We start from the raw sequence: 72,089 nt of genomic DNA on the forward strand, positions 1-72,089 counted from the left end.
CTCCACTACTTGTAAAAACATTAAGTAAATTAATTTGTGTCTATAAGGGAACTGTCTTGGGGGGGATGGAAAAATATGAGGAAAGGTGGAGAGAAGATTACAATGGTGGGATTGGTATTGGCACATTGAATGCCTGTCACTACAGTATTATAATGATCAAGGTTGCAAACCACAGTGTTTATTTATATGTCACTCGTCACTTGTCATCCTGTTGTTCATAGGTTTGCTCAAGCAGGCACCAGTAACGACTCCATTTGTCCCTGTTGCATGCTAGTGTAGCTCAGTGGGATATTGGGGGCTCTTTCAGGGTCAGGGTATAAGACCTGTTATTGTTACTGTTTTTGGCTTATCAAATACACCACAGATAGCTTGCCAGGCTCTGCTGTGCAGGTGGGATACTCTCAGCAGTTTGCTGGGCTCACTGAGAGGGATGGAGGCTTTTTGGGTGGCCTCTAATCACTTTTACAGGTGTGACTGCCAAGCTACTGGAAAACTGTGGGTCTGGGTGGAGGAGGCCCAGCCCGGATCTAGGAGGCTTGGAGATCTCAGCCACGGGTCCTGCATACCTGGGTTCCTCTGCCGGTTCCTTTATGTGTGGGGCTTGCTCAAGTGTGTGGAGTGTGATCTTGAACATGGCTGTGACTGGGTTCTGGAGGTTTTTGGTTCCCGGAGTTCTGTTCGGGGCGGGGAGGGAGACTCAACCCACCCCACTCCAAGGAGCCCTGGTGACGACAGCCTGGTGTGGAGGCAGGAGATTATGCTGTTTATTTATATAAAGTAAAAGTAATAGAATTCAGTTCAAATTTTACAAAAATACCTGACTGCCTTTCAAGCACCATATTCCTTCAGAAATTCAGAAGCCTATTTTGTGTCCCTGGGCTCAACTCATGGGAATAGACAGCAGGCAGGCTATGTCACCATGTCCTATATTAATTCTGTACTTGACCTTAGTTGGGAAATAATATAAATCCTGAGAAGAGGAGCAGTTTTAGAAAACTCTATTGTCTTCTGAGATGATGGTCTGCATTTCTCCTGTTGATGGATCTATGTATCTTTTGGCTAGGAGAAACAAAAGGGACTTTCAATGTTTAGATTGCTCATGTGACTCGTCATTATCCACACCAAGAAACTTCTATCTTGGAAATTATTCCACATACAAGTTGACCTTAAAAATTAAAAAAAAATTCATTTCCAGTTGAGGAACCAGATTAATTATGCTCAACTAACTAACCAAAATGTGCAATCAACATAGGAAGAATCCTGAAAAATCAGATGTTTTCTAATTCTGAGTTCTCTAACAACCACATGTTATCTCCTTTTTATACATAGTTGGCATTTATGACAATATATTCTTCTTGCAGCTTAGTTCCTCATTGTTAGTAAGAAAAAAAAGAATGAATTTACAGACTGGAAAATACCTTGTTTACTATTTATTACTCTGACTTCAGGAAAATTAAACTCAACAAATTCTAACTAATAAAAATTATTCTATTTTAATACAGTTTGAACGCTTAACAGTTCAAATCAAATATTTAACACGTAGATCTTGGTCACTAAATCATTTCTCTTATCAAATATCTCATTTCACACCATGGAAGAAGTATCTCTTTCTCTTTCTCTTACTCCTTTTTCTCTCAGTTCTTGCATGTACAGTTTTGTAATTATCCAATTAGCTTTTCTTAGATGAATGCAAATGTTCATGTTTTAGTGCACAATGTTTATACACCATGTCCTCCAGGTGAGTGTCAATAACCCTTTCTCACAGACCATTGAACTCTCTCAGCACAGCTATCTTCAGTTAGTAATCTGAGTTCTTTGGTTAGAGTCTAGGGCTTAATTTCATTGGACAATATTTATTCCCTTTCTTTGTTCATGTGCCACACATGAGTGAGATCATCTGGTAACTTTTTTCCCTAATTTACTTTGTTTAGCATGAACGTTTCCGGTTCAATCATGTTGTAGTAACAGGAGATATGATTTTATTTTATAGTTAAGTAGTATTCCATTGTGTTTATATAGCACATATTTATCCCTATATGTCACTATGCCCTTGAACTATTTCATATCTTTGCAATCTTACATACACAGTTTTCAAAAGAGCATAGATGTGAATATTTCATTTTGAGAATATTTTATGTTGTTTGGATAGATGCCAGGGAATATAATTGCTGAATCATATGGTAGGTTGTTTTTAAACTTAATTTAGTCATCATGAAATTACAGTTTTTATGACTGGGTTTCAGGCAAACAATGTTTCCATGCCTATCCCTTCACCAGTATCCACTTCCTTCCAAGAATACAATGCCCCATTTGTCTCCCACTAACAAATCTGCTTTTATGAGAGGTGTCTTTTCAATGTTTTTGCAATGTGTTTAGCCTTACTGATGCTGATAGAATTTCATACATAACACTTACCACCTTTCAGCACCATCTCCTCCTGACTGAATGCTTCCCCCCCACTATAGACGTTGCTTCCTCCCCGTCATATGTTTTTTGTTTTGTTTTGTTTTTTGGGTCACTTCCGGTTATGCTCAGGGGTTACTCCTGGTTCTGCACACAGGAATGACTCCTGATGGTGCTCAGGGGACCATATGGGATACTGAGATTCGAACTCAGGTTGGCCTCGTGCAAGACAAATGCCCTACTCGCTGTGCTATCATTCCAGGCCCCTCCCCATCATATGTTTTCTACTGAATACAAATTCTATATTCTATGTTTCCATTTTATTTTTATATTTATGATTCCACCATTATGCTTATTTCACTCTACATGTGAGAGAGATCATTTTGTGTTGATCTCTAACCCTATAACTTCACTCAGCGTGATACACCCCAGGTCCTTCCATGTAGCAGCAATTTTGTGTCTTGATTTTTCCTTATAGACAAGTAATATTATATTGTGTATGTGTACCGTAGTTATTAAACCCAGTCATCTATTCTTGGACACCTGCGTTGTTTACAGACTTTGGCTATTGTGCAGAGTGCTGCAAGGAACACGGGATTTTAGATGTCTGTGCTCCATTTTGTTTTGGGGCCTGTGAGGTATATTCTGAGAAGTGGAGTTGCTGGGTGAAATGAAATCTCAATACATGTGGAGTTTTATTTTAAAGTGTTGGAGACATCTCCATCCTGGTTTTCATAGAAAGCACACCATATTTCTGTGTATGAGGATTCCTTCTCCTCTATATCACTGACATGCTGTTTCTATATTTTCTTTTCTTTTACTTTGGGGGCCGTTTAGTTTTGGGTCCACACTTGGAAGTGCCTAGTTCAATGCTCAGTAGTCACCTTTGGCAATGCTTGGGGGACCAGATGATAGTAGGGATTTAACCCCACACTTTATACATACAAACTATGTATGTACTTAGTATTTTAATCCATTTCTCCAGCCCATTTCTGGCCTTTATAATATTGACTATTCTCACTTGTGTTTATTAGTTTCTTTGTTGTTGTTTGTTTTTGTAGGCATATCAGTGATTTTCTGAGTTATTCCTCACTTTGAACTCAAAGATTTCTCCTGGAAGTCCTTGGAGTACAATGTGGTGCCAAGAATCAACTTGGGATCCCAGAGGCAGAGCATAGATTCAGACATACAAGCTGTCTCTCTGGTCCCTTGTTGTCATATTGATTTGCATTTCCCAAATTATCAGTAATGATTGGCAATTTTTCAAGTGGTCTGCTTGTTATCTGTATGTATCCTTTGAAGAATTGTGCGCTCGTTATTTCCCCAGTTTTTCATAGTGTTGTTTGGTTTTATTGTTGTGTTCTGAATGTATCATGGATATTAATAATTCGTTGGATTTGTGGTGTGAATATATTTTCTCCCATTCACTGGGAATACTTTTCATTTTGTGATGGTTTCTTTCCAAATGCAGAAGCTTTTTAGTTTGATGCAATCACATTTTTCTATTTTTGCTGTTGTTTCTCTTTGCCAGTGAAATTAAATCACTGATGATAAATAGCAAGGAAGCCAAAATTATGGGGTATTTTGCCTGCATTTTCTTCTATGTGTCTTATGGATTTGGATCTACTATCAAGGTCTTTATTCTATTCTGAGTTATCTTATGTAAATGGTGTGAAATAACAGTATTGTTTCATACTCTTGCACATGGCTAACCAATTTTCTCAGTATCATTTGTTGAAGAGACTTTTCTTTTTCCATTTTATGCCCTGAGATTCTTTGTTGTGAATCATATAAATACATATGAAGGTGTATTTCTGAGCTTTAATTTATACTCTGTTGGGTTAGGTGTTTGCATTTATTAGTTTAAGCCAGGGAATAAAATGAATCTCTAAGATAAGGCACAAAACAATGATGTCTTGATATTTGTTTCTAAATGTAAAGCATTTATGGTTAAATTTATTATTATAAAACTGTTAACATTCATTATATAATTGCAATTTGCCCTGCTTATATATTTTGTATTGTAAAGTTTTGAATTTTACAACTCCTATTTTAGAAGTTATTCTAAAATAACTTCTAAACTCCTATTTTAGAAGTTATTACATGGGTTCAAAGGCGATTTTAATTAAAGTCTTGGAAACTGTAAGAAAAACTCTGAATTAGAGCTTGTGGCAATTTGGATTGACCATTAAAAAAAAATCTCTTTGTCAGTGAGTGAGTGGTGTAGATAACAAAGGCTTAAAAATTTGCTTTCTAATGTTATTTATTTATTTATTTGAGTCGCTGTGAGATAGACCCTTACAAAGCTGTTCATGATTAGGTTTCAGTCATAGTGTTCCAACACCCACTACATCCTCCCTCCACCAGTGTACATATCCCAGCATCAGATCAGTGTCTCCAATTTCCCTCCCATCATTCCCACCTCAGTCCCAGACTGCCTCTATGGCAGGCACTCCCTCTCTCTCTGTCTCTCTTTCTTTTTCTTTTAGAGCACTGTGGTTTGCAAAACAGATAATGAAAAGTTGTCCTGTATATCCCTTTACCTACTTTTAACACTCACTCAGTTCTTGTTCAGTGTGATCATTTTCAATTATTATTGTCATGCTGGCAGCACTTTTGTCAAATGTTCTTATCTGAAAAATGGTATAATTAATATTGGCTGATATCTTTTGGTGCCTATGAATATAAGCTAATAAAATTATTGTTGGAAGTTGGTAAAGCTAGTAATGATTATGCATCAGGAGGAACAATTTTATCAGCAATTTATATCCAAGGAAAAGCCACACTTTAAGGAGATTATACTACAAACTTTTATATAATTTATTGCCAATGGTGAAAAGGGATCTCACTTAACCAATGTTCAATCACTATTTTTAACTCATTATCATGTCAAATATTTTGAAAGAAATTTGACAACAAAAAACCTTAATATAAATTGCAGTTATTTTTTATTACATACCTGCACTACTCCCTCTCTTACCTTCAATAAACAGATACTAGTAGTAGTATTATGAACTATTTGGAAGAACTGAAGAAAGAAAAATAAATACATCGGACTCTAAACTCCTTTGACACTTCCACCTTAGAGTCACTTTCATTTTATTTTATTATTATTTTTAATTTAGACTTTTTTTAAGTAAGTATCACAAAGTGATGAAAAAAGGTAACAGTCTGTTGAAAGTATATGCTTACAACATGTATCTCAAATATAGAACTTGCAAACTAAACCACATTTGCTAATATTAAAAACAACTAAGACATACTATAACAAAAATTGAGGAATTGTCTTAAAGAGGTACGTCCAAAGAGAATATTAAAAAGAATAGACCTTGCTTTAATTTTCTATACGAAACATGAAGTATGTTTTTGTCGCCAGATACCAACTGATGGTAAAACCGTTTTTGAGGGGAAAGGTTTAGAAACCAATGAAAACTATATATTTGCAGAAATATATATTCGCTGCCCATTCTTCTAGTGGGAAGTTCAAAGGTAATTATGTTGGGGAGTCAAGGAAACCAATTCTGATTTATACACTTCTTTGCACTATTACTGCTCATATGTATTTGACTCAGGTAGAAGGAATTTATACTAATTCTTTACAATCTTTCCCTATAAAGTAATTTATGATGGAAAAAAAGATGGGATAAATTCGAAAACTCCTGTAAGATGTGTTTTGCGCTCAGATTCCCGCCTGAAGCCCAGTGGGGAAAGCGCCCGTCCATCTCAGGGGGACCGACCACCAGTCCGTTGGCTCCTCCCCTCCAGGTGGGTCGGGGGCGTCCAGCCGAGAAGTGCTCCTGCCCCCCCAGCCGCGCCACAGATTCCCGCCTGAAGCCCAGTGGGGAGACTGTAGACCACCCTTCCTCCATTCCAGGATCCTGGGTGGGTGTCGCCTGGGACAGGCTTGGGGCGTGGCCACCAGGAAAGGGGCGTGGCCTCTTAAAAGTGGGCGTGGCCTTCTACTTGGCCGGCGGCCGCTAATGTGGCCGCAGTTATATCACTCACGTCAAGCACTGAGGACTCCCATCCCACAACTTGCTGCCTAATACCAACCAAAAATTTCCCACCTCTTCTACTGCAATACAACAACAACCCACTCGCCTACTCAAGTTCCAACAAAGACCTGTTTGAAAACAGCTGTATAAATTCATTTCCAAATAGCACCTCCTCCAAAAGTTTCACTCAATGTCTGTTATAAAACAAAGAATAACGCCTGACTGAGAAGAACGTCAAACTCAGAAACGTAGAAGGGTGCCTAACATGGACAAAAACATATCCATAATCCCTTCCCACTATAAGAGGGAATAGTATAATCTGTGCCGGACGGAACCGAGGCCCAATGTTTGGCAACAAAACTGAACGGCTCCTGGCAGTCTCTCTTCATTTAACCAGGTACAGCCTGCCCCACGGCTTGAGACTCCCCCAGGGAATGCGCAGCTAGCTTGTTCCCCTAGAATTGCCGGTTTTCTCCCTTGACCTGCGCGGGACAGGAACTGAGGCAACATCAGATCCCGCGGCAACAAAGCTGAAGGGATCCGGGAAATCTCTCCTCACTCAACCAGAATAGTAACAGTGAAGGTCACAATGGTAAAGCAACGCAAAAGCCCACCAAACTTTCTTATTGAAGAGGCTAGCCCAGAAGACAACAACAGTATTGTAGTATTAGACAACCTCTCTGACAAGGAATTCAGAAGGGAGCTACTTAGGATGCTTAGGGAACTAAAAGAAACAATGGAAAGCAATGCAAATAAAAGACAAGAGGATTTGAAGGCAGAAATGAGAAAAATGCAATCGGAAATGTCGGACCTGAAAACCCTGGAAGGCGAATTGAAAACCTCAGTGGAAGGCCTCAGAAGCAGAGTAACAGCTGCTGAGAACAGAATCAGTGAGCTTGAAGATGAAGTTCAGAGACTCGCCAGAAAAGAGCAGAAAATGGAAAAGAGACTCACAGTTCGAGAACAGATGGCAAGAGAAGATCGTGATGAAGCCAAGAGGGGTAACATAAGAATTATTGGAGTCCCAGAGGGATAGGAAGAAAACCCTGATGAAGAAGAAACTGTCAAAGACATCATTGCTACAACATTTCCAGAGCTGAAGAAAACTTGTGACCACATTCAGGAAGCCCGAAGGGTACCAGTTAGAAGAAATCCGAACAAAAATACCCCAAGACACATCCTGATCAAAATGACCAACACTTTAGACAGAGACAAAATTCTGAAAGCAGCAAGATCGAAGAAAGAAATCTCTTACAAAGGAGCATCCTTAAAATTCACAGCTGATTTTTCTGATGAAACCCTCAGGGCCTGAAAACAGTGGTGGGACATAGTGAAAAAACTCAATGAAATAAATGCCTCTCCAAAAATACTTTACCCAGCGAGACTCTCATTCATAACAGAAGGAACAACACACAGTTTCACAGACAAACAACAGCTCAGGAACTTCATAGACTCAAGACCATGGTTACAAGTACAACTAAATGGGCTACTTTAAGACAGGACAGGTCCCTCAAATACACCTAATTTCAACAGAACAATGGGACAAAATCCCATAACAATAATCTCTCTCAATGTCAATGGGCTAAACGCACCTATTAAAAGACACAGAGTGGCAGGATGGATTAGAAAATTGAACCCAACATTCTGCTGCCTGCAAGAAACACACCTTAATAGTCAAAGCAAATATAGACTCAGAGTCAAAGGCTGGAAAACAATCCTACAGGCAAACAGCTCCCATAAAAAAGCTGAGGTAGCCACATTAATATCAGACCACATCGATTTCAGAGTGAAGAAGGTCATAAGAGACAGTGAAGGCCATTTCTTAGAGATCAAAAGATCTGTACAACAGGAAGAACTTACAATAATAAATGTATATGCACCTAATGAGAGACCAGCAAAGTACTTAAAACAACTACTCATAGAATTGGAAAAAGACATCAATAGCAACACAATACTAGTGGGAGATTTCAACACCGCTTTGTCACTTCTGGATAGATCAACCAGACTCAAACTTAGCAAGGACATACTTAATCTGAGGGAAACAATGGAAGAAAGGGACTTAGTAGATATATACAGGACAATTCATCCTCAAAAGGCTGAATACACATTCTTCTCAAGTGTACATGGAACATTCTCCAAGATAGACCACATGCTGAGCAACAAAACATACCTCCATAAAATTAAGAAGATAGAAATTATATCAACAATCTTCTCAGACCACAATGCGCTTAAATTAGAAGTAAATCACACACAAAAACAGAAAACTAAATCAAACACCTGGAAATTAAACAGTGCGCTATTGAACAACGAGTGGCTTAGAATGGAAATCAAAGAGGAAATCAAAAGATTCCTAGAAACGAATGAAAATGAGGACACGAGTTACCAAAACTTATGGGACACAGCAAAAGCTGTCTTAAGAGGAAAGTTTATAGCTCTACAAGCATTCCTCAGAAAGGAGGAGCGAGTCCACATAAATAAACTAACCTCACAGCTTAAGAGCTTGGAGAAGGACCAACAAAAGGAGCACAACCCAAACAGGAGGAAGGAAATAATAAAACTCAGAGCAGAGATTAACGAGATGGAAACCCAAAAAACAATCCGAAAGATCAATGAAACCAAGAGCTGGTTCTTTGAGAAAATTAACAAGATCGATAAGCCTCTAGCAAAACTCACAAAGAAGGCGAGAGAGAAAACCGTAATAAACCAAATCAGAAATGAAAAGGGGGTCATTAAAACAGAAACTACAGAAATTCAAAGGATCCTCAGGGAGTACTTTGAGAAGCTTTATGCCACGGAACATCAAAACCTCGAGGAAATGGATAAATTCCTAGACTCCTACAGACTCCCAACGCTGAACCAAGAAGACCTGGAATACCTGAACAGACCTATCACCATCAAGAAAATTGAAATGGTAATAAAAAGTCTCCCCAAGCCCAAAAGCCCTGGCCCGGATGGATTCACTAGTGAATTCTTCCAAATCTTTAAAGAAGACTTACTCCCAATCCTCTTTAAGCTTTTCCACGAAATTGAAATATCAAATACACTTCCGAATAGTTTTTACGAAGCAAATATCACACTGATAACAAAAGCAGACAGAGATACCACAAACGAAGAGAATTACAGGCCGATATCCCTGATGAACACAGATGCAAAGATCCTCAACAAACTACTAGCAAATAGAATCCAACTACTCATCAAAAAGATCATACACCATGACCAAGTAGGATTCATCCCAGGGATGCAAGGATGGTTTAACATTTGGAAATCAATCAACATAATCCACCATATCAACAAAAGAAAAGATAAAATGCATATGATCATTTCAATAGATGCAGAGAAAGCATTTGACAAGGTCGGGCACCCCTTTATGACGAAAACCCTAGCCAAAATGGGTATAGAGGGGACTTTCCTCAACATAATTAAAGCCATCTACCACAAGCCTACAGCAAGAATCATCCTCAATGGGGAAAAACTGAGAGCTTTCCCCCTAAGATCAGGGACGAGACAAGGATGCCAACTCTCTCCACTGCTGTTCAATATAGTACTGGAAGTACTTGCAATAGCGATTAGGCAAGAAAAAGATATTAAGGGCATTCAGGTAGGAAAGGAAGAAATCGAGCTCTCACTATTCGCAGATGATATGTTACTATACTTAGAGAACCCAAAAACCTCCAACAAAAAACTCCTAGAAACAATAGACTCATATACTAAAGTTGCAGGCTATAAAATCAATACCCAAAAGTCCATGGCTTTCCTATACACAAACAGTGAGAGAGAAGAAAGCAACATGAAAAAAAACAATCCCGTTCACAATTGTGCCACAGAAAATCAAGTACCTAGGAATCAGCTTAACTAAGGAAGTAAAGGACCTGTACAAAGAAAACTACAAAACGCTACTTCAGGAAATAAAAGAGGACATGAGGAAATGGAAAGATATCCTCTGCTCATGGGTCGGGAGACTTAACATTGTCAAAATGGAAATGCTACCGAAAGCATTGTATAAATTTAATGCAATCCCTATAAGGATACCCATGACATTCTTCAAAGAAATGGAGCAAACACTCCTGAAATTTATATGGAACAATAAGCCCCCACGAATAGCTAAAGCAATTCTTGGGAAAAAGAAAATGGGAGGAATCAACCTCCCGAACTTCAAACTGTACTACAAAGCAGTAATAATTAAAACAGCGTGGTACTGGAACAAAAGCAGAACTGCAGACCAATGGAACAGGGTTGAATACACTGACATCTCCCCTCAATCATATGATCATCTAATATTTGATAAAGGTGCAAGAAATGTGAAGTGGAGTAAGGAAAGCCTCTTTAACAAATTGTGCTGGCATCACTGGATGACTACATGCAAAAAAATGGGCTCAGAACTCTGCCTAACACCATGTACAAAAATAAGATCAAAATGGATTAAAGACCTCAACATCAGACCAGACACCATAAGGTACATTGAAGACAAAGTTGGCAAAACCCTCCATGACATTGAGGCTAATGGTACTTTCAAAGATGCCACCCCACTGGCCGAGCAAGTGAAAACAGAGATAGATAAATGGGACTATCTTAAACTAAAAGGCTTCTGCACCTCCAAAGAAACAGTGACCAAAATACAAAGACAGTCTACAGAATGGGAAAGGATATTCACCGAATACACATCTGACAAGGGGTTGATAACAAGGATATACAAAATACTGGTGGAACTCCACAGGAAGAAAACATCAAACCCCATCAAAAAATGGGGCAATGAAATGAACAGAAACTTTCTCAAAGAAGAAATCCGAATGGCAAAAAAGCACATGAGAAAATGCTCTACATCATTAATCATCAGGGAGATGCAGATCAAAACCACAATGAGATACCATCTCACACCTCAGAGACTGGCCCACATTCAAAAGGACAAAAGCAACCATTGCTGGCACGGATGTGGCGAGAAAGGGACACTCCTTCACTGTTGGTGGGAATGCCGACTACTTCAGCCCTTTTGGAAAACAGTATGGACGTTTCTCAAAAAATTAGAAATTGATCTCCCATTTGACCCAGCGATACCACTCCTGGGAATATACCCCAGAGAGTCAAAAATGTGTAGTCTAAGTGACATCTGCACTTGTTTGTGCATTGCAGCACTCTTTACAATAGCCAGAAAGTGGAAGAAACCTGAGTGCCCAAGAACAGATGACTGGTTAAAGAAACTTTGGTACATCTACACAATGGAGTACTATGTAGCTCTTAGAAAAGATGAAGTCATGAAATTTACATACAAGTGGTACAACATGGAAAGTATCATGCTAAGCGAAATGAGTCAGAAAGAGAGGGATAGACATAGAAAAATTGCATTCATCTGGGGGATATAAAGCAACAAAATATGAGATCAATACCTAAGAATAGCTGAGATCAGCACCAGGAGGATTACTCCATAGCTTAGTGGCCAGTCGGGCATTCTAGAGGAAAGGGCAGCTCAGATAGAGAAGGGAGCACCAAATAAAGGATGTTTGGAGGATCCTCCCAGGAGGGGAAATGCATGTTGAAAGTAGACTATGGACTGAACATGATTGCCACTCAATGCCTCTTTTGCAGACCACAACACCCAAAAGGAGAGAGAGAACAAAGGGGAATGCCCTGCCACAGAGGCAGGGTGGGAGGGGGGGGGCGGAAATGGGCACTGGTGGAGGGATGGGTATTTGATCATTGTATGACCGAAACTCAAGCACAAAGGTTTGTAAATCTACAACTATACCTCATGGTGCTTCACTAATAAAAGGTAAGGTAAAGGCCCTCCCGTTGATCGTCGATTTGCTCGAGCGGGCCCAGTAACGTCTCCATTGGAGACTTTGTTGTTACTGTGTCTGGCATATCGAATACTCTCGGTAGCTTGCCGGGCTCTCCGAGAGGGGCGGAGGAATCGAACTCGGGTCGGCCATGTTGGCCGCTTGTAAGGCGAACACTCTACCCGCTGTGCTATCGCTCCAGCCCACTAATAAAAAAAATTAAAAAATATGTGTTTTGCATTTTTACTTTTACCTTAATAAAATAGGAACAATTCTCCTGTTAGCTTGAGTTCCACAGTAAATTTTGTTTTCAAGATTACAGTAGTGATGCACATTACTTTTACAAACTTCAGAAAACTGATAAAGAACAGAGAGGCAAACAAATACTTTCTGTTCTGTCATTCAGTGTAGCATTTCTTACCTCATACAGTTTTGCGGTTGCCAAGGGAACATTGGTCAATGTCAGGAGACATTTTTGGTTGTTATGACCTAGGGGTATGACCGAAAGCTTGTGTGTAGGTAGCAGCTGCGATTATAAAGACTCTTTAATACCAGTTCGTGATAATCCCCCACAAACACAGAATTACCCAACCTTTAATGTCCTTTCATTTGCTTGTGCATATATGTTTATACACATACATGCACGTGTATATAAGTTTATATATAATATTTTTTCAAATAATGACATCTATATTATTTTACATCTCTATACGTTCATTTATAATTTATTATTTATAATTGATTTTGGGGGGCTGGAGCGATAGCACAGTGGGTAGGGCGTTTGCCTTGCACGAGGCCAAGCCAACCTGGGTTTGATTTCTTCATCCTTCTCGGAGAGCCCGTCAAGCTACCAAGAGTATCCCTCCTTCACGGCAAAGCCTGGCAAGCTACCCGTGATGTATTCTATATGCCAAAAGCAGTAACAAGTCTCACAATGGATATGTTACTGGTGCCCACTCGAGAAAATCGATGAACAACGGGAGGACAGTGCTACAGTGCTACAGTGCACACCCAGTGATATGCAGGTGTTACTCCTGGCTCTGCACTCAGGAATTACTCCTAGTTCATGGGGCCATATAGGATGTTGGGGATTGAACCAGGGTTGGCCAAATGCAAGGCAAATGCCCTACCCACTGTACTATCCCTCTGGCCTCTATAAGTGATTTTTAAATGATAGAATCACTGTGAGATACACACTTAAAAAGCTGTTCATGATTTGGGTTCATTCGTACAATGTTCCAATACCCATCCTTCAATCAATGTACGTTTTCCGCCAGCAGTAACCCCGTTTCCCTCCTCCACCACATCCTCAACCCCAAATTTTAATCACAGTTAAAATTCATTGTGATTTTCTAACGATGCTTTGGCATGAGTTATATAAGTATGTAAATTATGTAGACTATAGGAGAATATTCCTTTATTAAGTAAAAAAGCATCACAACGAGAGACTGAGCAAATTAAGAGAAAATTGAGGTAATTCACTGTCTATATTGGAGACCCTCCCAGATTTATAATAATTTAACACACATATCTACTTACAAACTTTCTTTAAATTATCTTCCTTGAAGCATTGTATATCATCTGTAAGTTTAAATTCTATGGTGGCTTTAAGATTAGTGTTATCTCCTTATCCAAATTAGTCTTTGTAGATGACTTACACTGCAAGATACTAAGCCTAGAAATATTTTACAGTAAGCAAACTCGATTTCAGTTGTCACTGCCTTAATTTCTTTATTATTCTCTATATCGTATGATAAGATTGTTATTCTTCTCATTTTCCTTATTCTTCATTTTTTCCTATTTTCCTATAGTTATTGTAGTGGTAATGTTTGTGTATATCTGTGGTTACTATTACACATGCTGTTAAAATATGGGCTTTTCAGGGCTGGAGTGATAGTACAGTGGATAGGGCGTTTACCTTGCACGTGGCTGACCCGGGTTCGATTTCCAGCATCCCATGTGGTCCCCTGAGCATTGCCAAGAGTAATTCCTGAGTGCAGAGCCAGGAGTAAGGCCAGATGTGACCCCCCAAAATTAATTAATTTATTAATTAAATATGGGCTTTTTTTATTTTTCAGACGTTGAGGAGAGTACTACAGATTTCCTTTATAGCACTTTCCACACAGGTATTTCAGCGTATTTCATAAAATATTGTCCAATTTTGCTTATGATGGGACTCAATGATCATCCTGGTATTGTTTTAGCTATTGTCCCTTCTATTATTAATCTGAATTTTCCTTTTGAAAAAGAAAATACTTTCATTGAAAAAGGCAAAGAAAATGTACATCTTTGAAACTATTGTATTATTGCTACTTTATTGTGGTAGGCACTCTTGGTGGAGCTCAAGATTACTCCTGCCTCAGTGCTCAGGGATAGCTACTGGCATTGATTTGGAAGCTGTAGTGGGTGCTGGGAATTAAACGCATTTCCACACTATGCGAATGAAGCACCTTACCTACTGATCCCTCACTGCTACTTTTAATAAAAATGAGAAGAGGAGTAGTACTATTAGTAATAGAAAGATCACTGGTTGTTTCCATAACATAATTCATGGCTTGTTGTAACAAATTCACATATTATATTCTATTTTTAAAATTATGTACAAGTTAATATTAAAATAATTTGCAGTTTTATTCAAAGAAAATTTGCTTATAACAAAAAGTCAACTGTGTAAACTCACTGATATTCTGTTATTTTAATCTAGCATTCTGAACATGTATTCTGATATAGTTTTGAGAGGTTATGTAAACAAAATGACATTTCATTGTAGCTTTGCTATAATAATTGAGACCATCAAAAAAAGAGTCACAGAACTAGGCCTTTGGTATTACTGTGTGTATTTGGATGGAGGTAGAAGTTTCTATACAACAAATTTCATTATAATGATGATATAGTGTATAAATAAATGAAAGGAATAATGTAACTGTTTCAAGAATATTTTCATCCATTAAAACAAGATGTAAAATGTTCTTTTAATTTGCATTCATAAGAATCATCTAGTAAAATTACACAATATAAAAGTACCAATAACATTCATTTATTTTTTAATTTATTTTTTAATTGAATCACCGTGGGATAGTTACAAAGCTTTCATGATTGGATTTTAGTCATACAATTTTCCAACACCTATCCCTCCACCAGTTTACATTTCATACCAGCAAAATACCGTTTCCATCTTGTCACACTACCTCAGTGCCCCCAGCCTGCATCTATGGCAGGCACTTTTCTTACTTCTCTCTCTTTCTACTTTTGAGCATTATAATTTGCAATACAGATACTGAGAGGACATCATGTTTGCACCTTTACATACTTTCAGAACACATCTCATATCCAGATTGATCCCTCCTAACCGTCATTGTAATAATGTCCTTTCTCTATCCAAACTGCCCTCCCCCCAGCCCTTGAGGTAGGCTTCCAACCGTGGACTATTCATCTTGGCCCTTGTTTCTACTGTCCTGGGGTGTTAGTCTCATACTATTTTTTAATATCACACAAATTAGTGAAGTCATTCAATGTCTGTCCTTGTCCTTCTGATTTATTTCAATCATCATGATAATCTCCATGTTCATCCATTTACAAGAGAATTTCACGACTTCATTTTTTTTTCTAACAGCTGTATAATATTCCATTGTGTAGATGTGCCATAGTTTCTTTAATCAGTCGTCTGTTCTCGGTCACTCCGGTTGTTTCCAGATTCTGGCTATTGTGAACAGTGTTGCAATGGACATAGAAATGCAGATATGTTTCGTCTGTGTGTTTTTGCACACCACGGATATATTACCAGAAGTGGTATAGCTGTGTCATATGGAAATTCAATTTTTAGTTTTTTGAGGAATGCTCATATTGCTTTCCAAAAATGCTGGGTCAGTAAATATTCTCACTAGCAATGAATGAGAATCCTTTTCTCCCCACATGAATGCCAACACTTGTTGTCCTTATTCCTTTTGATGTGTTCCAGTCTTGTGGTAATATCTCATTGTTTTCTGGATATGCATCTTCCAGATGATTAGTGATGTAGAACATTTTTTCATGTGCCTTTTGGGCATTTATATTTCTTCTTTGAGGAATTTTCTGTTCATTTCTTTTTCCCATTTTTTCGTGGGGTTGGAGGATTTTTTTCTCATAAAGTTGTGCAATGCCTTATATATCTTGGTAATTAACCTCTTATCTGATGATTATTAGGTAAATAAGTTTTCCCATTCCGTGGGCTATCTCTATATCATGGTCACTGTTTCTCTTGAGGTGTAGAATCTTCTTATCTTAATGTAGTCCCATTTGTTTATCTTTGCTTCCACTTGCTTGTCAGTGATGTTTCATCTTTAAAGATGTCTTTAGTTTCAATGTCCTTGGAAAACAGGACAGCTACATGCAAAAAAAGAACCCATACCTCTACCTAACTCAAGACACAAAAGTCGTAAAAATGGATTAAAGATTCAATATCACACCTGAATCCATAAGGTACATGGAGTAAAACATAGGCACCAATAAGGTTTAAAAGTAAGGCAAAGGCTGTTGTATTCTATAGCATTGCCCAACTGTCATCTTGTCAGTTAAATTTATTTTTTTCCAAATTTCTTCATAGTTAACTCTGTAAAAATACAATAGATGGAAAGAAAAGGCTAAATTTTAGCTTTATGATTTGTTGCTCTGAAAAATGATGAGAGCAATAAAAATGGATGGGAGAAACATAAGAAACATATGGCTAGATGAATGATTATCTGTACTTTTTTCATGTTCGTTGAAGATAAGTAAGTAATATTTTTGTGATATTCAAGAAATTTTTTTGGTTTGACTTGTAGACTCTTACTTTCAATTTGATTATTAGTCTAATGGGGATTATAAGTAAACACAATGACTCTAAGAGAAGGAAAGTATAGAGGAAGCTTCTTTTTTGGTATAAATAATGTTTCTAACATGTAAGAGTTTTATTATACTTGCTAATAATTTGGGATCAAGCACACTAAAATACTGAATTCTAAAAAGTGGTTTCAAAATATATTAACATTTTTTTATTTGAATAACATTCTTACAAAATTAACACCATGTCCACTGAAACATTAAGATATATTACTTTTTTGCATGTTTTACATTATCTACTGATTCCAGATCATTTTTATTGTTTACCAAATAATTCAAGTTCTTTCTTCCTCTTTTCAATAAAATAAACATATATGATATATAAGATTGGGTTATTTATGTGTGGGAGGGGTTAATTATATAATTCATTTATCTAGAGAAATTACCTGGATTATCTATTTACAGTTTCCCACCCCCCAATTTTCATTTACACTGGTCAAATATATTTCACATAATAATAAACACTGACTTGAATCATTTTCCCCCATCTTATGAAAACATCCAGTAAATTTATGTAATATCGTAAAATTTCAAACAAATTTCATGCTGTCTTTCCAAGTCCATTATTCGTAGGTATTAAAAATCAAGGCAACTAAAGCTCACCTCCCCTCCACCCTTCAACAACTTGCTTCACACCCTCAAGTTGAACTTCTCCCTTCTCCTTTCACATCTTGGCTCAACCAGACATTTATAGTCAGGACAAAAACTACTCTCCTTTTCCCTCCATCTTTAACAAATCACTAGTCAACACTTTATCTTGTTTTTTCAAACAACATTAAAATTTTCAGCAAAATTCCCAATACTATTAAGATGACAGAGTCATTTAATGCACAGTTCGCTACTCTGAAATGCTCCTTTCCAAATGGCAGTTGCTTAATTGGCTCAAAACTGCACAGTTTTAGTTAAGAAGAAAAAGGCATGCCAATTTGAAAAAAAAATCAAAGAAAAAAAATAAAAGGCAATGAAAAAAACTAGTTTACAAAAAAGTAAATAATAGGCAGCATAAATGAATGAAAAACAAGGAATGAACAGTGAAAAAAATGTATACATCATTCCAGTTGAGTAAATAAAGGTCTGTTAAGTTTCATGGTTTGCTCTGCACGGAACTTAGTCTTCAGTGTAAATTCTGAAATATTACAGATATTCCACGTTGATTTTAGGTGTCAATGTTAAAATTTCAAAATTTACTCCTATGAACAGTTTAACAAAGAAGCACTGGAAAAATTTTAGTACTTGCAAAATTTTAAGTTCTGGCTAAAATCATGAATGTCACAGTTTGTGGGTACTGAAAAGTCATGATGAATGCAAAATGAGGAGAAACCATTTTATAACATTTGATTAAAAATACCAGGCTTGCATGGTCTAAATAATCTGAGAACATGGGATGTGGGCGTAGCTACAGGGCTTCTAGAAGCATGGAACTCACGTCCCACAAATACCGACCTCTAAACTCACTGCCCAGTTAATTGTTCTGGAGTTTCTGCTGCACACCGTCACATTAACAGCCATTTTCTATCTCCAAAATCTACAATACTGACATCCCAGTAAGAGCACACCAAATTAGTTGGGGAAGTAACACATAATCCAACTAAGTTCAATAGAAACATTAACACAGAAGGCTCAACTAGCAACAACAGCTTAGTAAATCCTCAGAAAAGACTTAATGGGTCTATAGTGAGATATAACAATTTTCACAATTTTTTTACTTAAGTAATTTTTAATAATTGTATCAGTCATTTAGTTGCAACACACAGTATAAAATAAATTATTGTGGACCTACTACCCGGGGTGGTCGTGGGGGAGTGGTTGGGAACATAAGGACCATGGTTGGGGGAAGCTCACAGTGGTGGTGGGATAGGGGTTGGAATATTGAATACCTGTAACAAATGCTTCACGGATAACTTTGTATGGTATGGTGTTCAAATAAAGAGGGAAAAAATAAATAAGCTGAGAACATAATTAAAACAATAAAAGGAACTGCAGTTTAGCAGTAATTGGTATATATTTCTTTAGCTGCCACTAAAAAAGAAAATGAAAGACGAAACCAACCCCAAATCTAGAAACTGCGAGATGGGCACTGAGGTCCTTTCTGCCACCACGCCCATATCAGAGGAATAAACTGTATTCGTATAAACACGACCTCCCAGCCCCCTCTACACCAAGATCTCTTTCCGTTTGCCACTTAAGTGGCCCTTTTCCCTTGCTCTGGAGCTTGGTTCCAGTGAAGGTAGTAGATGCTATTCTCTGGGTTCTCGCATTGCTAGCTATGTTCATTCTCCTCCCCTTCCTTGTGGAGCTCGGGCAGGCCCTGCAGCTTGCTGGAGCTGACAGTCCACGATCATGGAGCCACTGCTGTTTGTGGAACACGTCTTTGGCCCTCAGGGCATGCGACAGGCCGGGAGAGAGGTCTTGGCAGCGAAGTCTAAAGATATTTTTAGCATTATCTGTGTTGCTGATAACTCTCGAAAGGAGCCGAACATCCTCACATCTCCATCCTGTAGGTTTTCCAAGACCAGCTTCTGCACCAGACTGGTTGACAGTATGGGTAAGTACGCTGGTTCTGTGTAACTGACCGAGTTAAAACCAAGGTGTCTTGGAATAGGAATATGCCTTGGATAGGAATGAACACGTCCGTGTTCATTTTTATCTTTCAATTCCCTATGGCAAAGTAACACTTTGCCCGCTTCAATTCTTTTGGCTTTTCATCCAGATACTCCAGTTTGTCAATGTAATACAGGCATTCTGATTCGCCCTACTTTAGATTGATATCAGAAAAAACTCCTTGTATGATTGATATAGCCTCCTCCAGGAGCTGGACATCAGGGTGGTCTTTTGGAGTGTGCTTCAGAATTTCTCTTAACAGTAAAGAGTACTTTGACTAGACAGCTTTGAGGAATATCTAGGAAACCCCAACTTTATGACTGACTCCAGACATGGAGGAGGAACTTTATATTCATGGATCATGTTTCTTTTGATGCAGAAGAGATTTGGCTGCTGACTGGTTACTACAGCAGCCCCTGGAGACATTCAAGCATAGTAATCAATTCACAAGGATTTCACCAATCTGTTCTATGGTCCCACCTGGCTTGGTTTCTTCTATTCTTGCCAACAAATCTTCGTGCAGAGTAATGTAAGCATCCAGATCACCAAATAGATGTGTAAGCTCCTCTCTGGACTGGATCGACAGTTTTAATTTGGGTCCACAGTAGGCCTTTCTTACCAGTTTGAGGCCTTCTATTAAATTCTATTCCCTCTGGAACATTTTATATATTGTCTCCTGCTGCTTTATTTCTCTGGCAGTCAGAGGCTCCTTCATGCTGACATCTAACATCTTTGACCTCAACACTGTGCTTCTCGTGGAAGGCATCAGGACTGTACATCTGCTCAACAACTTCTGGGAAGAAGCGGGAGATCTGGTACCACCACGAAGGGAAAAAAACTGGATTGTCTCACCAAAGTACCGGACAGCCCCATTCTTCCAGGAGAGATTAGATTCGTCAAGCATGCGATCCAGCTAGAGGTCAAACTCTATTACATGGCTCATTCAGATCCAGGCTGCTAAGGCTTACAACATCATCATGTTTCTCTCTTCATTTTTTCTTCAAAATAAGTCCCAATTGGGGCCAGAAGTTAAAAAGTTGAAGGAACTGCACATTTGTAGGGAGTATCTATCTAAAGGTGCCAGCCCTGGGGTGTCCAAAAGACCCTTGGTGCTATCCACCCTGAGCGGGGTGGTCTAAAGAGTTTTCGCTTCTGCAGCCATGGTTACTTTCAGTCACTAGCTTGGGCTCATGGTTCATAGGGGATGTCTGGAGGTCGGGTGCCCGCTATCCCACCGGGATGGACTCAGCACTGGCTACTCTGCCCGCAGATGAGCTCATGTTAGGAGCACGTCATTTTTCCAGGGGTTTGAAAAATCTGGTTTTTTATTTTTATAAATTTGTTATTTTAAAAATAATCGGACACTCAGGCAGAGACTCACACATGAGTGAAGCCCCATAGAGTGAGGAAAGTGGAACTCTGTGACCTCGGACTCCAGGCTCAATGGACCCGGAACAGAGATCCTCTGCCTGCTCCCAGCAGCCTGGCAGACCTCCATTATCTCCACTACCTCCACTATCCGGCCGCTGACACACTCCAGGACACTTTCTGGACCACACGGCCACGTTGTGGATGCGTGACACATCATAAAACACAAAATACAAGATTACTGCACCATATTTGATTGCGTTGAAATATGGTTTGAACCATGGGAACACCTGTAAGGATGATTAGAGGTCGTCCTAAAAGCCTCTATCCCTCTCGGAGAACCTGGAAAGATATCGAGAGTGTTCCGCCCACATAGCACAGCCTAGCAAGCTACCTGTGGTGTATTCGATATGCCAAAACCAGTAAATAGAATGGGCCTCATTCCCCTGACCCTGCAAGAGCCACCAATATGACAGCATTAGGAAGGATGAAGAAGGAGAGGCTGATAAAATCTCAGGGCCGACCTAGGATGCCACAAGGAAGAAAGACAAAAATGGCTATCTGTACTTTCAATGCACATATACTGGCATAGGATGCATCTATTGAGGACCTGATGGTGCAAGCGCCAAAGATCAAGTATGACATCATTGGTCTCACCGAGACGAGAAGGCATCAATCACATCATGCCATTTTCAACACTGGGGAAGAACTGTTCCTCGAAACATGTGACAAAAGAGGCATTGGTGGTGTCGGTGTCCTTGTCAACACGAACTTGGCCATAAACATTGATTCATTCAAATACCTAACAACAAGAATCAGACGGTTACACTTGAATAGATGTGGCTCACTGACGGCAGTTTCTATCTTTGTTGTCTACGCACCAACATCCAATTATGAAGAAGGAGAAATTGAGAAGTTTTACATGGAGCTGGAGAAGTTGTATAAAGAAGACCACACCTTCTACAAGATCATTGTTGATAATTTCAGTGCAAAGATAGGACCGAAAAGATCAGTTGAAGAACTTCATATTGGGACTCATGGCCTAGAATGGAATGAACAGGGTGAGAGACTTTCTGAGTTCGTCTTGTTGACCAAGACCATCCATGTTAACTCACAATTCCAGAAGACCCAATCTAAATGTTGGACATGGGAGTCTCCTGGTGGACAGTTTCACAATGAAATTGACCACATCATATTTAATTGACAGTCTTGCCTGACTGATGTTGCTGTTGTCCAAAAATTCTAACCTGGATCGGATCACCGTCTCCTTCGTGCAAAATTCTACTTCACAGAGCGGGGGAAAAGGAATGCAAAGTTTAAGAAGAGAACTCCCAGAACGACCACCAACTGGGAGCTCTTTGGCACTATTGCGGCAACATGGGAAGATGCTGTCATTGACAACATTGACGAGGACCGTGATCGAATGGTTCAGCACCACCATGATTGTGCCAAGAACGCTGAGAGAGAGAGATAGCCACAAAAAGACACCTGTCTTCAAAAACTCTCAAGCTCATTCACCAATGTGGCTTGGCGCAAGCCTCAGGCAATCACAAGTAAAGATTCTGGCTTGCAAAGCACTGCAGAGAAGCGATAAAGAAAGACCTCAAAGAGAGAAGAGCAGCAGTGCTGGCAGATGCGGCAGAAACTGGAAAAAGCATTTGCAACGCCCACCATTCCTTTGCCAACTACAAGACCAAGATGACTGCCCTCTGACATCCTGATGGATCTATCACATCTTCCAGGAGGGCACTGGGGAAGATTATACATGACTTCTACTCGGATCTCTTCGATAGCCACATCCATCTGCCCACATACCAAATTCCGCAGTTTGGATATGTCATTCCCAAATGTTCTCCCTTCCAAAATCCGACAAGCCATTTCATCAGTAAAGAAGCGAACAGCACCTGGCCCAGACAAGGTCAGACCCAAACGCCTGAATAACCTGCCTTCAGTACTCATCAATACACTGGCTCGTGTATTCACATGCTATCTGTCTGAATACAAGGTCTGTCCCAGTGGAAAACCAGCAGGACTGTACTACTTTACAAGAAGGGAGACATCCAGGACATTGGCAACTATCACCCAATCTACATGTTGTCTGTCATCTAACAGCTGTTCACTTGAGTCATCATGAATAGGATGGGCAGAGCACTAGATGAAGGACAACCATGAGAACAAGCCAGTTTCCAAATAGGATTTAGCACAATCAACCATATTCACACGATAACTAAGCTCATTGAGGTTTCTCGGGAGTTCAAGATGTCACTCTGTATAATGTTCATTGATTTAAAGAAGGCCTTTGATTCTGTTGAGACTGAAGTGGTCATCGAAGCTCTAGCCAAACAGGGTGTTCAAACTCAGTACATCAGGATCCTCGTTGAACTGTATTGTGAATTCACTACCAGGATCTCACCATTCTACAGGGAGGTGATCATTGACGTCAAGAGAGGGGTTTGGCAGGGGTGATATCATTTTCCCAAAACTTTCAGTGCCACCCTCGAGAATGTCATGTGACAACTGGAATGGGAAGGAATGGGAGTGAAGATAGACGGTTGGCAACTACACCACCTCTGCTTTGCTGATGACATAGTTCTTATAACAACAAACATCAGCCAAGCGGCACAAATGCTGACCGACTTTTAACGTGAGTGTGGAAAGGTCAGACTACAGCTGAATCTCACAAAAACAATGTTTATGAGAAACGGTCTCGTTCCTGACTTTCCATTTACTCTCAACAGGATGAACATCTCCAAATGCAAAAGTTCTGTGTACCTAGGTCGAGAAGGCAACATGACGAATGACCTGGCACCTGAGTTGTGCAGGAGGAAGAGAGCGGCTTGGAAGAACATCGGAGAAATAGCTTAGAGGACGAAGAACCTCCAGCTCTGGGCACATCTCTTTGACTCTACTGCTCTTCCTGCATTAACATACACCTCAAAGACCTGGGCCCTACGAAAAAGGATGAGAACGCTATTCGGGTCTCCCAAAGAGGAATCGAAAGAGCTATGCTTGGAGTATCACACTTCACTCAAATGAGAGAAAGAATTCTGAGTTCCGACCTCTGTTGACTATCAAGAATCAGGGACACTGTCTCGTTTGCCAATGTGTCGAAAATCAGATGGGCTGGACACATAATGAGTTTTGGAGATGACCACTGGACTAGAACCATTACCCACTGGATTCTATGGGATGTCAAAAGATTGTGTGGCCGCCCACCTATGAGATGATCAGACTTCTTCGTTAAGACCCTGAATGATCGGTTTGAGGCTCTTCATGTACCTAGAACAAGAAGACGCCATTGGCCTACATTAGTACGTGACAGGGACGAATGCAGACGTCACTGGAGCCTGCTCGAGCAAATCCATGAGTGAGGGGATGTCAAGTGATCTAGTGATTGTAAAATATTTTAACTCAAACGTGGTCATTTAAAACAATTATGCTTTTTCTTAGCATTTTTCCCCTTGGAACTGAATCATAACACAATTGATTTGTTTTGTTTCAGAAGTTTATTTTTTTCCTCTCATTTATGTGTTATTTAGTCACAGTAAAATTAAGAAGTTACCCATGAACTTGAAGGTACTGGCACACATGAAGGTACTGGCAGAGGGACAAAGCCACGCGGGTTCTGGGGCCGAGATCTCCAAGCCTACTCGAATTGGAGTCGAGCATCCTCCACCCAGATCCTCCAAATTCCAGTAGGCGGGGGTCACACCCACCACCTGGCCCCCTGGCGCCGTGTAATCCCATCAACGGCCAAGACTCAGAGACTATAAAATCCAGCTCCCGGAACCGCGCAACATCTTATCAGAACATCTTTTTATGATATCTTATTATTTCATTCCTACTCTGGACAAACTTGCAGGCTATCGAATATAGCTTGCCCACAGGGCAGAGTCTGGCACACTCCCCGTGGCGCACCAAATATGCCAAATACCAGTAACAATGATGGGTCTCATTCTCCTAAAGAGCCTTGAATATAATCTCAGGGCTAGGATGAAAGAGACGTTACTGGGGCCTGCTCGAGGCAATCGACGAATAACAGGATGCTGAATGAATGAATGATGAATCCATGAACGGTTTCAGGCATACAATGTTTCATCATCAATCCCTTCACTATTTTGAGGCAGGAATATGAGAGATGGTTAGCTGGGTGAATCTATCTCTTTTGTTCCACTCAGCGTCAACATGTCAGCCAGGACAGCAATAATATGAGGGATTGACTGAAGGACTTGAATATTCACCTCCCAGTTCACTCATATAGCTGTTGGTCAGAGTCTTTAAATTCCTCAAAGGAGGAAGTCAGTTTGTCTCATGTACATCTCTTAATAAGTATATTTACCAGTTAACATTTGGTGATCTTCAGAATGGAGAGAGAGAGAGGCAGACAGACAGCTGATGTAGTTTCCTTAATCCACTCTCAATGAGAGAGAATTTAGTCTCTCTCTCTCTTAAAATGAGGGTTATCAAAAATTTTTTGATCTTTGACATGACCTAGCAATGCTACATATGGGAATATAACCTGGGGTTCCCAAAACACAAATCTGAAATGATATCTGCACTTCTATGTTCACTGCAGCACTATTCACACTATTCATAATAGCCATAATCTGGAAACAACCTGCATACCTAAGAACAGAGGACTGGATAAAGAAACTATGATACATCTACAGGAAGGAATATTATGCAGCTGCTAGGAAGAATGAATTCATGGAATTCATTATAAGTGAATGGACATAGATGGTATCATGTTGAGTGAAATGAGTCAGAAGAATATGGATAGACATAGAATGATTGGACTCATAAAGAAAGACATAATAAGGCATAAAAGACATGCAAAGGCAGTAGAAACAAGGGCCAGAAGTATTGGTCCACGTTTGGAAATGGACCTCAAGTGCTGGGGGAAAAGGCAGTTGGGATAGTAAAGGGATCACTATGACAAAGATAATTGGAAATGATCACTCTGGATAAGAACTACCTGCTGAAAATAGATGACGAAGCAAACATAATAACCTCACAGTGTCTGTATTGCAAACCATGAAGCCCAAATTCAGAGAGAGAGACAGAGAGAGAGTATGGAGAGAAAGAAGAAGAAAAATTCCTGCCATAGAGACAGGTTGGGTAAAGAGTGGCTGGAGGGATGCAGGGAACATTGGTGGTGGGAAATGTAAACTGGTGGAGCGATGGGTGTTGGAACACTGTATGACTGAAACATGACCATGAACAGCTTTGTAACTCTGTTGATTCCATTAAAATCTGTAGTTATTCCATTACAAGACCAAGATGACTGCCCTCCGATGTCCTGATGGATCTATCACATTTTCCAGAAGGGCAATGGAGAAGATTATCCATGACTTCTACTCAAATCTCTTCTATAGCCATGTCCACCTGCCGACACACCAAATTCCACAGGATGGATATGTCATTCCCAATGTTCTCCCTTCCGAAATCCAACACACCATTTCGTCAGTAAAGAAACGAACAGCACCCGGCCCAGACAAGGTCAGACCCAAACACCTGAAGAACCTACCATCAGTACTCATCAATACACTGGCTTGGCTCTTCACACACTACCTGTCTGAATGCAAGATTCCGTCCCAGTGGAAAACCAGCAGGACTGTACTACTGTACAAGAAGGGAGACATTGGCAACTATCGCCCAATCTGCCTATTGTCTGTCATCTACAAGCTGTTCACTCGAGTCATCCTGAATAGGATTGGCAAAACTTTAGATGAAGGACAACCATGCGAGCAAGCCGGGTTCTACAAAGGATCCAGCACCATCGACCATAGCCACACAATAATCAAGCTCATTGAGGTTTCTCAGGAGTTCAAGATGCCGCTCTGTCTAAGGTTCATTGATTTAAAGAAAGCCTTTGATTCTGTTGAGACGGAAGCGATCATTGAAGCCGTAGCCAATCGGGGCATTCAAACTCAAAACATCAGGATCCTCCGTGAGCTATATTACAGATTCACTACCAGGATCTCACCATTCTACAAAGAAGTAATCATTGATGTCAAGACAGGGGTTTGGCAGGGTGATACCATTTCACCGAAACTCTTCAGTGCCACCCTCGAGAACATCATTGGACGACTGGAATGGGAAGGAATGGGAGTGAAGTTAGATGGCGGCAACTACACCACCTCTGCCTTGCTGATGACATTGTTTTAATAACACCAAACATTAACCAAGCGGCACAAATGCTGGCTGACTTCAACCGTGAGTGTGGGAAGGTCGGACTACAGCTGAATCTTATGAAGATAATGTTTATGAGAAACAGCCTCGTTCCTGACACTCCATTTGCTCTCAACAGAACGACCATCTCCGAATGCAGCAGTTATGTGTACCTAGGTCGAAAAGTCAACATGATGAATGACCTGGCACCTGAGTTGTGCAGGAGGAAGAGAGCAGCTTGGAACATCTTCAAGAGCATCGAAGAAATAGCTAAGAGGACGAAGAACCTCCAGCTCTGGGCACATCTCTTTGATTCCACTGTTTTTCTTGCATTAACATACGCCTCAGAGACCTGGGCCCTACGCAAACAGGATGAGAACGCTATTCGGTTCTACCAAAGAGGAATGGAAAGAGCTATGCTTCGAGTATCATGTTTCACTCAAATGAGTGAAAAGAATCCCGAGTTCTGACCTCAGTTGATGATCAAAAATCAGGGATGCTGTCTCGTTTGCCAAGACGTCAAAAATCAGATGGGCTCGACATGTAATGAGATTTAGAGACTACGGCTGGACTATAGCCATTACCGACTGGATTCCATGGGAGGTCAAAAGACCACGTGGGCGCCCACCTACCAGATGGTCAGACTTCTTCTTCATCAAGATCATGAACGATCGGTTTGAGGCTCTCGTGTTCCTAGAATGAACAGACGCCATTGGGCTACACTAGCACACCGTAGGGACAAATGGAGACATTACTGGTGCCTGCTTGAGCAAATCGACGATTAATGGGAAGTCAAGTGATCAAGTGATCCATTAAAAATTGCGAACATAGCTTTCTTAAGCCAGCTGTGCCTGGTGATTTAATGCTAGCGCCTGGATATGTGGTACTACTCAGACATTAGGATCTGGGGGCAATAAAGGGCTAGTCTGGAGGTGCACATATTTCAATGATCACTCAGGGATTTGTATATGCAACATAGGTGTCCATGACTCCTGAGTTATCTTTTGGACTCATTTTAAAGCCACATTTTAAAGTCATTGATCCTATTTAGTAATTTTTCTTAGTTTTTTTTTAAACCAACAAGATAAGTGACTTTGTTTTTCTATTTTTTTAGTGTCAGTGATTGATAGTAATTACCTGTATATTTTTCTATAGTTATTATTATTAATTATTGCATTGAATTGAGGATTGAACTTTACATTTATGCTGTCCTCCCGTTGTTCATCGATTTGCTCGAGCAGGCCGAGCATGCGAGAAAATTTCTCTCCACAAAGTCATGTATCTGTCCTCTATTGTACACTTTAACATTGTTTCCAAATAAAAATTTTATGCTTTTTCCTGGATTCTCAAAACGAAATCACCTACAACTATTTTCTACAAAATGCTTTTCTTGAGAGTTACATCTGTAAGTGCTCACAGCTTACTCCTGATTCTGTTCTCAGAAATTATCCCTGATGGTCCTCAGTGGACCATATGGAGTTCCAGGGATCAGACGCAGATCAGCAACATGCAAGGCAATTATCCTATCTGCGCTCCTCTCTCTTCAGTCCCCTCCAGAAAACTGTTGTATCCATTTAGTATTTGGCTCTTAAACAGTTATAGACTATAACATTAATTCTCTCCTATCAGTTTCACTCTTACTTCTTTGTAATACATTATGGATTAGTTCTTGGTACTGAGAAAAATGCTTTTGTATATGGCACAAAAATAAGTAGTGCACTGAACTTGTACTAATCAGTATTGCAAATTAATCTTTGATTAAGTTAATAGTAATATTGTTTTATGCCAGCATAGAATATACTGCAAAAAGTTTTCTGAAATATCAAAATATTATCTGGATTTTATCAAGAAACTATAGAGAATGTGTGACTCGACCTCCTTTATTTACAGATGTTGGAATTGTGCATTTTACTTACTGTGATAAAGAGTTTAATTTATGATGGCAGAACATCTTATGTGCATACGGTGACAAAAATAATTTTCTTTTTTGGAAGGGGGCACACCCAGCAATATTCAGGTGTTCCTCCTGGTTCTACACTGTGGAGTTACATTGGCGGAGCTCCATAAAGGATGCTGAGTATGGAACCCAGGTCTGCAACGTGCAAGGCAAGCACCCTACCCACTCAACTATCGCACCAGCTCACAAAAAATAATTTTCAAGTAGCTGATGACAATGCTCAATTTTAGGTTATCTCGCAGATCAGTTAATCACTAAGACCTAAGATAGATAATATTGGACACAATGACTTATTTTAGGTGGCAATTATTTTCATTGTTATAGAAGAATATAATTTTTAAAATATTGTTGTACATATAGTCAATTACAGTTTTCTTTTTTTATTTTTATTAGTGAGACACTATGAGGTACAGTTGTAGACTTACGAATTTTGTGCTTGGGTTTCAATTATACAATGATCAAATACCCATCCCTCCTCCAGTGCCCATTTCCCACCACCATGGATCCCAGTTCTTGAATTATGACATAACTATGGTTACTTTGCTTTTAAGAATTAGTTTGTTGTCCAAATTGTTTGCATGAAAATAGAAGTCCACTGCTTGTTTTATTATCCAGGTTCGATTTATCTCCTGGCTGATACAACTGGAGTCATTTGGAAAATGGAATTATATTTCCTTCTTTCCCTCCCATCTTGGCCCTAGAAGTCTTCACACCCAGCCATCTCTGCAGGTCCACATTCCCAACTCACACCCTCTGGTTTTTCCATTGTCCAGTTGAGGTCAACGTTCTTGCTAATAGCTCCAGTGTCTTTTCAGAAGCAGATTATAATTCTTTTCTCTTCATCTAAATCTTTGCAGCATGCACACTCCAATTCTGCCGTCTCTGCAAGCCCATAAATCTTCTTGCCACTACTTCTACCCTGAACTGTGCAGTCACATAAGCTTTATTAATTGTTCCCCACATTGCACAAACTTATATTTCTTATGGTGAACGTGCAGGCACAGGGGGAGCTCTGGTTGCCACCAAATACTTCATGGTATTTATTCATACCTCATTCCTAGATCCCTTTTCCTACCATACAAAACATCCTCACAAACAGGTGGTAATGATAAGAAATCATAGAGCCTTAGATTATAGCCAAAGGAAGGGCAGGGCCAAGATGATATTGAAAGTGGCCTTGTAATTCATACCGATTCTCAAAAGCACAAAACAGAAATATCAAAGTCATTGGTAGAGGACAAGCAGAGATAGAAAAGGGCAACACTCAGTCTAATCCCTCAAAGAGATCTTATGGGATTAACATCTAAAGATTCATCCTTACTGTTCAGCAGATGCAATAGGGGACCTGCTTCAAAGACCACCAAGCTCAATGAGTGAAGGTAATTGCACGAAAGTTTCTACTAGTACCAACCAACAAGCTTTACAACTTCTTAGATAATTATTTTGCAGATTTTATAAAGAAGATGTTTAATAAGTTCAAGAAACAAATCTTACAACTAGTCAATAAAGCAAAAAGTATGAGAGCAGAAATGATGACACAATAATCAGAAGTGAAATAAGTGGTTATCATAGTGACGGTCACGGTCACGGTCATGGTCCTCCCGTTGTTCATCGATTTGCTCGAGTGGGCCCAGTAACGTCTCCATCATGAGACTTATTGTTACTGTGTTTGGCATATCGAATACGTCACGGGTAGCTTGCCAGGCTCTGCCGTGCAGGCGATATACTCTTGGTAGCTTGCTGGGCTCTCCGAGAGGGGCAGAGGAATCGAACTCAGGTCAGCCATGTTGGTGCTTGTAAGGCAAATGCCCTACCACTGTGATCAATGGAAGGCCTCAGCAGTAAAATAACAATAGCTGAGGGAAAAAAAAAGTGGACTCCAAATAAGATGTAGGAAACTTCTTGAAAACAGATCATAGAAAAATATAAGAAAATAAATGAGCACACCAGAAAACTATGGCATGTGTTTTAAAGGAACACTAAGACTAATAGGACCCTCTGAAGAACAGGAAGAGTTCAATGAATAAGTAGTCAAAATATCACAGATAAAAAGTTTCCAGTGTTTAGGAGAACAAGTATCCAGATTCAAAATACCTATAAGGTTTCAGCAAAAATATACCCTGTTGGGAAATAGTTTTTTCCCAAATGTGCCCAGACACATTGCACATCGGGTCCTGGTAGATGTGCGGCAAAGGATGACGGGTGCATGGATAAACCACTTTGGGAGATAGCTAATGGCCACTCACTTTATTGCCAAATGCACACATATTTTATAGAGGGTCTCAGCTTAAGAGGATGGTCCAATCACATAAAGTTTAGCATTACTGACCTATCACCTTTCCAACTCTACTTTGTCCCAGCCCAATCCCTAATAGGGCTAGACACTGCAGTTAGGAATGCAATTACGTGACAATTCTTGGGGTTTTGGGTGAGACTTAGGGCCAGATGGTGCTTGTAAAGTGTGCTGAGACACTCCCCACTGGGTCGCTATTAGGGACAGGACTTACCTTCTATGCGAAGATAAATCTTATCTTCTATGGCACCTGTTGCCAATGCTCCACATTTCCCCCTTTTTATTTAAATTCAAAGCCTACATCATTATTAATAGGGAGATCATAAAAGGTTTACACCAATTAAAGGTGCATTACATTCTCATTCCTTTAGCTAGTAATCCATTGAAATTATCATATTAAATTGACTTCTAGTCATCTTGTATGAACACAGCAAGAAATATATTAAGCTTAAAGGTGGCTCCTCCTGGGGACATCTCATTATTAGGATACAGTCATCAGGCCAGATTAATCCTTCCTAACCCTACCAGGGTCTTTGCTCTCTCTTTAATTTACTGTTCCCATTTCGGTGCCAGGGTAGCTCAAAGCTTGGCCTCGGTAATCTAGTCCCTTCGTTGGGCCCCTGCCTTTGGGTGCTAGAAATTAAGGGCAACTGAAACTTAAGTCAAGTAAATGGATGCTCAGGAGTGAGTATTATCCAGAATCAATTTACTCCCATGTCAACTGTTTCTGTGTCTATACAAAATAACATTGCTCTGAAGTAAACTATGCAAAAGTATATAAGGGAAAGAGAAAAGTAATATATGCACACCCATATATTACAGTTGGGAGTCGCCACATGTAGGAAAATTGGATGTTAGGAGCTCATATTGCTGAACTATAAATTGATGAACCAATACCTGAGTCATCGCCTGAAGATGTGTTTGAGCAAATCTAAGTAAGTAAGGGGTTAATAAAAAGAGAACAACAATAAAGAGGGTAACTAGGTAAATATCCAAGGCGGGACTGAGGCAACGTACCAGGAGAAGAGGGGGTGGTCATTAAAGCGTTCCCTACGATTATCGTGAGTTTTAACCATATTCTTGACATTATCCTCAACTATCACAGATTCATTAATAAAATAACATTATTCATCAAAAAACACACAGACACCTCCTCACACACACTTTATCTGACGTTGTTAAATGCAGTGTGTTCCTGTTTTGAATAACAACTTCAGCCAGGGTGTTAATCTTATGTTTCAGTGTCACCAGGGATGATGTGGTGGAGTCAATCACCCCCCTGCAGCTGGATGGCAAAGTCTCCGGATGCCAGGAGCTTTTCAGCCAGAGAGCCAAAGGATAGTCCCATGGAGGCAGCTAGAAGAGGCAGCCAAGAGGGACAGGAAAACTGTGTGCTTCTGTTGGATTCTGGACAGGAGCCAGGCGAGTTTATCTGAACTGTAGAGAGTAAACTGGGGGACAATAGCAGCTGAAAAGCAGGTTTTTACCAAAGAGGGTTGAACGGTCGCATACAGTGAAGAGACCGTCCAAGGGGGTTTCATTTTTAACTGCTGGAATCAGGTCTGTCACATTCCCCCAGAGAGGGACACCCTGTACTGTACTGGACCATGAGTCCTGTTCTGGAATAAGGCTGCACCAGGTTTTGGTAGCCTTTAACCAATTTAAAGGAAGTGCGACAATAGTGGCCGAGAGAGGGAAGCACATAAGAAATAATCTCTGCCATCTGTAGAATTTATGTCTCTCGGGAGATTAAGTGCATATTGTAGGTACTGGGGCCAGGAGGGAGCGAAGTAGTCCCTATTGATTGCCTCTTTCAGGAAAAACTCAGATTCCTGGATGATTTGTGGCATTAGAGTGGATGCTAGAACAGGGACCAATGTTCTCGACATCCACAGCCAGCAAACTGGCTTACCTGCCCAACAGGTGTACAGAAACCCATCAGTTTCCTCCTGCCAGTGCTGGTGCCAGGGGTCTGCTATCTGCAACCAAGTTTTTCCTGTTAGGGTTTTAAGTATAAACATGTCAATGGTGGGCCTGGTACCATGTTTGAATAGTAAATATTCCCAGTTGCAGGAGGCATGATAACAACTTCCATAGATGTCCTTCTGCTGGAGGCAGGAAGTTTTAGCTTGCTGATATGGAAAGCAAATGTAAGTAATAACCCAGGTCTTGTCAATGTCATTGGTAAGTGGGAACTCGATATCTGAGGAACACCCAGTCACTGGGCAGCAGGGTGGTCCCACTATTTAGGCCTCAATGGTGGTACTTCCTAGGGTAGTCTGAATTACAGAAAATTCCCACGGAAGACTGGCCAGGACAGTGGAATTAGTATGAATTCAGGCCAGCAAATCTAGGAGAAAAAATAGCAGAGGCTGGACATATCTGCTGTGTCTTTGCTTCCAGGCGCCAGAGGTCACTCCAGGTGATGTCACATCGGTGTGTCCACTTCTTCTTCAGCAGGAGGTGCTCCTGTAGTGTGACTTGCCTCATTTGCTTGATCAGAGAGGAGGAACCATGCATGGTGAACTGGAACCCAGACCGGCTTTTCTCCTTCAGAGGGTAGACAAGAAATAAATCCCCTCCCTGAATTTAAAAGTGGGCTGGGACCTTTCCAAATCCCACCAATGGGTATTTCCAGTGAACTAAAAAAAGTAGGGTGGAGGTCTCATCCTTTACCCTTTCTCACAGGTTTTAACCTCCTTATTTTTAATATAGCTAATAACCCTAGAAATTTGGAAACGAGTTGCTAATCATTGTCTTATATCACAATTAAAGATCTTATAACATATATTCACTTGACAAAAGTTCACTTCGCATTAGAAATTAACTAGGAACCATATTTAGAATTTTTATTTCTAGGAAAAACAGATACAAAAGAATTAAGAATACTCACAGATTACCATGAAACAGTAAGGATTTCACACTTGTGAAATCTATTGTGGTCAGACTAGATTGATACCTGGTGAAAAAGCTTTACATAAAATATAGTTATCCTAATAGCATGCATTTTCATATATTGGACAGACTAACAATATAGTCAACAAAAGTTGACTAGTTATTTTCCCACATTTTCCATGCAAGTCTATTCTCAGAAACTACTAAAGCCAAAGGGCCAGTCTTAGCCACTTAGATTTTAAAGTGACTCACTTTTTTTTCCCTTTATTTTATTTTATTTTTTTTAAAGTTGTAGATTTACAATTTTTTGTGCTTTGGTTTCAATTATACAATGATCAGATACCCATCCCTCCACCAGTGCCCATTTTCCACCACCATGGATAATATCCCTCCCACCCCCATCCCCCCATCCCCCCTGTCTCTGTGGCAGGGCAATCCCCTGTGTTCTCTCTCTCCTTTTGGGTGTTGTGGTCTGCAAAAGAGGCATTGAGTGGCAAACATGTTCAGTCCATAGTCTACTTTCGACATGCATCTCCCCTCCTGGGAGGATCCTCCAAACATCCTTTATTTGGTGCTCCCTTCTCTATCTGAACAGCCCTTTCCTCTAGGATACCCGGCTGGCCTCTAAGTTATGGAGTAATCCTCCTGGTGCTGATCTCAGCTATTCTTGGGTATTAATCTCATACTTTGTTACTTTATATCCCCCAGATGAATGCAATCTTTCTATGTCTATCCCTCTCTTTCTGACTCATTTCGCTTAGCATGATACTTTCCATATTGTACCACTTGTATGTAAATTTCATGACTTCATCTTTTCTAAGAGCTACATAGTACTCCATTGTGTAGATGTACCAAAGTTTCTTTAACCAGTCATCTGTTCTTGGGCATTCAGGTTTCTTCCAGTTTCTGGCTATTGTAAAGAGTGCTGCAATGAACAAACAAGTGCAGATGAAAGTGACTCACTTTTTTTTAGGCTAGTTTTGGAATTCCAGCAGGAAAGCTTCTTATCTTTACAACATTTACCAAGGTACAATGTCATGGCTTCAGGCTATCAGGCCACCATCTGAGATTAACCCATTATAATAAAGATTGTTAGAATTATTTAACTCACATTTGTTAGAACTGTTTCAACTCACATTCTTTCTTTGACAGTCCAGAGGGCCCATCAACGCCAGGCATTAACCTTTCCCAGGACTGATTGGTGCACAAGTGGACTTGGGTGAAAAACTCCACAGGCTGTTGCAACAGGGAGTGTGGGTCTCTAGTACTCCCTCCCACAGAAGGTGATCTAAGGTCCAAGTTGGCTTGGTGCAAGCATGTGTTTAAGGCCGTCAACCTCCTGGAACTCATCTCTAAAATGTCTCCCATTGAAGGAAAAGAGAGCCTGGCAGGACTGTCTTAGCAATATCCAGCCAATCATCAGGAGTATTAAGCAATAGTGCAATAGCGTATAGTATCGATTTGGTCCAAGGCGCCTTAACACCATCCTCCTTAATGGTGATGCGCAGATCCTTGAGCTCCTGAGAATAGGGGGTCCATATAAGAGTTGTTCTTGGCTCTACATATACAGGATAAAGAGACATTACATCTGGCAGGACAGCAGGCTCAGGAACTGGATATAGAGGTGGGGTGGGGGCTGTGGGAACTGATGGAAGGGCCTGATAGGGCAATTAACAGATTACACAGGACAAAGGAAAGGCAGATAGCAGCTCTCAGCCATGGTGTTAGAAGCAGTATCTGACTCCTCCCCTGCAAGGGTCACCTTGGGTTTTCTTTTGTCTACCTGGGGATGTATCTGAGGCCTCCTGTGGAGTTCGCACTTTTTCAAAAGACCTAAAGCACTGGAGAAGGGCCAAAAGAATGGCAAAGATTTCAGGGGAAATACTTTCTTATCTTCGCCTGAGCTCTAGAGGAACTGGACTCTGGACCAGGTGGATTTGGTGATCCAGGAGCCATCTCACACACATGTTCCCCCAAAGCCTCACCCTGATACTGGCCAAGTTTCATGCCGCAAGAGTGTAAGATATCCCGCAAATCGTTTAGAATAATAGATTCCTTGGAGCTAGTAGCCCCCATGATTGCAAGTAGAGGGAGGAAAAGAGGACGTGAAGTGGAGGAAAGGGAAGGGCAACTCCGATGCTCGCCCAGCTGGATCCCTCACAGGATCTTATGGTTCCCTTGGCATTGGAGTGCAGGTATAGACCCCCTGCCATGTTGCTGCTCCCTTGTGGGGCAAGTCTACTTCAGCCATCATGGAATCCACGGAAGCATGTGCTGAAGCCCACTCAGTTCCCATAGCCAAAGCCATGGGGCCCTATTCAGTGGATCCCAAGTCATTCACTTGATGTACCTCACTCACACGTTCAGAATTCAAAGGTAGACAGGAAAAGAGGCTGCTCCAGCGCTTGTGCTGGCATGAGCTGTGAATGAACAGAGAGACATGTAAGTGCGTGGGAAAAGTAGAAAGAGTCAGGATGGAACTGAGACAAGAAAAGGTTGTTGAGGGCTGAAAAATCCTGGTATTTCCCCAGGTCAGGATCAGGGGTACTTACCTGTCCAAAAACATCACCGAGGACCTTCATAGGTGCCCCGCATTCAGGCGCCAGATGTAGGGAACAGTTTTTCTCCAATGTGTCCAGACACATTGTGCACTGGGCCCGGGAAGACATGGGGCAAATGATGATGGGAACGCAGAAAAACCACTCCAGGAGACAGCTGATGACACTCACTTTATTGCCAAATACACATGTATTTCATAGAGGGTCATGGCTTAGGAGGATGGTCCAGCCACATAAAGTTTAGCATTACTGACCTATCACCTTTCCAACTCTGCTTTGTCCCAGCCCAATCCCAATTAGGGCTAGATGCTGCAATTAGGAATGCAGTTAGGTGACAATTCTTGGAGGGTTGAGTGAGGCTCAAGGCCAGATACCTTGTGCTTGGAAAATGTGCCCAGACACTCCCCACTGGGCTGCTATGCAGAAACAGGTCTTATCTGCTATGCAGGGACAGATCTTATCTGCTATGGCGCCTGCTGCCCATGCTCCACAATACCCAACTAGAAAAATTCCAAGACATATTTAAATCATAATGAAAAAATGTAGACACAGAGACAGAATACTGAAATCAGGAAGATCACAGAAAAACTTACATGTATAGGAAATCCCATAAGACTTACAACAGAACATTTCTTTCATGTGCCTACTTGGAAATCTGCCTGCCTTTGAAGGGTGTTTATTCATTTCCTCATCCTATTTTTGGATAGGGTTTTTGATTTTTTGTTCATCTTCATGTAATAGCTAAGATATGGTATCAAACTAGGTGTCTAATAGATGAATGGATTATGAAAGTGAGGTATAGCCATATGTCCAAAACACAGATTCAACAACACATAAAAAATGAGATAAGCTGCAATCCCTGGAATTTTGTAATGTGTCTATTAGATTGAAAAGGCAGGGAATCTGGTGGGGATTGGGGTTGGGGATGGAATATGGGAACGCTGGTGGAGGGAAGTTGACACTGATTGTGGAATTGGTGTTCAAATATAATACGTCTATAACTGAACTGTTGGGGTGGAGCAATAGCACAGCGGGTAGGGCATTTTCTTTGCACATGGCTGACCCGGGTTCGATTCTCAGCATCCCATATGATCCCCTGAGCACTGTCAGGAGTAATTCCCGAGTGCAGATCCAGGAGTAACCCCTGTGCATTGCCGGGTGTGACCCAAAAAGAAAAAAAAAACAACTATTAATAACTTTGCAAATAGCAGTTCTTAGATTTTTTTTTAAAGACTCATAGCAGACCTATCAAATGATATACTACATATCAGAAGGAAAGATGGGATAAAGTAAAAAAAAATAAAATGAACCTCAATAAAATCATTACCTCACCACAAACACTTTAGATTTTTATATTATCATTAAGATTTGAAGGTATTATACAAAGCTTCTTGGGAAAACAACAGCTTAGAAAATTCACGGTCACGGTCCAGTCACGGTCCTCCAGTTGTTCATCAATTTGCTTGAGCGTGCCCAGTAGCATCTCCATCGTGAGACTTGTTGTTACTGTGTTTGGCATATCAAATACATCACGGGTAGCTTGCCAGGCTCTGCTGTGCAGGCGAGATACTCTCGGTAGCTTGCCGGGCTCTCAGAAAGGGGCGGAGGAATCGAATTCGGGTCAGCCATGTTGACTGCTTGTAAGGCAAATGCCCTACCACTGTGCTATCACTCCAGCCCAAGGAAATTCATAGCCTTGAAATAAGTTTTTTTCAAGAACCATTAAAGGAAAATCTTTAAATGACAAGACAAATTTCACAAACAAGCATAACTTCCACAAAGTGAAAATAGTTTCTTTCACTCAATAATATCACTTAATATCAATAGGCTAAGCTCATCAATCAAGAGACACAGTGGTGAATCATAGTGATGAATGGATAAAAAAACTGAATTCAACTCTGATGCCTGTAAGGGACATATATGTACAGTCAAGGAAAACACAGGCTCAGAGTCATATTCTGAAAGAGTCTTCCAGGAAAATGATTTAATTTTAATGGTAGGGGTGGCCATAGTTATACATACAGCATAGTTATACAGACAACATACTTATAGAGACTTAATATTTTAAAAATGGTTATAAAAGTCTGATGTCATTTTTTATTGATCAAGGGATCAAGACATCCAGTGTAATGCACAGTCCTAAACAAACAATTAATTGAGCATCAAAACTCTCAAGAGAATTAGAAACATACACCCTGCTCATGGATAGGAAGAATTAACATTGTCAAAATGGCAATACTCCCCAAGGCACTATACAGATTCAATGTGATCCCTATAAGGATACCCATGAAATTCTTCAAAGAAATGGATCAAGCAATCCTAAAGTTCATTTGGAACAACAAATGCCCACGAATAGCTATAGCAATTCTTGGGTAAAAGACAATGGGAGGTATCACCCTCCCCAACCTCAAACTCTACAACAAAGCAGTAACAATTAAAACAGCATGGTACTGGAACAAAGACAGAGCCACAGACCAATGGAACAGGGTGGAATATCCCTACATACAACCCCAAATGTATGAACATCTAATCTTTGATAAGGGAGCAAGAAATGTGAAGTGGAGCAAGGAAAGCCTCTTTAACAAATGGTGCTGGCATAACTGGTCAACCACTTGCAAAAAATGGGCTTAGGCCTCAACTTAACGCCATGCACAAAAGTCAGATCAAAATGGATTAAAGACCTCAATATCAGACTAGAATACATAAGGTACATTGAAGAAAATGTCAGTAAAACCCTCTACAATATTGAGGCTAACGGTATCTTCAACGATGACATGCCACTGACCAACCAAGTGGAAACAGAGATAAACAAATGGGATTATATTAAAAAAGAAGCTTCTTCTGCACCACAAAAGATACAGTGACCAAAATAGAAAGACAATCTACAGAATGGGAAAAGATATTCACCCAATACCCATACGATAAGGGGTTGATATCAAGGATATACAAAGAACTTGGTTGAACTCCACAAGAAGAAAACATCCAACCCCAGCAAAAATTGGGGGATGAAATGAACAGAAAATTTCTCAAAGAAGAAATCCGAATGGCTAAAAGGCACATGAGAAAATGCTCTACATCAATAATCATCAGGGAGATGCAGATCGATACAACGATGAGCTATTATCTCACACTACAGAGATTGGCCCACATCCAAAAGAACAAAAGCAACCAGTGTTGGTGCGGATGTAGGGAGAAAGGGACTCTCCTTCACTGCTGGTGGGAATGCCGACTGGTTAAGCCCTTTTGGAAAACAGTATGGAAGATTCTCAAAAAATGAGAAATTGAGCTCCCATTTGACACAGCAGTACAACTCCTGGGAATATATCGTGGAGAAGCAAAAAAGTATAGTAGAAATGACATCTGCACCTCTATGTTCATTGCTGATCTGTTCACAATAGCCAAAATCTTGAAAAAAACTGAGTGTCCGAGAATAGATGACTGGTTAAAGAAAATTTTGTACATGTACACAATGGAATACTATGCAGCAGTTAGAAAGGATGAATTAATGAAATTCGCAAACAAGTGATTCTATATGAAAAGTATCTTTCCAAGTGAAATGAGTCAGAAAGAGAGGGACAGGCATAGAAAAACTGCACTTATTTGCAGATTATAAAGTAACAGAATGGGACATGAACACCCAAGAATAGTTGAGATAAGTACCAGGAGGTCTGCTCCATGGCTTGGAAGCCAGCAGCACATGCTGGGGAAAAGCTGCAATTTTGCAGCTAAGATAGAGAAGGGAACACCAAGTAAAGGATGTTTGGAGGACTCGCTTGGGATGCAAGATGCGTGCTGAAAGTAGACAATAGACTGAACACAATGGCCACTCAATACCTCTATTGCAAAACACAACACCCTTAATGAAAGAGAGAGCAAAAAGGAATGCTCTGCCATAGAGATGGGGAGGGTGCGGGGGATGGGGTGTGGGAGGGCTACTGGGTTCATTGGGGGTGGAAAATGAACACTGGTGGAGGGATGGGTACTTTACCATTGTATAACTTAAACCCTAACACAAAAGTTTGTAAGTCTACAACCGTACCTCCTGGTGTCTCACTAATAAAAAAAATTTTTCAAGAGAAGTAGCCAAGGAAAACAAACCAAAGAGTAGGGTCACAAAACCTGTGGCAGTAGGCAGGGGGAGGAATGGGTGAAAGTGTGCCTTGCAAGATTTTTGGAGATAAATGGGCACTCTGGTGGTGGTTTTGATTTTGTATATACATACATAATACATACATGTATTATTAACAATATTATAAGTATTATTAAAACTATTATTAACAGTAATATAAATTATGTAGGCAATAAAAAGGTAAAATGGAATAAAAGTTGTTATTGTGATATGTATGATATCCTTTCAGTTACAGTATGGAAACTATGGTGCAGAGAGAGAGAAAGATACAGAAAGATATATAGAGTCAAGAAGAAAAATCTGCCATAGAGGCAGGTTGTGGGGTCAGAGCAGTGGGAATGGGTAGGAGAGAAACTGGAGACATTATGGCAGGAAATGTACACTGGTCAAGTGGTGGGTGTTGGGACATTGTATGACTAAAACTCAATTCTGAACAAATTTGTCTCTGTGTATCTCACAGTTATTCAATTAAAATTGTTTTTATGTATATTAAATTTCTTTTTATAAACGTTGCTCAATAGTGGAAAGTAAAGAATTCTGTATGTTAGTAAATAGAGGTTGTTAAGTGACATCAAAATGTGCTCTTTCCAATTGTCTATGCTTCTATACTTCCCTCCGTGGTCATAATTTCTCAGTGCACTATATCATTCCTTAGAGAATTTAATATTTCATATAAAATTCATATAAGACCAAAAGATTAAAATTGAAATGGAGAAGAGCTGAACAGTTACTCATTGAAGACATATACATGGCCAGTAGCTAGATGAAAAAGTGCACTTTACACTTAAAATCAGGTAAACGAACTTCAAAATGATAGATAACACCTTACACTAGTGAGATTAGTTCACATAAAAAATAGAAATGAGCATTACTGTTGAGAATGTGAAGGAAAAACAGAATCTCCATCCACTTTTGGTGTGAATGTAAACTAATTCAACTTAATCACTTAATCACTTAACTTCCCGTTAGTCGTCAATTTGCTCGAGCGGGCGCCAGTAACGACTCCATTTGTCCCTGTCGCGTGCTAGTGTAGCCCAATGGCATCTGTTCGCTCTGGGAAAATGAAGAGCCTCAAACCGATCCTTCATGATCTTCACGAAGAAGTCTGACCATCTGGTAGGTGGGCGGCCACGTGGTCTTTTGACATCTCGTGGAAACCCGTCAGTAACAGCTCTAGTCCAGTGGTCATCTTTAAATCTCATTACGTGACCAGCCCATCTGATTTTTGACACCATGGCAAATGAGACAGCGTCCCTGATTCTTGATCGTCGACGGATGTCAGAACTCTGGACTTTTTCTCTCATTTGAGTGAAACGTGATATTCCAAGCTTAGCTCTTTCTATTCTTCTTTGGGAGACCTGAATAGCGTTCTCATCTTGTTTGCGTAGGGCCCAGGTCTCTGAGGCATATGTTAAAGCAGGAAGAACAGTGGAATCAAAGAGACGTGCCCGGAGCCGGAGGTTCTACATCCTCTTAGCTATTTCTTCGATGTTCTTGAAGGTGTTCCAAGCCGCTCTCTTCCTCCTGCGCAGCTCGGGTGCCAGGTCATTTGTCATGTTGACTTCTCGACCTAGGTATACATAGATATTGCATTCGGAGATGGCCGTTCCGTTGAGAGTGAATGGGGCGTCAGGAACGAGGCTGTTTCTCATAAACATTGTCTTCGTAAGATTCAGCGGTATTCCTACCTTTCCACACTCACGGTCAAAGTCAGCCAGCATTTGTGCCGCTTGGCTGATGTTTGGTGTTATTAAAACAATGTCATCAGCAAAGCGGAGGTGGTGTAATTGCCGACCATCTATCTTCACTCCCATTCCTTCCCATTCCAGTCGTCCAATGATGTTCTCGGGAGTGTCACTGAAGAGTTTCGGTGAAATGGTATCACCCTGCCGAACCACTCTCTTGACATCAACGATCACTTCTTTGTAGAATGGTGAGATCCTGGTAGTGAATCTGCAATACAGCTCACGGAGGATCTTGATGTATTGGGCTTGAATGCCCTGATTGGCTAGGGCTTCAATGACCACTTCCGTCCTAACAGAATCAAAGGCCTTCTTTAAATCAATGAACGTTAAACAGAGCGGCATCTTAAACTCCCGAGAAACCTCAATGAGTTTGGTTAATGTGTGGATATGGTCGATGGTGCTGAATCCTTTGCGGAACCTGGCTTGCTCGCATGGTTGTCCTTCATCTAGTGTTCTGCCAATCCTATTTAGGAAGACTCGAGTGAACAACTTGTAGATGACAGACAATAGGCAGATAGGGCGATAGTTGCCAATGTCATGGATGTCTCCCTTCTTGAACAGTAGTACGGTCCTGCTGGTTTTCCATTGGGACGGAACCTTGCATTCAGACAGGTAGCGAGTGAAGAGCCGAGCCAGTGTATTGATGAGTACTGATGGCAGGTCCTTCAGGTGTTCAGGTCTGACCTTGTCTGGGCCGAGTGCTGTTTGTTTCTTTACCGACAAAATGGCATGTCAGATTTCGGAAGGGAGAACATTGGGAATGACATATCCATCCTGTGGAATTTGGTATGTTGGCAAGTGGACATGGGTATCGAAGAGATTTGAGTAGATGTCATGGATAATCTTCTCCATTGCCGTTCTGGAGGATGTGATGGATCCATCAGGACATCGGAGGGCAGTCATCTTGGTTTTGTAGTTGGCGAAGGACAGGCGGGCATAACGAATACTTTTCCCAGCTTCTGCCAGATCTACCAGTACTTCTCCTCTTCTCTCTTTGAGGTCTTCCTTGATCGCATCTCTGCACTGCTTTGTGAGCTCGGACGCTAGGTTGTGGTTGCCTGAGGCATGCGCCAACCCACACTGGCGAATTAGCTCAAGAGTTTTGGAAGACAGGCATTTTTTTTGTGGCTATCTCTCTCTTGGCGTTCCTCGCACATTCATGGAGGTGCTGAACCAGTCAATCGTATTCCTCGTCAATGTTGTCAACAATGGCATCTTCCCATGTTGCCGCAATAGTGCCAAAGAGTTCCCAGTTGGTTGTCGTTCTGGGAGTTCTCTTTTTGGACTTTGCAGCCCTTTCTCCCCGCTCTGTGAAGTAGAATTTTGCACGAAGGCGACGGTGGTCTGATCCCTTTCGAAATTTTGGGACAACAGTGACAGGCAAAACCGTAGATTGAATATGATGTGGTCTATTTCGTTGTGGAATCGTCCACCGGGAGACTCTCATGTCCAACGTTTAGATTCTGCTTTCTGGAACTGTGAGTTACCATGGATGGTCTTGGTCGACATGATGAACTAAGACAGTCTCTCACCCTGTTTGTTCCATTCTAGGCCATGGGTCCCGATGTGAAGTTCTTCAGCTGATCTTCTCGGTCCTATCTTGTCATTAAAATCACCCACGATGATCTTTAGAAGGTGTGGTCTTCTTTATAGAACTTCTCCAGCTCCATGTAGAACTTCTCGATTTCTCTTTCATCATAATGAGATGTTGGTGCGTAGACAAGGAAGATAGAAACTGCAGGCAGTGAGCCACATCTATTCAAATGTAAACGTCTGATTTGGGTTGTTAGTCATTCGAATGAATCAATGCTCTTGGCCAAGTTTGTGTTGACAAGGACACCGACGCCTCTCACACATCTTTTATCGCATGTTCCGAGGAACAATTCTTCTCCAGTGTCGAAAACGCCATGGTGAGATTCGTGCCTTCTTGTCTCGGTCAGACCAATGATGTCGTACTTGATCATTCGCGTTTGTACCATCAGGTCCTCGATGGATGTATCTGATGCTAGCGTACGTGCATTGAAGGTACAGACGATCATTTTTGTCTTCCTTCGTTGTGGCAGCCTAGTTCGGCCTTGAGATTTTGTCGGCCTCCCCTTTCTCATCCTTCTCAGTGCTGCCATGTCGGTGAAGCCTTCAGGGTCAGGTGAATGAGACCAGTTGTAGTTACTGGTTTTGGCATATCGAATACACAACGGATAGCTTGCCAGGCTCTTCCGTGCGGGCAGAATACTCTCGGTAGCTTGCCAGTCTTTCCGAGAGGAATAGAGGCTTTTGAGGCGACCTCTAATCACCCTTGTAGGTGTTACCATATTTGAACCCTATCAAATATGGTACGACAATTCCGGAAGATGGGTATTTAGTGTCTTATGATGTGTCGCGCGGCCTTAAGTGTGGCGACGGCTGGGTAGTGGAGGTAGTGTCGAACTAACTAATAATAACTAACTAACTAATATGTGCTCGCTTCAGCAGCATATATACTAAAATTGGAACGATACAGAGAAGATTAACTAATTCAACATCTAGTAGAAAACATTATGAATTCTCAAAAATTTAAAATTGAACTGCCATATGACTTAGCAATTCCACTTCTAGACATCCACAGCAAAGGTCTGAAAACACTACCCTGAAAAGTTTTTTGAAGTCCTAAGCTCAATGAAATCCTTTTCAACATAGCCAGGTTATGGGAACAACCCAAATTCTTAGGGATAGAGGTGTGAATAAAGGAACTGTACTCTATATACTCATAGAAATTCCATGCAGCTAAAAAAATAAAATCATGCAATTTTCTACTACATGGATGGAATTGGAGGGTGTCAGGGTCAGTGAAGTCAGTCAGAAGGAGAGGGACAAATACAAGTACCATTCCCAGTGTACTATTGTTTTGACCCAATATACCAGAAATTCTTGATCTGTTTTCCATTGATGGCCATTTCGATATTTTAATGTCTTTCTGATTCTAATCATTGGTGCTGTAAACATTAAGTGCTATAGCACAGCGGGTAGGGCATTTGCCTTGCACGTGGCCGACCCGGGTTCGATTCCTCCATCCCTCGCAGAGAGCCCGGCAAGCTACCAACTGTACCCTGCCCTCACCGCAGAGCTGGCAAACGCCCTGCGGCATATTTGATATGCCCAAAACTGTAACAAGACTCACAATTATTGGTGCCCGCTCAAGCAAATCAATGAACAATGGGAGGAAAATGGTAGGACAGTGTTAGATGAGATAAACATAAGTGTGTAAATATCTTTTTTAAAGTTTTTTACATTCTTGGGATAGATTCCAAAATGTGAGCTTACAAGGTTATAAGGAAGCTCATCTTTTTTTTTTTTTTAAGAACTATCAATAGTCTTTTCTACAGAGGATGAACTAGATGACATTCTCACTGACAAAGAAAAAGGGTTCTTTTTGAAATGGCATCCACATCAACAGTGATTTTTTCCGAACTATGGATTATATACCATTGTCACTGATGTGAGATGATATCTTATTGTCATTTTGATTTGCACTTTTTTTGATGAGAAGAGATATTTTTTCATATGCTTATTAGCAGAATTCATGTCCTCTTCATGGATGTATTTGTTTATCTCCTCACTTTATTTTTGCTGGCTGTGTGTTGTTGTTGGAGCCTTGTTGAATGCTTTTATCTGATGCATAGTGTGCAAATATTTCTCCCATTCAATAGGGTCTTTTATTTGATTCAAATTAATTTATTTTCCATTAAAAAATTCTAGTTTGACGTAGAACCATTTGTTTACTTTTGTGAGTGTTGTTTCTGCCAGTGGAGTTGAATTATTAAAGGAACATATGATGGGGATATCCTAAAATATTCTATCTGTTATCCTCAAAGAATTATCAGGCTTCTGTTCTGATCTAGAAATCTTTATTCCTTCACTACATTTATTAAGTTTATGTTCAGCTTTTTGATGCATTTTGAAGCTATTTTAAATGTTTTTAACTTTTAGTTCATTGTTTGTATATATATATATATATATATATATTCAAATATTTTTTGTGTGTATTGAAATCATTTTGTAGCCTGATATTTTGCTGTATTGGTTCATTGTGGCTAAGGGTTTTTTGTTTAGTATTTAGGGCTTTCTATTAATTTTATTAATCATTTGTGAATAATGATGGTTAAATTAATTCTTTTCAAATCTGAGTCTTTTATTCATTTTTCTTTTTATGCCTGGTTGCTCTGAAAATAATCTCCAAAACTATGCTGAATGATATTGGAAAGTGAACATTCTTGTCTTGTACTTGATATCAGGGAATGACTTCTTTGAGGGGGGAACACACCCAGTGGTTCTGCATGCAAGGGATTACTCCTTGCAAGCTCAGAGGATAAAATGGGGTGCTTTGGATGGAACCCAGGCCAGCCTATGCCAGGCAAGCCTCCTAATCACTGCACCTCACTTTGGTCTCACAAGGAGAATACTTAGTTTTTTTCATTACTGTGTATGGGGTTGACTGTAGATTTCTTGCAAATGCTCATTGTTACCTTGAAATTTATTTCTACTAACCAATTTGAATTTGTTTTCTTTCTTTTGCCTGGTTGTAGTGGCTATGATATCAAGACTATGTTGTATGTGATTAATTTTTTTGGTTTTGGGGAAATACCCAGTGATGCATAAGGGTTAGTTCTAACTATGCACTTAGAAATGACTATTTGTCATGTTTACAAGAACATATGGGATACCTAGTTCAAGAGTTAGGTAACTCTTGAGCTAATTCGCCAGCGTGGTTTGGCGCATGCCTCAGGCAACCGCAAGCTAACGTCCGAGCTTGCAAAGCAGTGCAGAGATGCGATCAAGGAAGACCTCAAAGAGAGAAGAGCAGAAGTACTGGTAGATGTGGCAGAAGCCGGGAAAAGTATTCGTAAGGCCCGCCTGCCCTTCGCCAACTATAAGACCAAGATGACTGCCCTCCGACGTCCTGATGGATCCATCACATCCTCCAGAACGGCAATGGAGAAGATTATCCATGACTTCTACTCAAATCTCTTCGATAGCCATGTCCACTTGCCAACATACCAAATTCCACAGGATGGGTATGTTGTTCCCAACGTTCTCCCCTCCGATATCCGACACGCCATTTCGTCGGTAAAGAAACAAACAGCACCCGGCCCAGACAAGGTCAGACCTGAACACCTGAAGAACCTGCCGTCAGTACTCATCAATACACTGGCTCGGCTCTTCACTCGCTACCTGTCTGAATGCAAGGTTCCGTCCCAATGGAAAACCAGCAGGACCGTACTACTGTTCAAGAAGGGAGACATCCATGACATTGGCAACTATCGCCCGATCTGCTTATTGTCTGTCATCTACAAGTTGTTCACTCGAGTCATCCTGAATAGGATTGGCAGAACATTAGATGAAGGACAACCATGCGAGCAAGCAGGGTTCCGCAAAGGATTCAGCACCATCGACCATATCCACACAATAACCAAGCTCATTGAGGTTTCTCGGGAGTTCAAGATGCCGCTCTGCTTAACGTTCATTGATTTAAAGAAGGCCTTTGATTCTGTTGAGACGGAAGCGGTCATTGAAGCCCTAGCCAATCAGGGCATTCAAGCCCAATACATCAGGATCCTCCGTGAGCTGTATTGCGGATTCACTACCAGGATCTCACCATTCTACAAAGAAGTGATCGTTGATGTCAAGAGAGGGGTTCGGCAGGGTGATACCATTTCACCGAAACTCTTCAGTGCCACCCTCGAGAACATCATGCGACGACTGGAATGGGAAGGAATGGGAGTGAAGATAGATGGTCGGCAATTACACCACCTCCGTTTTGCTGATGATATTGTTTTAATAACACCAAACATCAGCCAAGCGGCACAAATGCTGGTCGACTTTGACCGTGAGTGTGGAAAGGTAGGACTACAGCTGAATCTTACGAAGACAATGTTTATGAGAAACAGCCTTGTTCCTGACGCCCCATTCGCTCTCAATGGAACGACCATCTCCGAATGCAACAGCTATGTCTACCTAGGTCGAGAGGTCAACATGACAAATGACCTGGCACCCGAGCTGTGCAGGAGGAAGAGAGCGGCTTGGAACGCCTTCAAGAACGTCGAAGAAATAGCTAAGAGGACGAAGAACCTCCGGCTCCGGGCACATCTCTTTGATTCCACTGTTCTTCCTGCATTAACATATGCCTCAGAGACCTGGGCCCTACGCAAACAAGATGAGAACGCCATTCAGGTCTCCCAAAGAAGAATAGAAAGAGCTATGCTTGGAATATCACGGTTCACTCAAATGAGAGAAAGAATCCGGAGTTCTGACATCCGTCGACGATCAAGCATCAGGGACGCTGTCTCATTTGCCAAGGTGTCGAAAATCAGATGGGCTCGTCACGTAATGAGATTTAAAGACGACCGTTGGACTAGAGCTGTTACTGATTGGATTCCACGGGATGTCAAGAGACCGCGTGGCCGCCCACCTACCAGATGGTCAGACTTCTTCCTGAAGATCATGAACGATCGGTTTGAGGCCCTTCATGTTCCCGGAGCGAACAGATGCCATTGGGCTACACTAGCACGCGACAGGGACAAATGGAGACGTTACTGGCGCCCACTCGAGCAAATCGACGACTAACGGGAAGTTAAGTGATTAAGTGATGGGATACCAGGCACAGAACCCATGTCAGCTGCACGCATATCAAAAATCTTACCCACTGTACTATCACTCCAGCCCCATGTATGTATATTTTAAATTTTGCTTTCAGCAAGCACTTATAAAATTATGTTGAATGATACTGAGAAAAATGAACAACTTTGTCTTGTGCCTTGTCACAGAAAGAAGGCTTTAAAAATTTTGCCATTCTCTTTTATGGAGTATAGAATAACATAACATGAGGCTGACACCCAAGGGCCAGGAGGATTGCCCCATAGCCGGCAGCCTGTCTCATGGGCAGAGGGGAGAAGGCAGATGGAATAGAGAAGGGATCACTAAGAAAATGATGGCTGGAGAAATCAGTCGGGATGAGAGATTTGTGCCAAAAGTAGATAATGGACCAAACACGATGACCTCTCAGTGTCTCTATTGCAAACCATAAGGCCAAAAAGTAGAAAGAGAGTATGGGGAATATCATCTGCCATGGAGGCAGGGGGAGGGTAGGGAAGGGGGGTATACTGGGGAGATTAATGGTGGGGAATGTGCACTGGTGGAAGGATAGGTGTTTGATCATTGTATGGTTGTAACCCAAACATGAAAGCTTGTAACTTTTTCAAGTGATTCAATAAAATTAAAAATAAATTAAAAAAAAGAAAAGCACAAAAAAATTGCCATTGACTTTCATGTTTGTTGTATATGGCCATTATTAATTCTTTCACTGTCATTGTCCTCCCGTTGTTCATCAATTTGCTCGAGCGGACCCAGTAACATTGTGAGACTTGTTACTGTGTTTGGCATATCAAATACATCACGGGCAGCTTGTCAGGTTTTGCCGTGTGGGCAAGATACTCTTGGTAGCTTGCTGAGCTCTCAGAGAGGGGCGGAGGAATTGAACTCAGGTCGGCCATGTCGGCCATGTGCAAGGCAAATGCCCTACCCACTGTTCTCAAGGTACATTTTTTTCTATGCCTATTTTTATTAAGTTTTTGTGATTGTTGAGATCCACTAAAAGTTTTCTTTGTATCTACTGATATGCTCGTTTGAGTTTTATATTTTTTGATCATATGGTGTATTACATTAATTTATTTGGAGCAATAGTACACTGGGTAGGGCGTTTGACTTGCACACAGACCACCCGGGTTTGACTCCTCTGCCCCTCTTGGATAGCATGGCAAGCTACCGACAGTCTCCCACCTGACCAGCAAAGCCTGGCAAACTACCGGTGACATGTTGGATATGCCAAAAACAGTAACAACAAGTCTCATAATGGAGATGTTACTGGTGCCCACACGAGAAAATCAATGAAAAACGGGAGGACAGTGTTACAGTGCTATACTTAAACATCCTAGGGTCACTGAGATGATGTCCACTTGATCATTGTCTATGATTCTTTTAATATATTATTGCATTTGTTTACCTAAGATTTTGCTGAGAATCTATATTTCGGTGTTCATCATGGATATTAGTCGGAATTTTTATTTTTAGTTTCATCTCTGACTACTTTTGGTAATGGTAAGATTGACTTTATTGAAGCTACTACAAAAGATTCTTGTTTCTTCACTATTTTTAAATATCTTGAGAAGTATAAATAATATTTTTTGAAGGTTTTATAAAACCCGTGAGTCTATCTGAGCCATAGTTTGCAGTTATGGGGAGGTTGTGTTTTATTTATCTTAATTATTGCAATTGGTTGGGCATCACCTGGAAGTTCTCAGGGTTATTTCTGGCTCTGTGTTCAGCTATCACTCCTGGTGTGGCTCAGCAGACCAAATGGGGTGCCACGGATCAAAGCCAGGTTGGAATGCTCAAAGTGAGGGCCGTACATATCTCTCGCTCCCATTAGAGAGGTTTTAAATTATCACTCAAATTTTCTTTTTGATGATGTTTTCCAGGTTTTCAGTTTCTTTACAATTATTACTGAGAAACTGTATAACAATTAGAATGCATACTTAGCTTTAGGTTTTCCAGCTTAGTAGAAGCAAGTTATTCATAGTAACTGCTTACGATTTTTTTAATTTCCGAGATGTTTGTTACAATTTTCCACTCTTCATATCTGATATGAATTATTTGGGTTTTCTCCTGTGTTTCTCATAAATTCTTTTTTTCTAGCTAAGATTTTGACCATTTTGTTTACTTTTTAATTAATTGATTTCTACTCTAATTTTTATTATTTTCTTCCTCTTCCTGATTTTATCTTCTTTTGTTGGTCATTTTCTAATTTCTTTGGCTGTGCAGTCATGTTATATTTATGTGGGTCCTTTCTTCTGATCAAAGCTTGTAAACTTTCCTCTTAATACTGTGGTTACTGTGTCCCCAAGTTCTCATAGCTCAATTCCTCATTCTCATTTGTTTCCAGGAATCTTTGAATTTCTTTGAGTTCCTCTCTGACCCATGAAGTTTCATGCTTTCTTAATTTTGTATGAGTTTGTGCTTCTCTCTTATTGACTTACTAATTCTATCTTTGTAGATTTGCTGTTGTTTTTCATGTCATTTTGATTACTATAGATCTTCTTGTTCTTTTTAGATTTTCTTTCATTGGTATTCTTTGAGCCTCATGTATTTCCCAACCTTCTTTAGAAAACTGGAAAATTTTCAGCTATTATACCTTTAACCAGCTTTTCCTCCTTGATCCCACTTTACTCTTGTAATAGAACTCATGATTCTAAGGTTTTTCCCCTAGGTATCGCGTACAATACTCTTCAATAGTATCTCTTCAATAATCTTAATTTTTCTATTTTTCTTATCTATTTCCTCTTCTTTGTTGGTGGAGTTGTGTAATTTGTCTTCAAAGTTATTGATTACTTGATTATTTTTGTGATAAATACTATTTATTATAATTAATTGCTCAGTTTATTAGCTGTTTTAATACAGTAAATCCTCATAGTGAAAATAATAAAGTAGAAATAGCTTTCTAAAAGCTTGTTTTTATGATATGTTTAGAAAATGTCAGACAAGGTGAAAATAACCTCCACAATGATAACGCAAAGAACGAATTTCCTGCAGGGAAAGCTGAGGACTGGAATGCTGGCCGCAGGGGTAAAGCCACATAAGCCAGAGAGATATGAGAGTGCCTACTCGGAAACTGCATCAGAAAGGCCTCGAAACATCACTCAGTGTCAGAAAGCTTCAGGAAGGCTAACTTCCACTTTATCAGCTTTGGGAAGTCCCAGAGAATTCCCTCAGCTATAGTAACATTCATTCCAGGGACACCTCTCCTTTCTGATGCCTCTTCATTATTGAATAGGGGCTAATTGAATCATCCATCACAAAATCATACAGTACTCTGATCCAGGAACTGTAATGGGAGAGGTTGTCGTAGTACTCAGCTGCAATTTCCCTTACCAGTGGAAGTCTTTTTCCAGGAATGTTAGGGAAGTCATGGTGTCCATTATGGTAGCCCACATTGAAGGTAAGCAAATCCAGAAGCTCATAATATGAGTACGTTTTATGTCCCTTTAGGAACATGTAGTGTTCTGCAATAAAATGTCCAGAAATCGGGTGCAAACCTAGACCGCGTAAGGATGCTGACAACATGGAGACTAAAGATTTAATTCCAAAAACATAGTAAGTAATAATGTTGAAGGTGATCTGGATGGCAGTGTTGATTAGTTCCAGGTTAGTAATGGGTTTGGGGTTGATGAACAGGTCGAAAAGCATAGAAGAGAGGATGAAGAACAATCCAAATAAACTCCTGAAAGCAGTACAGAAGAACCAGCCTTCAAAATCGGTTGAGATATCCACATCAATGCCATCCCCTCCAAGGTATCGATGGTGATCCATATGGTACCTCTTAAAGGAAATTGATTATGGAACGCCGATAGGAAGATTAGCAAACATGCCAAACCAGCGGTTCCACATCCATCTGCAGTTGCCAAAGGCGCTGTTGTGGGGCACCTCGTGGATTGCCAGAGTCATTGAATGGTTAATGCAGCTGCCAAAGGCATATGCACAGAACATAACCCATTTCCAGTCCAGGTCCTTCAATAAATAAAATGCAACCAACTGGGTGAAAGCCATCATAATTACAATCCAAATCAAGTTGGGGTCAGGTTTCATCAAGGATTTTATCTCTGGATAATTTGCCAGGATCTCCTGGCACCGGCTGGTGTGTGACTGGTCAGTATAGACTTGCTTCTTCTTCATTTTTACCTTATTCATTTCTATTTGAATGTGTTCTTTTATTTTTTCCCAAGAAAATCAAGTTCACTGGTTCTTTGTTCAATTGTTTCTTTCAGATAATTAAACTCTGAGGGCATTGTTGTTCTAAAATTTATTTTGATTCTTAAAAAAGTTGTGATTTAGAAGCTAGAAAGTTTGTACAGGGATAGGGCAATCCCTTTGTGTGCAGTCAACCCAAGTTCAATCTCTGGGGCCCCATGTGCTTCCCTTCGCCCTGCTTACAGTGATCCCTGAGAGCAAATCAAGGAGTAAACCATGAGCACTGCCAAAATTGGCCCCCAAACATAAAAGAGAGTATGATGTACATGAAGATATATGTGGACATTTTAACCAAATTGTGTTGCTTCTTTAGTGTATGAAAGATGAAGTTTTGACCACTCATGATCCAGGGCATTTCTTTACTGTTTTTGATTTGCAGTTCCCTTTGTGAGTAAGATGTGTAGAAGTATCCTTGGTTGTGTTCTTTGGTGCCAGAGTGGCTGCTCAATGGACTCCAGGACTATGTGGGTCCCCCAAGGACAATTTTTTGGTTATTAGAGAAATAAAAATGTATATTCCTTAGGCAGTGCTCTAGAAACTTAATTCCTTCACAAACATTTTTATAATAAATATTGATTTGTTTTGATATAGGTAATGACTAAGGACATACCTATAGTCTATTACAATCAATAGGCCATGTCTGATGTTTTATCAAGTAAAGAGGCATCTTCTCCCCAATGTAATTTTAAAATAATAGCCTATCTGAAGACCTCTGAGGAGGCAGTTCAGAGTTGGAAATATTAAGCTTGCTTTGGTACACAAATAAACTGATAACCCAGGTCACAAAATTTAATGTCACATTTTATTAGTCTCATCTGAAAGAAGAAAAGTGTGTAAACTCACACAAAAAGGGCACGGCACACAGCGGCGGTGGCTCTATCTCTCCCGCCTCCCACGTTCGGTAGTCTCACCCTTCTCCCACCCCAGGAGGTTGATGGCGATGGTCAGGCAGGGGAAGGAAATGAGGACTAGGCTGGTTGGTATTAGTCGTGGTTTATTCCAATCCTCTCTCCATCTACACCAGCCTCCCTTCTCTGCCTCTGCTCCCCGCTTCTTCCTCCCTTATCCTACTTTGTTCTCCTTCTCCATCCCACTTCATCCTCCTTTTCCTTCCGATCCTCTGCTTCTTCCTTCTGAACCCCTTCTGAACCCTTCTGAAACCCCAGTCCACTCCTACAGTCTAGTTAAATCCCAAAGCATGAGGGGTTGGGGTAATAATTACACATGGGTAATTATTAGGTCACAAACATCCAGGACCAGCCACCACCATGCTGAGACCACTCTCCGCACACATGAAGGTACTGGCAGAGGGACAAAGTCACGAGGGTTCCGGGCCCAAGATCTCCAAGCCTACTCGGATTGGGGCCGGGCATCCTCCACCCAGATCCTCCAAACTCCAGTAGGCGGGGGTCACACCCACCAACTGGTCCCCTGGCGCCGTGTAATCCCATCAACGGCCAAGACCCAGAGACTATAAAACCCAGCTCCCGGAACCGCACGACATCTTATTATGACATCTTATTATCTCATTCCTACTTTGGACAAACTGGCAGGCTACCAAATGTAGCCTGCCCACACGGCAGAGTCTGGCAAACTCCCCGTGGCGTACCCAATATGCCAAATACCAGTAACAATAGTGGGTCTCATTCTCCTAAAGAGCCTTGAATATAATCTCAGGGCTAGGATGAAAGAGACATTACTGGGACCTGCTCGAGGCAATCGACGATTAACAGGATGATATGTGATATGTGATGTGATATGTGGTCACAATCAATAGGGATAGAAATCTTAGCCTCAGGGAAAGCCGCTCCTAGGACAGATCCTTTCTCAGCAGGAGGACCCACCCTAGAGCGAAATCCCAAGGGTGTGTCTCTCCTCTCCTTGTCTGACAAACATATAAGCATATATAATATAAATCATTTTGTATGGATACAGTAAGAATTATCTTAAACTTATAGAATATCTCTCCTCGGGTCATCTCAATCTCAGACTACAGTGCTCAGGCCAGATAGTCTTTTCCCCACCCCTAGCAGGATCCTAGTCTCGTCGTTACTTTTGGATCGTGACAGCATTTGTCTATGATCAAACTCTTAACTTATAGTTAAGAATCGTGGCACCTTGGCCTGGCCCATTTCGATGCCAGGGTAGCTCACCGCTTGCCCTGAGTCCATTCAGTCCCTCCTCGGGACCCTGCTTTTGGGGTGTTAGAAACTAAGGGCAACTGAGGCTTAAGTCGAGAAAGCAGATGTCTGGGAGTGAATAATATTCAAAGCCAATCGAATCCTAAGTTACAAAGCATAATGTTAATGGTCTTCCTTTATCTATACAAAAAGGATATTGCTTTAAAGTAAACTGTTCATAAGGCATAAGGAGAGGAGAAAGGCAATATTTCACTCGTACATATAAAATCATAGATTTCTGGGAAACTGACCTTACAAATTAACAGAGTCTGATTAAGGGGAAAGCTAATTAACTGGGTGGGGAGGAGAGCATAGGGAAGACTGTTTACAGATAAACACAATGGAATGGAAGTGCCTCAGGAGCACTGTGATGGGTGTAACCAGATAAACCTAAACTCCTTGTGGAAGAAGGACAAAGCAATGTCACCCTACAGAAAAGCTCAGCAAATCACCCATAATATTTCAAAAATCAAGTAACACAACTCTATAATTAAGCATTTAGTAAGAGCTGTGTGTGAAAATATATAACAAAGGAACAAAACTGGTTAGCTTATTAGTTTTGCTAATCATAAGTTAGTTAAATATTAGGGAATATTGACTAAAACATAACTAAAATTATAATATTGACACTTTTTTCTGGACATAATTAGCTAACAGTAAGTCTTTAAAATTAAGCTAACATTTCAATGAGAAAGACTTAGTTTTAAACTCTGGAGAAATGGGAAGGCTAGTGGCTAAGAAAAGCTGATATTTCTGGTTAAGTGTAAGGACAGTCTTTTCTTCTCCCCAGTTCTTGATGGGTTAGATTTTTTTCTTGTAAAGTTATATCAGTGCCTTATATATCTTTGATATCCTTTATCTGATGGGTACTGGATAAATATTTTTTTACTTTGTCAGCTGTGTTTGTATCTTGGTCACCATTTTCTTTGAGGTACAGAAGCTTCCTAGCTTAATGTAGTTCCATTTGTTTATCTTTGCTTCAACTTTCATGGTCAGTGTGTTTTATGTTTGAAGATGTCTTTAGCTTTAATTTCATGGAAGCTTTTGCCTAGTTTTCCTCTAGAAACATCATCAAAGAAGAAATACAAATGGCCAAAGGCACAAGAAAAATGCTCTACATCAATAATCATTAGGGAGATGCAAAAAAAAAATTAGATATACCCTCACATCACAGAAACTGGCACACATCAAAATGAACAAGATCAACCAGGCCTGGCATGGATGCAGGGAGAGAGGGACTCTCATTCATTGTTGGCGGGAATTCAGACTGTCTAGTCTTTGTGGAAAACAATATGGGCATTTTTCAAAAAGCTAGAGATTGAATTTCCATCCAACTCAGAAATACCACTCCTGGGCATATACCCTAAGGTCATAAAAACACAATTCAGAAAAGCCATCTCCATTTCTATGCTCATTGCGGCATTATTCCCAATATGCAGAATCTGGAAACAACCCAAGTGCCCAAGAACATATGACTGGATGAAGAAACTGTGGTACATATACACAATAGAATACCATACAGCCACCATGACAAATGCAATCATGAAATATGCTTATAAATGGGATGACCTGGACAGTATCATGCTGAGTGAAATGAGTCAGAGGGATAGGACAAACATAGTCTATTGCATTCATCTGTGGGACATAAAAATTACTGTATGTCCCCCACCCCGGGAGGGAAAGGGTGTCTGTCTCTTCCGCCATTTCCCCCTTTCCCCCTGGTGGCATGGTGGGCGCCACTTTGGAGCTTATTGGACAGCCAGGTATGAGCCAGTGGTGATGGGGCAACTGCGGCCTCATGGGATGGGGAGCAGAATCTGTACTCCTTCTTGCCCTGCCAAGACCACGAGTTGCCCCCCACGAGCGGCTCTCCAGCACAGCCATGACCCTAGAGGCACACAATCTAATCTCAGACCTATTCTGCTTTTGTCAGAAATCCCTCCAGACTTAATTCATAAAATACCAGAAATCTAAAATCTGTTGTAGTGGCCACACGACGTCATATGGTATTCATAACAGCAATAGAAAAATTATTTCTTGATGCCTTTTCAACATGTTTGATTGTTGGGGGAAAATTCCAAATAACAGTGGTGCATCTTTTGTTGAAATAATGTATGTAAACAACGTAGAGAGAGAGTTAAGTGGAAATCATCTGCCTCACAGGCACGGGGAGGGGTTGCATGGGGGGTATATTGGGGTTTTTGGTGGTGGAAAATATGCACTGGTGAAGACATGGGTGTTTGATCATTGTATGACCCAGAATTAAACCTGAAAGCTTTGTAACTGTTCTCACGGTGATTTAATAAATAAATTTAAAAAATTCTAAGCTAATACTAAACTAAGAAGTTATGGCATAATATTTTAATGTACCAATGTTCATATAAGATAAGAAAATCTAGATGATAATAAAATATAAGGGATATACATGACAACATTTCAATAACTGTAGTGTAAACCATAATGCCCAAAAGTTGAGAGAGAGAGAGAGAGAGGGGGAAATAGAGAGAGGTGTCTGCCACAGAGACAAACTGGCAGAGGTGGTAGTGGCAGGAGGGAAACTGGGGACACTGGTGGTGGGAAACGTACACTGGTGAAGGAACATTATATAATTGAAACATGATTATTAACAACTTTGTAAGTATTTCATGGTGATTCAATAAAAATAAATAATACAATAAAATAGACTGTCACTGTCACTGTCACTGTCCGGTCATTGTTCATCGATTTGCTGGAGTGGGCCCAGTAACTTTGTGAGATTTGTTGTTACTGTGTTTGGCATATCAAATAAGTCACGGGTAGCTTGCCAGGCTTTGCCGAGCAGGCGAGATACTCTCAGTAGCTTGCCAGGCTCTTTGAGAGGGGCGGAGGAATCAAAAAAGGAGGACTCGAACTCCAGTCGGCCACGTTGGCCACGTGCAAGGCAAATGCCCTACCTGGTGTGCTATCGACTACCAAAATTAAATTAAAATTTGCATCTATAAAAAAGTAAAAGTGTCTTGAAGACTTGCCTCTCACTCAGAGAGAAGTCATGCTTATGTTATTAACAGGTCTTCAATTAATTGGATGAGGCTCATCAATATTATGAAAGGCAACATGTTTTACATAAAGTCCACTGCTTTAAAAATTAATATTATAAAAATATATTTCTCACAGAAATATTCAGGATCACTTGTTTGGATTTGATTTTAGACCACACCCGGTGATGATCAAGAATTCCTCCTGGCTCTGCAATTAGAAATTAATCCTGGGGCTGGAGTGATAGCACAGCAGGTAGGGCATTTGCCTTGCACCCGTCCCGACCCGGGTTCAATTCCCAGCATCCCATATGGTCCCCTGAGCACGGCCAGGAGTAATTCCTGAGTGCATGAACCAGGAGTAACCCCTGTGCATCGCTGAGTGTAACCCAAGAAGCAAAAAAAAAAAAAAAAAGAAAAAGAAATTAATCCTGGCATCCTGGCAGTGCTTGGTAGACCCTTTGGAATTCCAGGAACTGAATATGGGCCGGCCACATGCAAAGCAAACTCCCTACCAACTGTACTATCTTTCCTGCCCAGGGTCACTTTTCACAAAATATCTTGCCATAGTTTAATTGCCACATTGACATATATAACTGAACACATCCTACAACTGGAGGGACGTGAATTTCATGCTTCTGTGAATTACTTGGACTCCAGGCTCAGTGGACCCAGGAGCATAGATCCTCTGCTTCCGTCCAGCAGCCCTGCAGACCTCCACTACCTCCACTACCTCCACTACTTCCACTACCTCCACTACCCAGCTAACGCCACACTCCAGGACGTTTTCAGGACCTTGGGTTCGAGACTCATACACGGGTGAAGCCCCACAGAGCCGGAAAAGTGGAACACTCTGACCTTGGACTCCAGGCGCAGTAGACCTGGGAGCAGAGATCCTCTGCCTGCTTCCAGCAGCCCAGCAGACCTCCAGTACCTCGACTACCTCGACTACCTCCACTACCCAGCTGACGCCATGCTCCAGGATGCTTTCCGGACCGCAGGACACATCATAAAACACTTAATACAAGATTACCACATCACATTTGATGGGGTTCAAATATGGTATGAACCATGGGAACACCTGAAAGAACGAAAGAGGCCTCCCTAAAATCCTCTATCCCTCTCGGAGAGCCTGGCAAGTTACCAAGAGTGTTTTGCCCACATGGAAGAGCCTGGCAAGCTATCCGTGGCAATTTCAATATGGCAAAAGCAGTAAATTCATTAGGTTTCATTCCCCTGATTCTGCAAGAGCCACCAATATGTCAGTGTTAGAAGGATAAGAAGGGGAGACTGATAAAATATCAGGGCCGAACTTGGCTACCAAAATGAAGAAGGACAAAAATGACTGTGTACTTTCAATGCATGTACACTGGCATTGGATGCATCAGTCGAGGACCTGATGGTGCAAGCACCAAAGATCAAGTATGACATCATTGGCCTGACTGAGATGAGAAGGCATCAATCATGTCACGCCGTTTTCGAAACTGGAGAAGAACTGTTAATCGGAATATTTGACAAGAAAGGTGTCGGTGATGTCGGTGTCCTTAATTTGGCCAAAAAAATTGATTCATTTGAATACCTAACAACAAGAATCGGATGGTTACACTTGAATAGATGTGGCTCACTGACAACAGTTTCTATCTTCGTTGCTATGCACCAACATCCAATTATGATGAAGGAGAAATTGAGAAGTTCTAAATGGAACTGGAAAAGTTCTATAAAGAAGACCACACCTTCTAAAAGGTCACTGTCGGTGATTTAAATGCCAAGATAGGACCGAGAAGATTAGCTGAAGTACTCCACATCGGAACCCATGGCCTAGAATGGAACGAACAGGGTGAGAGACTGTCTGAGTACATCACGTCGACCAAGACCATCCATGGTAACTCACAGTTCCAGAAGGCCGAATCTAGACATTGGACATGGGAGTCTCCCAGTGGATGGTTCCACAACGAAACTGACCACATTATATTCAGTTGACAGTTTTGTCTGACTGATGTTGCTATTGTCCTAAAATTACAAACGGGAATGGAACACCATCTCCTTCATGCAAAATTCTATTTTACGGAGTAGGGAGAAAGGGCTGCAAAGTTTAAGAGAACTCCCAGAATGTCCACCAATTGGGAGCTCTTTGGAACTATTGCGGCAACATGGGAAGATGCTGTCATTGACAAGATTGATGAGGAATACGATCGAATGGTTCAACACCTCCATGATTGTGCGAAGAATGCCGAGAGAGAGAGATAGCCACAAAAAGACACCTGTCTTCAAAAACTCTTGAGGTTATTCACCAACATGGCTTGGCGCAAGCCTCAGGTAACCGCAAGTGAATGTCCAAGCTCTCAAAGCAGTGCAGAGAAGCGATAAAGGAAGACCTCTAAGAGAGAAGAGCAGCATTGCTGGCAGATGTGGCAGAAGCTGGGAAAAGCATTCACAACACCCGCCTATCCTTTGCCAACTACAAGACCAAGATGACTGCCGTCTGATGTCCTGATGGATCTATCACATCTTCCAGAAGGGCAATGGAGAAGATTATCCATGACTTCTACACAGATCTCTTTGATAGTCATGTCGACCTGCACACATACCAAATTCCACAGGATGGATATGACGTTCCCAACTTCACCCTTCTGAAATCCGACACACCATTTTATTGGCAAAAAAGAGAACAGCATCTGGCCCAGACAAGGTCAAACCTGAACGCCTGAATATCCTGCCATCAGTACACATCAATACACTGGCTCGGCTCTTCACACACTACCTGTTTGAATGCAAGGTTCCACCCCAGTGGAAAAGCATAGTACTGTACTAATGTACAAGAAGGGAGATATCCACAACATTGGCAAGTATCGCCTGATCTGCCTCTTGTCTGTCATCTACAAGCTGTCGACTCGAGTCATCTTGAATAGGATTTGCGGAACACTAGATAAAGGACAACCATGTGAGCAAGCCAGGTTTCGAAAAGGATTCAGCACCATCAACCATATCCACACGATAACCAAGCTCATTGAGGGTTCTCATGAGTTCAAGATGCCACTCTGTCTAACGTTCATTGATTGAAAGAAGGCATTTTATTCTGTTGAGACTGAAGCAGTCATTGAGGCCCTAGCCAAACAAGGTGTTCAAAGTCAATACATCAGGATCGTTCATGAGCTATATTATGGATTCACTACTAGAATCTCATCATTCTACAGGGAGATGATCATTGATGTCAAGAGAGGGGGTCGGCAGGGTGATACCATTTCACCGAAAGTTTTCAGTTCCACCCTTGAGAACATCATGTGATGACTAGAATGAGAAGGAATGGGAGTGAAGATAGGCAGTTGGCAACTACACCACCTCTGCTTCACTGATGACATCGTTCTAATAACACTAAGCATCAGCCAAGCAGCACAAATGCTGACTGACCTCGACCATGAGTGTGGAAAGGTCGGACAACAGCTGAATCTCACAAAGACAATGCTTATGAGAAACGGTCTAGTTCCTGACGTTCCATTCGCTGTCAATGGGATGAACATCTCCGAATGCAACAGTCATTTGTACCTAGGTCGAGAAGTCAACATGACAATGACCTGGCACCTGAGTTTCACAGAAGGAAGAGAACAGCTTGGAACACCTTCAAGAGTGTCGAAGAAATAGCTAAGAGGACAAAGAACCTCCGGCTCTGGGCACATCTCTTAAATTCCACTGTTCTTTCTGCATTAACATACGCCTCAGAGACCTGGGCCCTAGAAAAACAGGATGAGAACATTATTCCGGTCTCGCAAAGTGGAATCGTAAGAGCTATGCTTGGAGTATCACGCTTCACTAAATGAGAGAAAGAATAAGGAGTTCCAACCTTCATCGACAATAAGGAATCCCGGTGCTGTCTCATTTGCCAAGGCGTCGAAAATCCGATGGGCTGGACACGTAATGAGATATGGAGATGACTGCTGGACTAGAGCCATTACTGACTGAATTCCACAGGACGTCAAAAGATGCATGGCCGCCCACTTATGAGATGGTCATACTTCTTCATCAAGACTCTGAATGATTGGTTTGAGGCTGTTAGTGTTCATAGAACGAGCAGATGCCATTGGGCTATGCTAGCACGCGACAGGAATGAATGGAGATGTTACTGGCACCTGCTCAAACAAATCGATGAGTAAGGAATGTCAAGTGATCAAGTGATCGAGTGAATTACATAAAGAATGTAATTACCCCAAAATACTGCATAATCTCAGGTATATGTGAGATACAGACAAACAAAGCAAGTAACCACACAAAACTGAACAGAAAGTTTTGTATTCTGCCTTGGAACTTGCTTGCCAGAAAGGCAAATTGGAAGGTTATTAATATGGGATGGGCCCTAATAACATGGTAGAGGTATACTGGTTCTTTTGTGGTGGGTTCAGGATGGGTGGTAAATATATTTGGAAGTGGTGTGAAATTGTATTCCTAAAATATACACAGTTATTTATGCTGTTACTTCAATAAAAAATGAAATCATAACATATAGTATATTTCACAATAAACTAATTAAATGATTTCTTTCATCTTTCCTCATGAGTTCTTAATAAGTCCCCAGACAAGTATCTTCCATTTTAATCTATTATGTTAAAACTTTTTTCATTCTCAAAGGTTAGATAAATAGTTCAGTGGTAAATGGCTTACCTTGCCCATAGTTGACCCGGGGCTGAGATCTCCAAGCCTGCTCTGATCGGGGCTGAGCATCCTCCAGCCAGATCCTCCATATTCCAGTAGGCAGAGGTCACACCCACCAACTGGCCCCCTGGCGCCGTGTAATCCCATCAACGGCCAAAACCTAGAGACTATAAAACCCAGCTCTCGGAAGAGAACAGCGAAGAGTCTCCTGCCCCCGCGCCTGGCTGTCCTCACCGGGACCCCTTGGAGGGGATTGGGTTGAGTTTCCCTCCCCGCCCCGACCAGGCCTCTGGCAGCCGAAGACCTCCAGAACCAGCCACCACCATGCTGAGACCACTCTCAACACGCATAAAGGTACTGGCAGAGGAACAAAGGCATGAGGGTCCCGGGGCTGAGATCTCCAAGCCTACTCAGATCGCGGCTGAGCATCCTCCATCCAGATCCTCCATATTCCAGTAGGCAGGGATCACACCCACCAACTGGCACCCTGGCACCGTGTAATCCCATCAATGTCCAAGACCCAGAGACATAAAAACCCATCTCCCAGAAGCACACAGCCTCATTCGCGGCCGCGAAATGTCTTATTATCTCATTCTTACTTTGGACAACCTGGCAGGCTACCGAATGTAACCTGCCCACACGGCAGAGTCTGGCCAACTCCCCGTGGTGTACCCAATATGCCAAATACCAGTAACAATGGTGAGTCTCATTCTCCTAACTCTGAAAGAGCCTTGAATATGGCACTTTTTAAAAATTCTCAGGGCTAGGATGAAGGAGGCATTACTGGTGCCTGCTCAAGGCAATCGAAGAACAACAGGATGGCCGTGATGTGATTGTGATGTTAAAACTTTTCATTCTCAAAGGTTAGATAAATAGTTCAGTGGTAAATAGCTTACCTTGCCCATAGTTGACCTGTGTTCAATCTGGGTACTCTATATAGTCCCCTTAAGCTTCCTCCGCCCAGAAGTGTTCCCTGACTCCAGAGTGGGGAGTCATCTCTGAGAAATACTTGGTGTGGTCCCCAAAGCAAAAACAAACAAGGGAACAAAAACTCGCACTTTTTTCCGTTTTAAACAGAGAAAATGAATATATGTAAGGGAAAAAAATGTCTGTAGCATTTGACATTAATCAAAGAATTCAAGCTAATTACTACTTTCAATATAAAAAACAGTCTAAAATTATGAGCGGTTAAGAGTCTTTGGGATAAAAGTCTCTACTGGATACTTATATTTTGTTTTTTATATTTTAGAGAATTTACAAGGAAGAAGTTGGATTCTAACACTATATTATAAAATAAGCTTGCTATACTATATATGTTTATTATGTACCAGAGATTTATTTTGTGGCATTCATTACTTCTATCTTTTAGACCTTATCACGGTCATGGTCATGGTCCTCCTGTTGTTCATCAATTTGCTTGAGCAGGCCCAGTAATGTCTCCTTCGTTAGACTTGTTGTTACTGTGTTTGGCATATCATCTTACAAAAATTACAGAGGTAAAGACAAAGGTAAATACAAAATGTCTAATTATAGAGATAAAAGGAAGTTCCCAGAAATTCTAGGGACTCTTACCAGAAGTCAACTGGCTTAGTATTTCTATGTGAAGCTCTGAGGTTGTGGTGTTCTCAAGCCCTACAGTGCTGGGTAGTGTTAAGACCATCTTGGAGTTGCTTGGGGCCTATAAAACAATAACTGGTGATAATTATGGAATAATATCATACTGGGAATAGAATTAGAGTGAGCCACATGCAAAGTGTTCAACTAAGTTCCTGAACTTTCTCTTTGGTCCTTCTATAATCATTTTAAGAAAAGATTTTATTGGTAAGAAATCACAGCACCTTCTTGAATTTTTATATTAGTCTTTACTCAGAGATTTTATTATTTTATTATTCTTCCTATATAATATTTAATTCTATTTTTCCCACAGTGAAATTCTCTCCTTTATTTTGTTGTAACCAAATACAATAGATAACTTCACATTATGTCCTCAACGGTAACACTTATTCTTACGAAAAACAGGCTTTTTTATCCTTTACAGTTCATCACAGTAACACATAGTTTTGTTTGTTTTTGAAGCATACCCAGAAATTATCAGGGTATACTTCTGTTGTTGAGATCAGGAGTTATATGTAGTGTTGTTTTAAGGACCATATGGGGTGCAATGGATTGAACCATGGTGTACTACATGCAAGGCAAGTGCCTAATCCTGTATTACCTTCCCAGCCTGAGTAACACCCATCTTAACATTCCTCTTATTTGTGGGAAGTCAGACCTGATTTTCTATGATCTCTTGGATTTTGACTGATAATTCAGAGGATTATAACATTCACTTTTATTCCTATAAAATATAATTACATTGAAATGACTATTTTAGAATTCCTTCTTATGGTCTGGTTCTTTGTAAAATGTAATAGTTGACTTTTGCTAGAATAACTCACAAAATAAAATGGTGGACATGTTTTTACTCTTTATCTTATTATTAACATTTATACAGTTTACAACTTTGTACCATCAGTATGTTTTATATCAGAATAACTTGAAAAACTATAACTGCAATGAAGAAATAAATTTTTAAATAAAAATTATATTCATTTAAATAAAATTTTAACAAACTTTAATTTTAACACAAATGTTTATTAATACCAGACAGAACTGATTACTTTTCTGTCACTCTCACTGTCACTGTCCTCCCGTTGTTCATCGATTTGCTTGAGCGGGCCCAGTAACGTCTCCATTGGAGACTTTGTTGTTACTGTGTTTGGCATATTGAATACATCACGGGTAGCTTGCCAGGCTCTGCTGTGTGGGCGAGATACTCTCGGTAGCTTGCCGGCCACTCCGATAGGGGCGGAGGAATCGAACTCGGGCTGGCCCTGTTGGCTGCGTGCAAGGCAAACGCCCTACCACTGTGCTATCGCTCCAGCCAGATTACTTTTCTATGATTAATAAATTTCTAGGAACACAAAGAGCCTCAAACCAATTGTTCAGGGTCTTGACGAAGAAGTCTGACCATCTCGTAGGTGGGCAGCCATGTGATCGATCTTTTGACGTCCCGTGGAATCCCGTCAGTAATGGCTCTAGTCCAGCGGTCATCTCCAAATCTCATGTGACCAGCCCATCTGATTTTCGACATCTTGGCAAATGAGACAGCATCCCAGATTCTTTTTTTTTTTTTTTTGGTCCCTGAGTCTTGACCATCAAAGGAGGTTGGAACTCCGGAATTAGCACGCAACCGGGACGAACGGAGACGTTACTGGCGCCCACTCGAGCCAATCTATGAGTAACAGGAAGTCAAGTGATCAAGTGATTAGTAAATATGCATGTTTATATCTTTATGATTAGGGTCACTTTTGATGAGGTACACATTTGTTTAATGATTTTGCATTTTATTTTCTCGGTTCTATGAATTTATTACCCTAGTTATCATTGCTTAAGTTGGATTTTTCATATACTAGTAAATACATAGGCCAAAAATGTAATCAATATGGTGATCAACTAATGTTGTTTTAGAACAGCTGTTTTCACATAACAAACATGTATTATCTTGAAGAAATAATACTTTCACAATGATTATTAAGGATTAGTTATTTTGATTACTTATCAGCGATCACATAGAATATACGCTGAAGAAAGAGCAAACATATGAATTCTAGATTTAGAATATCATACAAGGGATAGTGAAAAGACTGGAAGCACTGAAATAGATGATTCAGGGAGCCTAAAAAGTATCCTTGATGTACCGAAGATACAGATATAGAGAAGTGAGATTTCTATTTGAACTATAACCAAAATATTTGCTAGACCTTGTCCATTCTAAATTCATTTGTCCAAAGTAAAAGTTGAGATTACTAATATATCTTGACAGTGGTTATTTAAAAGTAATTTCTTACATTTTCAGTTTAGCCTAAGTAAAATCGATTCCTAATATTTCTGTTATTTCAGAGACTGTTTTGTTATTTTATTTACTAATTAAGTTATTTATGCTTGTTTTGGGTTACACTGTGATGCTCATGGTTTACTTCTCCTGGCTCTGCTCTCAAGGATCACTCTGGAAAGCGCGGGGAATATATGTGGTACTGCAGATTAAATCCAGGTCAGTTGTGTGCAAGGCAAGTGCTGTACCCACTGTGATTCAGCCCCTGATATTTTTAATACTGCCTAGCATTGTTTTATTTCATGAAAACTTTGAAAATATTTTCCTTTTATTTTATTTTTTAATAGGAACAACAGGAAGTAGTGCTGTACTTGACTCATGGCAACTCCCTGTGACACTATTAAGTGTGGTGCGGGACTATCTGTTCAATGCTCCACTGGGTGCTTCAGTGTTCATGGAGGGAAAATATTGGAAGTATCAGTTCCACACTTGGCTGTATTAAAGGAAAAATATCAAACCCAATGCCTTGAAAATGCTAAGCATGTGCTCTAAAACTTTGAGTCATATTCAAAGTCCTTAATATTTATTTTTTGTTTGAACTGAAATAGCGTTGGTTTGCAAAAGTGAAAACGGTTCTCTTAGGGGTACAGTGTTGCTATACCATGCCCACCAAAATATACCAATATCCCTTTACCACTCTCTATGAAACCCTTCCTGTGTACCACCACTAATTTTGGTAACCTCAGTTCTAGCATCATACCTAAGGGTTTGTTTTCACTGGATACTGCCTAATCCCATGTTTCATGTTTTTGTTCATCATATATGAATGAGATCATTCTGATTTTTGTCTTAATCCTTATGACTTATTTTCATTAGCATGCATTGAATGCCTTCAGTTAAAACAATGTTGTAGGAACAAAATGTGTTATTTGATCATATATGTCAGTTCTTTATTCACTCATCTATGTTACTGTCTTTGGTTACTTGAATTGTTTCAGATCTTGGCTACTTTTTATTTTGTGATCTCTTTTAAAAGATTTTCTATGTCCATGGAGAAGACTTTTTATTAAACTTTTTGACAGTAGAAAACTCATACGTATCTAGTAGAGCCAGATATTTATATTTCTTATCTAAGATTGTTATCACCCTATTAAATTTGTGTGTTTTTATCTGTATTAGAATTGTTATTCTCCTATTACTATTGTACTGTTGATATTTTTCTTTGGACCTTTTAGCAATTGATTTATAAACTTTGATGTTCCTTAATTTGTTCATGTACATTAAGTGTTTAGTTCTCTTAATGTACTGATCCTTTAATCATTGTATGGAGTCCATTCCTTTGTCTTACCATTTTTAGTTTGAAATATATTTTATCTCCTATGAGTATGATCATCCCTCCCTTTTTTGTCTTCCATTTGCCTTCATGATTTGCTTTCAAACCTTTTAATTTGAGCTTAGTGTTCACCACTAAAGGTCAGGGGCATCTGTTGGAGGCGCCAGGAAGTTGTGTTTTGTCTTCTGATATACATACCAGTTATTCTGTACCTTTGGATTGGAAAGAACAGACCATTTGTGTTTAGTGGGGTTACTGATATCAATTAAACTATTGCACATTAATATGGATTCTGAGTGTTTTTGCAGTTTATTTTGTTGATTTCTTCTACTTTCTTCTCGTGTACTTCTTATGGACTGGAGCAATAGCACAACGGGTAAGGTGTTTGCATTGCACGTGGCTGACCTGAGTTTGATTCCTCCGTCCCTCTCGGAGAGCTCAGCAAACTACTAAGAGTATCCTGCCCGCTCGGCATAGCCTCGCAAGCTCCCTGTGGCGTATTTGATATGCCAAAAATGGTAACAAGTCTCACAATGAAGACGTTACTGGTGCCCGCTCGAGAAAATCGATGAACAATGGGAGGACAGTACTACAGTGCAGTGCTACAGTACTTTTAATATCTATCTTCTTTTTGAATAACAAGCAGGTTACACTTGTTATTTTCTTTTTTTAAATGTAGGAGTGCTGCTATTTATTCAATCATTGATTAAGTCATTAATTAAGAATTGGGCATGAACTCGACATTACATTTTTAAAAATTTTTTTGAATCATCATGAGATAGTCATAAAGCTTTCATGTTTGAGATTCAGCAGTACAATGATTGAACACTCATCTCTCCACCAGTGTACACATTCCACCACCAGTGTTCCCAGTATCCCCCCCCCCAATCCCAGTCCTCACCCTGCTTCCATGGCAGGCAATTTCCCCAATACTCTCTCTCTACTTTTGAGCATTTATATTTTGCTCAAATTTTTCCACCACCATGCAAGCCTGGCTGCCATGCTGGCTGCTACATCATTTATTTTCCATTAATCATTTTTAATATCTTGGGTGTTGTCGCCACGTACTTCTGGAATCCTAGATTGTACATGGTTGGGTTTCAGGGACATTTCTGTAGGGCACTAATATATTTTGGGATTGAATTCGGAGTCTCTGGACCAGGGCTGTTGGTGTGATAAGATGGCTCCCAAAGGCACATTGTGGGGGTGACAGCCATGCCGACAAGTGGGCAGGGAGCCGGAGAAGGACAGCTGGCTGCCTCTGATGACATGCGGCATGGAGATTTAATACTGAACCTGAATACCTGGGCCTTGCTTGTGGAAGCTCTTGGTTGCCAGGATTCCATCTGGAGTAGGCAGCAAGAGTGTATCTGCTCCATCTGGGATGTTCTGGTGAAATTGTTTCGGTATAGGGCCTGGAGAGATCTCTGGTTTTTTGGTGTCTTCTGGGACTCGCTGCTGTGTCTCTGTCTTTTGCTATCTTTCAAGATTTATTGGGGCTGGAGGATAGTACAGCAGGTAGGGTGTTTGCCTTGCACATGGCCAACCTGGGTTCGATTCTCAGCATCCCATATGGGCCCCTGAGCACTGCTAGGAGTAATTCCTGATTGCAGAGCCAGCAATAACCTTTGAGCATCGCTGGATTTGACCCAAAAGCAAAAAAAAAAAAAAAAAAGAAAAAGAGATTTACTTATGGGTCTCTGAAGCAAGGTCAGTAATAGAGTTTACAGGGTGGCGCTGGAGTTGGTTTATGAGGTGACTGCATGGCTTCCAGGTGCATCGTAAAGTGGGGTGAGATAGCTATGTGAAAGACTGGAGATTTCAGACACAAAACTCGCACATCCAAATTTTTAGCAGATTATATCTGATGAGGTCCATCTTGAGACTGTGGATTCAAGCCGCGGGGTATGGCAGTGATTTTGGATTGTGGAAGCAAGCGGCTACTAGGGTTTCTGCTTGGGCAGGCACAGGCCAACCTGATCCCTCTGATTTAGCCCAGTCTGTTCAACTAGGCGCGGGTCTAAGATTAACTGTGGCTTTCGGTCTCTTTAGATATTTATCTATGGGTCTCTGAGATAAGGCCAATAAATGAGCTTGTATAATTGAGATGGAGGTGGTTTGTGGGCATGGCTCCCACATACCTAACTTTTGGCTGTTTAATTTATTGGTAAACTTGGTCCCAATTTATTGGTGTTCGTTGAAAGGCACGGTGACAATTTTGGGGTGTCAGGAAGCCTGAAGGCACCATCCTGGCCCTTGTTTTAACTGTCCTTGTATATTTGTCTCATATTATGTTTTGTATATATCACAATTGAGCCCAATCATTCTGTGTCTATCCCTCTTCTTATGACTCAGCACAATATTCTCCATGTCCATTCATTTATAAGCAAATTTCATGACTTCATTTTTCTTAGCAACTGCGTTATATTCCTTCCAGTAGGAATACTGAAGTCTTTAGCTATTATGATCTGAATTTTGCGCCCAACAATAGAAAGAAATCTGAATTTATTTTCTTTGCATGTAGCTATCCAGTTTTTTCAGCACCACTTGTTAAAGAGAATTTCCTAGCTCCATTTCATATTACTTGCTCCTTTGTCAAAAATTAGGTGATCATGTATTTAAGGGTGTGTCAGAAATTTCAAGTTTGTTCCACTGAGCTGCGGTTCTGTCTTTATTCCAATACCACGATGTTTTAATTACTACCACTTTTTAGTACAGTATAAAGTTGGGAAAGGTGTTGCCTCCTATGTCCCCCCGCCGCCTCAAGGATTGCTTTATCTACTGGTTGGGGTTATTGTTTCATATGAATTTCAGGAGTGTTTTATCCATTTCTCTGAAAAGTTTAATGACTATACTTATAGGGACCGCATTAAATTTGTACAATACTTTGGGGGAGTATTGACATTTTGATGATGTTAATATTCCCACTCCAGGAGCAAGAGATGCATTTTCATTTGCTCACTCTTTTATTTCTTGAAGTGGTGTTTTGTAGTTATATTTGTATAGGTTCTACAACTCTTTAGTTAAAGTCACTCAAAGATACTTCATATTCTGATGCATGATTGTGGACAGGAATTTTTTTAGCATCTCTTTCTTCTATTACTTGTATGTAAGAAAACCATGAACTTCTGGGTATTAGTTTTTTATCTTCCGACTTTACTATATAAATCTGTTGTTTCCAAGAGCATTTTTTTAGATTCTTTGGGATTTTCTGAGTATAATAACGCATCATCTGCAAACATAAAAAGCTTGACTTCTTTTCCGTCTGTATGACCTTGATATCTTTTTTTCTTGTCTAACTGCTATGGCAAGTAGTTACAGTACTATATTGAATAGGACTGATGAGCCTCAGCAACCTTGTCTTCTTCCTGATCTTAGGGGGAAAGTCTATTATTTCTACTGAGAATAAAGCTTGCTATGTTCTTGTGATAGATAGCTTTGACTATATTGAGGAAACTTCCATCA

General features: G+C 40.6%; 2 pseudogenes; both read right to left on the reverse strand.

Annotated features, from left to right (window-relative positions):
• Positions 1 to 19,132: 19,132 nt before the first annotated feature.
• Positions 19,133 to 36,980, reverse strand: LOC130017023 (neuroepithelial cell-transforming gene 1 protein-like; annotated as a pseudogene).
• Positions 36,981 to 52,244: 15,264 nt separating this feature from the next.
• On the reverse strand, positions 52,245 to 53,480 carry LOC130017047 (sphingolipid delta(4)-desaturase DES1-like; annotated as a pseudogene).
• Positions 53,481 to 72,089: the final 18,609 nt, after the last annotated feature.

Source organism: Sorex fumeus, unplaced genomic scaffold, assembly GCF_029834395.1.
Source record: "Sorex fumeus unplaced genomic scaffold, SorFum_2.1 ptg000171l, whole genome shotgun sequence".
In the NCBI taxonomy this organism is placed as follows: Eukaryota; Metazoa; Chordata; class Mammalia; order Eulipotyphla; family Soricidae; genus Sorex; species Sorex fumeus.